Source organism: Lissotriton helveticus, chromosome 12 (assembly GCF_964261635.1).
Source record: "Lissotriton helveticus chromosome 12, aLisHel1.1, whole genome shotgun sequence".
In the NCBI taxonomy this organism is placed as follows: Eukaryota; Metazoa; Chordata; class Amphibia; order Caudata; family Salamandridae; genus Lissotriton; species Lissotriton helveticus.
Genome location: NC_136073.1, coordinates 207,149,991 through 207,222,079, shown reverse-complemented (window position 1 = coordinate 207,222,079; position 72,089 = coordinate 207,149,991). Strand labels below are relative to the sequence as shown.

The following is a 72,089-nucleotide window of genomic DNA, read 5'->3' as shown; positions in this document are numbered from 1 at the left end:
AAGGCACCAAAGCGTTCTGACGTGTTTGACGTTAGGACTAGGAGGTGTGAATTAACTCCTTCAAATATACTGTTGACAGGGCAATTAACCTTCTTTTAACACCTCCCACCAAGCCAAGTCGTCATTCTGAACCTTGCAGGGGTGTGGGGGGCGGAGTGATTTTTGGGGGAGGGAGGTTGAAGGTCTGAAAATAACACTAGGAGACGCAAAGCTCTGCCTTGAAGGCCAGGGGCCCCTCAGAGGATTGGTGTAGGTGGTGAGTGGGGTAAACAAACAGGGGATGTTAATGGGTGTATTCGGCTGGCTGAGTGTTTTCATGGGATTAAAGGTCGATCCTCAAATGTTTCTTCCCTTTTCTGATTTGCCTTTTCTCCATACCCTTGTATCCCTCCCACCCTCCCTTGGTGCTGTGACTGCATCCACTTAATGGAACTCTGCTTTTCTGTTTTTTTCTTTTTCTTTTTTTTTCCCCCTGAGAAAATCTACTATGTGTATATATATGTATATAGAGATAACTCTAATCACTAGTATATGCAGTAGACATTTGTACTCTCTACCATTCCTATGTGACTCTTAGAGTATATCCATTTGTATCCCTTCCTTATGTACATAGAGATAACTCTAATCACTAGTATATGCAGTAGACCTTTGTACTATCTACCATTCCTATGTGACTCTTAGAGTATATCCATTCGTATCTCTTCCTTGAGTGACTTTACTACTTGTACATTTTCAATTTTCCTTTCTGTTTGTATCTCCTCCTTGTGTGACTTTACATCTTGTACATTTGCAATTTTTTCTGTTTGTATCTTTTATGTAAAGCATGTAACTCTAAGTCCTTATGTTTGGCAACTGGTTCTTCTGTAAAGCGCTCTGACACCTTCGGGTAAAGTTCGCGCTATAGAAAATCGCATTAAATAAAAATAAAAAATATTGCTATCAATGCAGTTTTGGTGAGTGATAATATACAGTTGCAGAGTGATGCTGCGTCTCATGTTATTCGCAGCAGGAATCATGGCGAAACACCACAAAACTATCTTCACAAATATAGAGTAAAAGACACAAAGAAACAGTTCTGATTATAAAGAAGCAACAAATAATCACTTTCAAGGACACCTAACTCCAAACCCGAAACCAGAGAATCCCTGGAAAATGCTTTTTTGCCATAGTGCATGTATTAAGACGAGTCACTTGTCATTAGATAAAAATGCTAGTAATATAAATATTATTCCAACACGCTCTGATTTCAATAGGACATAAGCATGTTCACTCATGTTGTGTGCAACACTGTAATCGGTCCTGAAAACACTCACCCCCGGGCCACATTATTAAATGTGTGCCTCTTTTTCGTGTGGCCCTAACAGGGCACAAGTCCTAAAAAAGTGGGGGGCGCTGACGTCACGACAGGAAGTGATGTCACGAAAGGTGGCTTGCACCATCAGACTCATTGCCTCCCCTCGCTCACCCCTTAGATGCGATTGCACCAGAGAAGCCAGCGCGTGAGCACCGTTCTGAATGAGCTCCGATCTCGCCCCAGAGAGGCCAAAGAGTGAATGTGTGGCTCCATTTGCTCCAGTTATCAAGCTCCCGGTAAAATAAGTGGGGGGACACCGTCCACCCACATGGTACCCCGACTCGAGCCCTGGGCCCTAAGCGCCTCTCAGTTTTAGCCTGCTAGTTGTACAGATTTGTAACACAGGAGCCATAATGAAAATGCGTCTATAGCTGCTTGAACATGACTGCATACCACCCCCTATAATCAAAGAACTGGCCCCAATCCTTCAACCTATATCTCTCCTAAAATGTCAAAGCGCATAAAAGGCCTATCCTATAATTGTCCTGATGTCTATAGAGGTCTAGCTTGCAGGCAGACCCGAAATATGAAAGCACTTTGGAGCAGAAAAATGGGCTAGTCCTGGGTTGGCATGCCTGGCATGTACATAGGGTGACCAACTGGCAAATTCAGGACATTAAGTGTATAAATTCAGGACAAGGGCTCAAAATTCAGGTCAGAAATTCAGGACAGAAGGTCAAAATTCAGGACAAAACTTTGAAACAAAAGGTAAGTTTTACAGAAACATCAGAGGAACTGGCGCGATTGTATAAAAGTAACTAAATAGACAACCACTTAAGTACAAGTCAAAATAATTTTATATTAGGTTGAGACAGTCGTGCACTTCACAGGTTTTTGTATGCGCGCAGCTTTGAGCAACTTTGCATGTCTTTTTGTGGTATTTCATATGATAATAATCTATTCATATGGTTACTGCACTGGGTTGTCCAGTCTGATATTATTTTTACAACTCATGGTCCTGTGCAGGCATGTTTGGTGAGAGAAGTGGACAGGAAGATCTGCTCGGATAGACTTTGTTACTAGCATCTCATATCTGAGGGCCACTGTGAGATGTAAAGCAGCACACATAGGTGAACTAAAGGGAGGATTGCTGTGATGAACCAACTATAGGGAACGCATTATGGGTGTTTCAGCAAGTGGAACTTAAAATATGGACTCTAACTTTGCTTATGGCAGCTTCACAGAGAGTTGCACTAATTGACAGAAATCACAAAGGTGCTTTTCCCTGCAGCTTTCTTAAAGAAGGCACTGTCGTTTCACTATTACATAGTTTATTTTTGACGCTTTGCCTATTGCTACAAACACAATATACATCTAATGGCGCTGTGAGGCTCTCCTTTAAACCTTACACCTAAATCAAAACATGCAAACATTTACAATTACTAGTGTAACATTCAAGTAGCAGTTGGGTGTCACTCAAAATGTCATATGCATGATGTATAGATCCCACACATAAGCACACAGCAAATACAGAATGGTAATTCATAGGCAAGAGAGTATTCAGAAAATATATATACCTCCACCTTTGAACTAAAGCTCTGATGGCACCTAGAAAGCAAAGTAACTAATCACAACCCTCCCCAGAAGAGTTATCTTGTCCAAGGATCTAGCCATTCATCCTTCCATCAAACCCCTGATATCCACCATTTCAAATTTACATTCTGTCATCTAATAATTCTTTCATCCATCATTCAGTCTTTCACCATTCATTCTGTCCTTCCATCTGTGTGCCCATCCATATCCAAACCTTTTCAACCATTTGCAAACCTATCCATCATTGATCCTTCCATCCATCCTTTCACTCATCCATCCCTCCATCCACCCTTTCACTCATCCATCCATCATCCATACATCCTTCCACCCAATCCATCCTTTCACCCATCCATCCTTTCACTCTTCCATCCAACTATTTACCCTTTAGCCAAGCCATTGTTTCACTTATCCATCCATTCACTCATCCACACATCCATTCACTCATCCATCCAACCATTTACCCTTCCAGCCATCCTTTCACTTACTCATCCATCCACCAAGTCACTCATCCGTCCAACCATTCAACATTTCACTCATCCATCCATCCTTTCTTCCAGCTTTCCACCCTCCCTTTCACTCATGTATGCATCCTTTCACTCATCCATCTTCAAAATCTTCTTTCCACTCAACCAGGCACCCATTTGCCCATCCATTCTGCCAATCATTCATCCATGCTTTCACTCATCCATCCATCCATCCTCCCTTTCTTTGTCCATCCCCCTTTTACTTAGCCACCCATCATTCCATCCACCTTCACCCATCCACCCAATCATCCATTTACTCATCCACTCATGAATCCATCCACGGACCCTATCAGTCATCCATCCTTTCACTCATCCATCCATCCTTTCTCTCATCGACCCACCCTTTCACTCATCTATCCATTCTTTTGTCCGTCTACCCTCCCGTTCACTTACTCTTCCATCCACTCTTCCACCCATCCATCCATTCACCCATCCATCTAACCATTTACCCTTTCACACATCCAGCCATCCTATCACTTACTCATCCATCCACCCAGTCACTCATCCTTCCACCCATTCAACCTTTTACTCATCCATCCATCTATCCTTTCTTCCAGCTCTCCACCTTCCCTTTCACTTATGTATGCATTCTTTCACTCATCCATCTTTACATTCTTCTTTCCACTCATACATGCACCAATTCGCTCATCCATTTTGCCAATCATTCATTCATGCTTTCACTCACTCATCCATCCTCCCTTTCTCTCTCCATTCCCATTTCACTTAGCCACCCATCCTTCTATTCACCCTTCACCCATACACCCACTCATCCATTTACTCATCCACTCATGAATCCATCCATTGACTCAATCACTCATCCATCCTTTCATTCATCCATCCATCCCTTCTCTCATCCATCCACCCTTTCACGCATCTATCCATCCATTTATTCACCCTTCCACTTATCAATTCATCAATCTATCCATCATTTCTCTCTTCTATCCACCATTCACTCACCCATCACCCACCCTTTTACTCATCCATCCAGCCTTTTATTGATCCATCCACCATTTTACCCATCCATCTACCCTTCCACCCATACATCTAACTATTTCTCCTCATGCATCCTTCCACTCATGCATCCATCCATCCTTTCTCTCATTATCCATCCAATCACCCTTTCACTCATCCATTCATACTTTCCATAATCCATCTAGCCATTTACCCATTCCTTCACTTATTCATGAACCCACCTTTCACATTAATTATGAGCTGAGCCTTTGTCTCCTGAGTTGCAGACAGAAGAGGCCCATAAAGAACGTCACCCTCGCTGTAGTTCCTAAAGCAAGGGTTGGAGGAGGTGTCACTATGCCCCTGCACATAGGCTATCTGAAAACTTGGAAGTCATGACCCATGCATGCTGCACAGTGCCAGGAGGTGAGGTGACTGTGACATGGTGTTATTTCCAGGGCTTTAAGTGGGGATGAAAAAACTGGGGGTCTCTCCAAGGGCGTGTCTGATGTAATTAAGGGCTTGTCTTAAAACACCTAGCTAAAAATATGTGATGAGCATAATGTGCCACCCGACTGGTATTTTGCTGTTTCTATCATTGAATCCAGTAACATTAGTCCTACAACAAGCCATAACTATTGGCTTTGTCAATGGATGTTAGTTGCATAAAATACATGAAAAGGCAGCAACTATGGCTTCATTGTATATAATATTAAAAATGCTCCAGCTCTGAAATGATGAGACTGTGTAAGAACTATTACCTCTTCTTTTTAACTTCCTTCCCCAGCTTCTTTTCATGAACTTGCACATAGCAGCATGGGCGTTTTTGTACATTTGTTTTGTACATTTCTTCCATCTAACCCTAACAGAACGCCCTGCCCTAGAACGCTGGAGGAGGAGGCCACATGCTGTAACAGCTCCTACTGGCCTACTATCATTCTGTATGTGACAATCAACTAGCATACAGAATGACAATGGGCGGGGTGGGGCTGCTCCTGTGCCCAGAGGATGAGTGTGTGACTGCCCCATCATGGAGCTGAGGCATCTTGCAGGGGAACAGCTCTGCTCTCTGCAAGGCCCACAATTACAGACAAAAGGCGTCCATAAAATGGATCCTCATGGACAATGGACGTGAGGTCCAAATTATGGACAGTCTGTGAACTTTAAGGCTGGTTGGTCACCCTACATGTACATCATTAGAATGGGGAAGTCTAGTAGTTCTGTCCTTATTGCTTTCAATACCTGGGCGCATTCTGGGAAGTGCCTGGACCTGTCATTGCTAATAAAGATTCATTGAGCTGTGGTTTTATGTATTGTATTGTATTGTAATTGCATTTATGTAGCTCTACTACCCCTGACAAGGTGTTGAAGCACTTTTTCAGTGAGTAGCACGCAACTCCAGAACCCATAAAGGATTAGTGGTGAATTAGTATAGTGAATTATGAAAGTAATATGAGTGGTGGATATGTTAGTCAGTTATTTGAATTGAGAAGGATAGTGGAGGGATACAAGAGGGAAAAGATTTGCATTTACATAGCGCTTGCTACCCCTGACGAGGCGTTGGGGCGCTTTTTCGGCAAGTAGCACACTACTCTGGAACCCATAGAGGATTAGTGGTGAATTAGTATAGTGGAATATGAAATTAATTTCAGTGGTGGAAATGTTAGTCTGTTATTTGGATTGAAAAGGATAGTGGAGGGATGGATAAGAGAAGTGTTCAGAGTTTTTTTTTGGGAGCGTATAGCAGTAGGAGTTGGTCTGGAACGAGTTAAAGGGAGGTTGTGGGACAAGAGTCAGAGGTAAGGGTTTAGCACGTCTTGTTTGGGAGATCAGAATAGTACAGAGGTATGAGATCATGCAAGGAGGAGCAGAGTGGGGAAAATACTAGAAAGGGTTATTTTGAGGATCATAGTAGTGGTATTGGGTTTGGGATGAATGAGAGAGTGGAGGTACAGGATATATTGATAGAGGTATACATATGTGCTACTCCACCTAGAAAATAGCTAGAAAATCTTTCAAGGACTCAATTTAATTTAGAAAAAAATCCAACTTCATGGTAAAGTCGAAAAAGTGTACATTTTTCTTGCCTAAAGTGTCTAAGGTTTTTCAGTGCCTTCCAACTGTCACTTGTCAGCTGATGGCCCCTGTGATGATATGTGAACTGCTTCCAGGAGCATACAATACACTGACCAGAATGGGCAGGGTTGACCTCTCTGAACCTGATATGATATGTGTGGGCGGCTAGAAGGATCCTTTTTGTCATTAAAGTGTCAAGACCTGCTTAAATGGCACATACTGCTTGACAGCTCTGCTGGGATTTTTTTATGGCACTTGGGGCAGACCTCATAGAGGCTCTCCTACCACATGCAAATGTTAGCTGACACGTGGGTAGCGTTATTCTTTTGTGCTGCCAGCCAGTCCGGCCCTGTAACAGTGGGACTCTCTTTGACTATACATTGTCACAGACTGTTTGACAGGTCTGCTGGGTTTACATATAACATTTGGGGACCACATCAAAAAAAGAAAGCAGAATTGCAAAATACTTTGTGTGTATTCACTGTCTAGTTGCTGAAAGCTCAGCTTTTATTTTACTAGATTTCTCTCTCTGAGTTTGTTGTAGGTACAAGGAGTGCCTGAAACTGGAGTTCAGTAGAAGTTGTGGGTGGACACCAGGATTACCATGGTAAACTCCCCACATACACCCTCAGCCCTCAGAGTCCAAGTCTAGTAGACTGAAGGCTTTGGCCATCTTGAAAATGCCCAAAGTGGGCAGGGTTATCCCTGGTAAAGTTTAACCCCCCCATGGTGTCATTCCCATGCACTAATGCCAGGCATAAACGCTGGTACCTCCAGGCAGCCAGTGAAGAACACTCCTGTACCTGAGGAAGATCAGAAAATGACTGAACCTTCTGTCTGCAACCTGAGACCCTATTCCTAAAGGTCATTCAAGAATTATTAAGTGGGGTCAATGGTTTAGGCACCAATCTAACATGGAGCCTTAGAAATGGACTCCTGCTGTAGCTGGTGCTCCAAGCAAATATCCTGACTTTAAGGACTGTTCGGCCTCCCCCATAATGTCCAACTAAGCTGGAAGACCCCACAGCTGACAGAATGGTGTGGGTTTGGAACCATGCATCAGCACAGAGGCAGAGTTCAAGTGCCCTTAGCAGGCCTTCCTCTCTGGTTGCTGAGGAATGGAGTGGTGTGCAAGGGCTGAAAGGGTGCGAGTCAGGCCAAGACTTCTGCGGAGCCTGAAGAAGGGGACCAAAATTAATTACAGGCCGGGGCAGAGGGTACCCCTCCCTTCTCAGCTTTAAAATACTGGCCAGACCCCCGAGGGTAGACATCAGGGTCAGAAAGGCTGACAAACTTTCTGACTGAGAGTATGAAACACAGATATTTCAAGGTACTGGGACTCAAATGAGGGAGTACTATGGTCTCAAAACTGGACAGGGTTACCAGCGGCCGTATGACCTTGTGGGTAGAGGTTAGCATGACGCATGATACTTGCCCCCACTGCCACCGCTTCTTGATCTGAAACAAAAGCCCCAGTGGTATCTGGGAGACAGGGCCAGTTAAACAAAAAACTTAGAGTGTGGAGACCTCCCCCTATACCATGGCGGTGTTGCATCACAGGACCCGCTGGGCAAGGAGGCATTCATAAACAGCCTGTCTGTGTGCCTGGAAACAGTGGGTGCAGGGGTGCAGGTAACACTAGAAGGGTGGAAGAGAAAATATAGGGGTCAAGTCAAACCCGGTAAGTGCAGTGCGGACACTCTTGTCTCCTCACCAGACCCGCATTTGAAGATGATGTGATGTAAAGGTTTCCACAACCACCGGAGGCCGGCTGGAAAATTGTGTCTTTCGGAGTCACCCAGGCAGTGCAATGGAATCCCAGACCATAGAAGCGGCAGTCAGGGGTGAGTGGGAACCCTCACGGACTTCATGAAGGCAATGAGGGACTCAAAATCCACCCTCGAGGGCAAAATAGACACAGTGACCTTGAAAGTTACCCTGATTCGGGCTGACCTTAAAAAAGTCTCCACCAGAGTGTTTGGAAATGAACAGATACTGAAGGAACACTGAGATTCTTTGAAAACTCTACAAAAAGAAGTCCAACACCTCAGCATGACTACCCAAAGATTACACACCAGGGGTGAAGATGCATAGGGCACAAGCCGCTTCCAGAAAATCTGACTTGTGTATGGATTTGCCAGAGCACAGCGCAGGAAGAGACCAGAATCATCCATAGGACTGTGTCAAGAGCACCCAAAGAGGTCCCGGAAGTAGACCAAGACCCTTTATTGCTAAAATCATGAACTACAACAACCAATATGCAATCCTCAGGGACGGCCCAAAAGAGTGGACCTCTGCAATATGAGAACCAAAGAGTAATGATGTTCCCAGACAACAATGAAAAGGTGCAGGCATAGTGGTGCTGATTTGACAAAGCCAAGATGGAGCTAAGAAGCCCTGACATGCAGCATATGAAGCTCTTCCCCCTGAAACTGCGGGTTGTTATAGAGGGACAAATTTGGTTCTTCAAAATGCCAGATGACGCTCGGGAATGGCTGAAGGGATGGAGAATAGCGGAAGGCAGAAAACTCAGACTGGAGTGACATTCAGACTGGCATGCAGGCCGATATTTACATTGAGAGGATCAAATTTGGGGGCACCTGGGGCCGATGAGTAGCCAGAGTTATTTCAGACATCAATGGATTCAAGTTGAATGGCCTGTACTGGATCTCCTGTTAATTACTTGATTAGACAGGTTAGGGAGGGCATGACTGAGGGCAGAATGTACATTAAGGACTGTTGGATGCTCTGCAAATACCAGGAAATATATTTGTAGTAAAGTCCCTAGCACATCACAGAGGAAGCGGATACATTACCATGGACAACTGATACGCTGACTCGGTAGCCAGGTAAATGTGGGTCTGAAGAGGAGCGTTCTTTTGCAATGTTGATGAAAGTTACTGACACTTGGGATGAGTTGAAATGGATGAAGGAAAATGTGGCAGAAGCAGAACAGAATGGTTGGTTAAACGCAGGATGCGAGAAAAATGCAAATGATATCTCGATGTCAGCACATGGGAAACCAGTCTTACTAAATGGCTTGTTGTTTCCAATGACAGAATACTACCATGGATACACACATTTAGGAAGAGTTGTTACAATACCAGATTCAGAATGTTGACAGAAGCAATTTGCCATCAGTGTGTAACTTTCCAACAGCTAAATGTGGAGAAATAAACATCTAACTCACCTAGGGAGATCTGGTGGCCCATTCAACAGAATGCAGATGGATTTTATCAAGGTGTCTGTGCATAATGGGCTGAGATATATCCTGGTGATTGTGTGCATCTTCTCAAGATGGGTGGAAGCCTACCCAACTAGAAGGTGCAATTGTCTTATTGTACCTCAGCTGTTATTACATGAATTGATCCCCAGGTTCAGCATGCCAACTTCTCTTAAGTCAGATAGAGGAACACGCTTCAACAATAAAGTGATGAAGATGATCTGCACAGCCTTACAGAGTGAACAGAGATTACATTGCAGCTGCAGCATAGAAGAATCTGGTATTGTTGAGCAAATGAATGGTACTATTAAGTGTAGAGAGGCCAAGATGGCGGACGGCTAGGACGTGCTTCTAGGTCGCTCGGAGCCGCCGCCTAATTCATCATTTATTTGAGTCCGCCGGCACCCTGCCCGTGCTTCCCGGAGGTTTGTACAGGCTCCGGACGGCGGAATGTAGAAGCGGGACCCGCCGGGGGCGTTTCTGGGCCCCATGAACACACCAGCCTGGGAGGCCGAGAGTAGCGGCAATGACGGGGTGCGGCTGCGGCCTGCTGCTTGCGGCACGGCGTGCGATAGAAAGGAAAGCATATCCAGGGAGGGTGAGCACCCCTCAGAGTGGGCCACGGAGGGTGGGGCAATCAAGGGCCCCCCCCTTACAGTGCTACCTCCCAGACTGGAAGAGGGAGTGAGGTGTGAGGAGCAGCTGCCGGGAGTCACCGAGTGCACCCGGGACCTGGTGGAGAGCAGAGTTGCAGGGCTCCGGAAGGAGCAGATGACTCGTGGAGTAATCCGGACTGCAGGAGGGCCCCTTCCAGTGGCCGGTAGCACACAGCTTGTCGGCCGAGCCGGGAGGAGCACATCAGCAGCCAGACGGCTCTTACTGAGCAGGCCGGGCGCCCAGGATGGAGGACAGCCCCCTTCAAATAGCCTTTCGAACACTTGTTTCACAATGATTTGCCCGGATAAACCTTAGGGTAAGGCATTTATGTTGGTACTGCCACATTTTAATACCCTGTGGTGCTCTTATCATAATGAAGCCTGATTCCAAGATGGCGGCTTGAATACAATGTGAAGACCAGCGTTCCTCAATACAACGAAGTTGCGAAGGAGTGATTGTGCTTTTGTGCATCCGTTGTTGATGCAGAGTGAGTGACTCACGAAAAGCGCCTCTTGGGGGGTCTGACTCCGGCTGCCTGATGAATCATTTTATATATGGTGCCAGAGATGGCAGACTCGAGAAGACGAGACAGTGTTCCTGCCCCTGGCCATCCCGAGTACAGCAGTTCTGATGAGGGTGTACTTATACTGTGACAGTGCTTGAGTTATATGTGGAAAACACTAAGTTTGAGCAATTTTGTATTCAAGTTACAACTCCAGGGCGAATGTTGATGTTATTGTAGGCTGATTCTATGATGGTGCCAAAGGCTCAGCTCTGAGAATTGTCGAGGGTTCATCAAGGCACAATCCAGACGTAAGGGAGCCTCATCGGCTTGTGAGGCCCGGCCGCTGCGTGTAAAAAGAAGCCTTGGCCGCAGCGGGGATACCGGACATGTTTTCAGGACCCCAGAAACACTTGTAACTGAGAGGTGAGCGGTCCCCCGCCTCGTCTTAGTTGTGCGGTGCATTCAGGACGGCAACAGGGACAACAGAGGGTGGCTGTCTACACCTGAACCTCCCCCGGTCCCTGACCCCTCGGAGAAACAGTGTGGGGGTGAAGGGGGTCAGGCGAGAATACACTCAAGGAAGAGGATGCCTGACTCATGGCGGCGGTGCAAGCCCCAATCATCAGGAGGCAGCGGATGAGAGATCTCAGAATACCCGGGTGCCTGACCTCGTCATGGCCACCACACAAACGGACTAAACAACTAGGGCCCAGATGTAGGTAAAATAGATTTACCGATTTTTAATTACCGAATTTTACCGATTTGGTAATTAAAAATCGGTAAATCTAAGGGGGTGGATATGTAGGTATTCCAGATGTGCTGGAATACCGATTCTGAAGAATTCGGTACCGAATCGGTAATGCCCATTCATTCCTATGGGCTTTGAAGCCCATAGGAATGAATGGGCATTACCGATTCGGTATTTACCGAATCGGTAAATACCGATTTGCACAAGGGTGCAGGGGGTGTCACTTTGACACCCTCTGGCACCCCCAAAACAGGCTCGGGTGCCATGTGGCAGGCATACATGCCCTAAGGGCAGGTCTGCCTGTCACATGGCATAGGTGTGCATGCACACCGGAATCGGTATTTTACCATCAAATTGGATTTGATGGTAAAATACCGATTCTGTAAGGCCTCTGGGACTCTGAAGAGACCCACCTACATCTCGGTGCCTCAGAATCGGTAAACTTACAGATTTTTTATTTTACCGAATCGGTAAAATTACTGATTCGGTAATTTTACCGATTCGTTAAAATAATGCCCCCTACATACCTGTCACCCATATACCGGTCGGTAACGGCCGAAAATACCCATTTTCGGCCGTTACGGAACGCCCTACATCTGGCCATAGGCTCTTACCTACTATTCCTCACTCTCGAAGCCCTTACAACACCCAATGCCTTCTCGCTCCACCGGTCTGCAGCAAATAGAGAAGCCCCTCCAACCAATCGGACTCCATGGACTGGCTCATCGAGCTTACACCATCAGGGCTAGGGGTGCTCCCCCACCCTGCTCTCCCACTATGACATAAACTATGTGATCTTCCTCCGACCGTTGAGACCTAGCCAGCTGACCGAAGCCCGGTGGAGCTACCTGTTAGCTAAAGAGGAGATGGGTTGTGGACTTCCCCCTCGGCCGTCACTTACTCAGCCAGACTTTGGGCAGACGTCTTTTCTCCCCCCTACCCCTTTACCCTTCCCCTTCCCCTTCTACGCTCCAATTATCTCGCCTTCCTATGCTCTTTAAATGTATTTCAGCCGAAACCTTGCTATTTGCCAATGCCCAGTGGAGCTACCAGATAGCTAAAGAGGAGATGGGCCATGGGCTTTCCCCTAGGCCGTCACTTACCCATCCGGACTATGGGCAGACTTTCCTTCGTCTCGCCGTCGTATCTCCCTCCTACCCCTTCACCCTACCCCATTACCTTTCTACGCCCCATTTATCTCATTTTCTATACTCTTTAAATGTTTTACTAGGAACTGATGTAACCTGTCACCGGATGTGATTTTGCAACTTTGTGGAACCTCATGTAAAGCGCTCTGATATCTTTGGGTCTAGCCAGCGCTATATAAAACTCATTAAATAGAAATACAAAAAGCTCTGTACATAAAGCTCTCTGAAATGGTCAGGCGCTTTACCTGATAGGAAGACAGGGTTATCCCCAATGAAATACTAACAATATTATGTTAGATCAATGCAAGGGACTGGCTGACATGGTTTGTTCTGTCTCTCATCAGATCTTAGCTTCCACACAAGGCCTGCACCAAGAACAGTGCCACTACCTTTATCCTGGTGATTGGGTCATGATCAAGAAGCACGTTTAAAAGACGTGCCTTGAAACCAGATGGAAAGGCCCCTTTTAGGGGATTCTCACTACACATACAGCTATTAAGGGTGCTGGAGTCCCGAGTTGGGTTCATACCTTGCACACCAAAAGAGGGAGCAATCCAGAAGAGGTGCCTTTGGTCTATGATCTTGAGTGTAAAGCTTTTGTGGTTTTACCGCCAATTGAGAGGCCACCCAGGCCAATAGCACCAATGTCCGTACATCCACTGGAAGAAAGAAGGGGTGAAGATTAGTTAACGGAATGTCAAGTGCAAGTACCTGAAATAACACAGAGTAGCATTGAGATCTGAAACCGAGGCGAAGCAGAGATCAAGACACCCAGAGAAAGTGTAGCTGATGTGGTAAATGTAGTGCTTATAAATGTAGTGCATATATAGCGCACGTATAATCCCCGAAGGGGTCTCATGGCGCTGTACACATACCGCTGTGGAACCCTTCCTGGCCTTTCCCAGTGAAGTGCCCACTCCTGGGCACCCCCAAGGTGAAGCAAGCATCTTAGCGCTGTTGGGGCCGTTGTGGAGATTAAGCAAGCTATTGCCCAGAGTTGCAGAGTGAGACCCATGATTAGAATAGGCACCAAGGCGAGATTTATATGGTCCGAGGAAATTAAGCCCAAGACCCGCCGAGGCGGGAATTGAACCCTGGTCCCAGGCCAGACATCTGCATCAGGGTCTGCCGCTCTAACCATTGAGCCACACTTCTCTACTGTGGTACTAAAACAAGAAAATCCAGATTAAGGAATCAGTCCTGAAATGAGGAGAATAAGCTGACAAGCAGAATGGCCACAAAGCTATAGAAACAAAAATTGAAGGAGAAGTCCTTCAGTTGCGCGAATTCCAGAAATAATACCACAGTCTATAGATGAAGGTGGCCTAGATCCTAATCCACGAAACCTAAGAAGATCAAAAATAGCACGAGTACATTGTCACAGGTATTCAGCACCTGAATGTTCATACTTTGTGAACATTTCTTTTGAATGCCACATTGGAAGATTTGTGCAACGTGAATCCTGAACTATTTGAACCTCCCTGAAAAAGAGAAAGCGATATTGATGGAAAAGACTTGGAAAAAAGAGCAATTCAAACTAAATGGAATTGAAGAAAGAAATTAAACTATGCTAATTATATGTTTGTTATTTTAGTGCTTTGTTTTACTAAGATCCAACTAGGCCCACATTGAAAGTTACAGAAGAATACGGACAACATTTTAGAAGAACACTTGTCTGGTTAGAAGTTTGACTGTTGAGGGGAAAAAAGAATAACCGCCCTAAAGAAGCTACTTATTGAAACTTACTACAAGCTGTTGAACTGAGTCTTTTGAACTAACTCAGGGAAATGTGTTGCATTAGAAATAAGTGTAAATATATCATGCGTGCTAGTTTCGTAATAACAGGAAGAATGATCACTATAGTACTATAGGATTTTGCCTACCACCAGGGTCAGAGCCTACAGCAAAGAATATGACTAATTCACCTATTTGCAATACTAGGGAGGACCCCTATAGTAACTCCTTTGTCAGCTATAAGAAACAAATATTATTCCACTAATGTTTATTCTAGGTTAGTACAAGAATACACTTACGCTTTTGATGCAAAGAATTGTTATGTATGTACAAACTTACCTACATCAGTGTCAGAAGAATGTACCTATTATCATATGCCTCTTTCAGAAGCTATTTCTTGCAGCATTCTTTTGTCATTAGTTTAGAGGAGATGATATTCCAATCATGATCTAATACTTTCCAGTGTACTACTACTAATAGAGAACATTTATACTCACAAGCTAAGGAGATGGACACAACTTGATATTCTGACTTTCCCCATAGATATTGTGAAAGCTGACAAAAGCAATTTAACCTGTTTAATGCGACCAATAGAGAAGGCTTATATAACAGCTTTAGAAGCGAGATACACTAACATGGCACAAACTATTGACAAAAAGGGCGACATTTTCGAGAAGGCTTGGAAGAAGGAAGAAAATGAGTTTAAAAAGAAGATGGTTTACCCTAAACTGAGACTTGACAGCCAAAACAAAGGGAAAATGTGCATGTACAGAAGATGAACACACAAAAGCACTAGACATGTAAGCATTAGTAGCTGTGAACACACCTTTGAGTTAGCAGAGGGATCTTGGCAAACATGGAGATGAGGATGCTATTCCAGGGGTTTATCACATTTGTGGACAGACTGCTTACTGCTTACTGCCAGCTGACGGAGAGGGAACCTGTTATTTAGGCACACTACTAACAAATGTAGCATATGAAGAGCTTAGGGGCTGATTACAAGTCTGGCGCTGCTGCCCCTGCTTTGCACCCACACAGCACTGTACAACTTATATCTGGCAGGCTTTTCTTTTGCCGTTCCCATGGCGGTACCCTGAAAACAGGCACTGCAAAGGAAATGCAAAAGAAGTTCCAAAATGGCATGGACTGTGAAGCCCATGTCATGCTGGAACTTGGGGTGCATGCAAACAGGGTTGCACATGTTGTGCCCCCTGAATGCATCGCCATGGCAGTGGAGGCCCTGTAGGGCCCCCTTTGTTTCCCTACCACCAGCATTTTCATGGCAGGCTCGCCACCATGGAAAGGCTGGCAGTGTGGAAACTCAAAATATACTTGGCTGACCGTGGCAGTCCTGCCTTGCATATTGGATACCACTGTCTGCTGCACCATTACCAGGGATTGGCTGCTCCCTGGCACATCGATGGCAGTCCAAATGTCTGCCTCAGAATAGGGCAGCTGCAGGACTGCCACAGCTGTGCCACCGTGAGTCTGACGGTCAAAGACTGTTAGACTCATAATTGGCCCCTTAGATACATTAACATTGATACCCACACACAGACAGAAACGCATTATAAAAACAGGAAGAGGTCTAGTAGGAGATATTTCTGGAACTGTCATTCTACCTGTAGGCGTTATCTTAAATGGTGAAAAGATTGAAAAGTTATCAACAGTTGTCAACAAAATGTCAACTAGCACATCTGAATCTTTGCTTTTAATTATGATTTTTTTTAAGACCAACTTACCTTAGACATCTTACAGAAAAGGGCGCAGTCTGCCGGATGCTTAAATTAACATATTGCTGTACATACATACCTGACAAGAGTAGGGAAGTAGAAGGCGGAGGGGGTTGGCCTAACGGCTAAGGCGCTCGACCTCGGACCTGGGGATCTGGGTTTGAGTCTCAGTAACGACGCCAAAACCCCGTGTGATTCTGGGCAAATCACTTAATCTCCCCGTGCCTAAAATGAAAGTGTGTCCTCATGTAACGTAACTGGTGCTATGTAAAGTGCTCTGATAACTGATTCGGTTCGGTTCTAGTTCGCGCTATATAAAACTCTGCAAAAAAAAAAAAGGCTTTGCAGAGAACATTTCAGGTCTAGAACCTAAATTACGTGAATTGGAAACATCAAGTTTGTTTGAAAACTTTGGAAAAGAAATTGCCACAATTGTAAATTGGTTTTCAGCAGCAGAAAAGGGTATTTTCAAAGCTATTCTTTTTTTTTTTTTCAAATCATTTTTATTGAATTATAAGAAACACAAATACAAAGGAAATATACATAATACAGAATATAATAATAAAGGAAGATAAGGAAGAATAATAAAGAAAAGAATAATAAACTAAAGAAAATAACAGTAGATCCAAATCAATCAGTACATACATGTTAAGGTGCTCAAGTGCCTACCAAGTGCAGCCAGTCCACACATAGATCACAGAGTGTGGAAACAACAGTGAACATATATATACACCACGAGGAACCACATAAGTAAACAGTGTGTTGTCATACACAAGCTTAGCCAATATTGAAAGCCTACTTAACAATATGAATAGAGATACATACAGATGTTACCACGGCAGGCGGCATTCACGGAGGATCAAATGAGAATGACGAGGCGTCCAGAGATTTCCAGAGTTTCCGGTGAGTCTTACGCCATGGAGAAGTGTGGAGTGCGGGATTGTCCGCTCCTCTGAGAAAGGATAGCCAGTCCTGCCACACTCTAAAGGATACATCTTTGGTGTTTTTCCATTTGCATAGTACAACTTTACAGGCTAAAGTGAGCATAAGGTCCATCAAGTATTGGTCGTTTATATTGTCTAGTGTCGGGTCAAGGACGCCTAATATAATATATGACAATTCCCTGGGAGAATTGATGTTGAAAATGTGACCTATACATTTGAAAACTTTATCCCAGTATCGTTGTAAAGTAGGGCAGGTAAAGAGCATATGGGAGAGATTTCCGGCTGCAGAGTTACAGTTACAGCATGTTGGGTTTTCACTTGGGTGGAGTTATAAAAGTTTTTCCGGAGTCCAGTACGACCTATTTAGTAACATATATTTAGTCTGTGATAGTATTGGGGAAATTTTATTCGCGAAAGATGCGCTGTATATTTTGTCCCAGTCATTTGGGATGTTAGATGAGTTGGGTTAAGATTCCCACTTGACCTTGCATTTTTTATGGATCTTACGGGGGTTGGGTAATAGGATATTATATATTCTAGAGACGGTGTGTCCTGATTTCAATATTAGTGATTTCTGAGATACTAATGTCGGTTCGTAGGGTTTAATAGAACGAGCTGAGAGGAGAGATTTCAATTTTAGGAAGTCATAAAAATCCATTGAGGTTAAATTGTGCCCATCCTGAAGGGTAAAGAAAGGTAACGGGAGGGCCCCTGTAAAACGGTCTTTTACTAGGTTTATTCCTTTTTGAGATCAGTGATCCCAGTGAAGCATTCCACCATCAATCCTCAAAGAGGGGTTTCGCCATAGAGAGGCCACGTTAGACCTATTAACTTTTAGTTTATATAGCTGATCTAACCTAAGGAGGGCTCTTCTAGTATTAAGGAGGATGCATTGTGAGTGAGGTAGGTGGGAAAGGTCCATGGTGAGGAGGGCAGAGAAAGGCATATTATCGATGAGCGACTTTTCTATGTCAAGCCGAACTGGTGTATAGTCCGGATGTACGGTCAACCAGTTAGCTCCTTGCTTGCAGAGAAACGCTGTTTGATAGTTCCTAAAGTTTGGGAGACCCAGACCGCCTTTTTCCTTAAATAATTGGAGCTTATGCATTGATATTCTGGGCTTCTTACCTTGCCTGAGGAACGTGTTGAAGAGCTTATAGGTTCTGGTCAGGAAATCATTAGAGAAAGTCATTGGCAACATGCTAGCTAGGTAATTAATCAAAGGAGTCACCATCATTTTCAATTTCTCGGCCCTACCCCACCATGAAAGATATTTAGGGGACCACCCCTCCAGTAATATGGATATTTTCTTATAAAGTGAGGTTTCATTAGTGTGAAGGGTAGTGATCAGGTCTTTGCCGAAGTCTAGGCCCAGATATTTGAAACATTTAGGTTGCCATGAGAGACCGGAGTTTCCCATAACCTCTTTGCCACCTTGATTGTTTAGAAGTTTTACTTCACTCTTATCTTTATTTAGCTTGTATCCGGACACTCTAGAGAAGCTTTCTATTGAGGACATGAGAGCAGGAATAGCCTTTTCAGCATTTTCAGAGACCACTAAAACGTCGTCAGTGTATGCGGTAATTCTGACCGTGTAATCGTTAAAGTAGAGCCCTGTGATCTGGTCATTGTTCCTAATGTGAAATTAGGAGAGTTTGATGGCAAGTAAAAATAGTGAGGGAGAAAGTGGGCAGCCCTGTCTTGTTCCTTGTTCCAATTTGAAGGAGGGTGAGATCGAGCCTCCTGCATGTACTCTAGCTGAGGGACTGAAATAGAGAGACATTACCATACGCGTACATTTTCTCCCAGATATAATTTATTCAGTGTTGCTTCTAGGTACGTCCAGTCAACTTTGTCGAATGCCTTTTCGGCATCCAGCGTGATAGCCATTGTAGGTGAGCTGGTGAATTTAGTCTTCTCCAATACGTGTGCCAAGATCCTAGTATTATCACTGGATAACCTATTCTTTAAGAAACCAACTTGAGAGGGCTGAATAAGTTTAGACAAGAATTTTTGGAGACGGTTGGCTAGAATCATTCCGTAAAGCTTACAGTCTAAGTTGATGAGGGATATTGGTCTGTAATATTTGGGGAGTGTTGGATCCTTCCCTTCCTTTGGTAGCACTGCTATGATGGCTTCAGCAAGTGATCCAGTAACTCTGCCTGCATTACTGAATTCGTGGAAAAGGTGTAAGAGTGGAGGAACTAGAAGCGATGGAAAACATTTATAAAATTTGGCACTAAACCCATCGGGACCCGGGGCCTTCCCACATTTGAGAGATTTAATCGATTTCTCAATTTCTGAGGCGGTAATTAGGCTATTAAGTTCTAACTGTTCTGATTCTGTAAGCGCTGGGAGTTCACATTCATTTAGATAATAATGAACTTTAGTGCTGTCTAGGGTCCAGATGTAGGAAGGCTATTACCGGTCGGTAACGGCCGAAATCGGCCGTTACTACCGGTAATAGCCTTTTCAGATGTAGGTGGTATATTTACCGATTCGGTAACTATCAAATCGGTATTTACCGATTCGGTATTTACCGAATCGGTAAATGAGATGTAGGAAGCACTTTAAAGAGTGCTTTTTTGCTTTAAGGATTTGTTATTTACCACCATTAGTTGGTGGTAAATAAGGAATTCCTCTATAAATGCAAATCTGTGCATTTACACCTGTGCCATGTGACAGACATACATGCCCTTAGGGCATGTATGTATGCCACATGTACACACCAGCACTATTCAGGGGTGCAACAGGGTGTCAAAGTGACACCCTGCCACCCTTGACTCTTTCCCTATTTTACCGAATCTGTATTTACCGATTCGGTAATTGACATTCATTCCTATGAGCCTCCAGGCCGATAGGAATGAATGGCACTTACCGAATCGGTAAATACCGATTCGGTAAATACCGAATCTTAACAATTCAGTAATTTTTACTGACTTTTTATCTACATTGCATTTACCGATTCGAAAATACCGAATCGGTAAAATTCGGTATTTTCGAATCTGTAAATTACAATTACCTACATCCAGCCCTAGGTCTTTGTTTTAGTATGTAAAGTACTGTAGAAATCTTGGAAAATTTCAGCAATTTTGTCTGGGTCAGGGTGAGTTGAGCCTTTATGGTCTGTTATGTTATTAATCAGGTTCTTCTCTACTTTAAACTTTGAGTACGCAGCTAAACATTTACCCGCCTTATTCGATTCACAGAGCCTAGATTTCCTTGGTCTGTTAATCCAGCTCTGTCACTGAGTATCTTGTTATATTCATATTTCCTATTCACTAATTTATTCAAGATTGTCACATCTCTAGATGCTATGTGTTTGCTCTCTAGAATAGAAATCTCTCTCTGTAAGTCGTCAAGGGTCTTGTTGTGATCCCTATTCATGGCTAATCTGATTTTAATAATATCACCCCTAATAGTGCCCTTCAGAGCCTCCCATCGAGTGAGATCTGACGTGTCATCTCTTTTGTTGTTCAGAAGGTAATTCTGTATTGCGTTTTCAATCGTTTTCCTGTCATGCTCTTTCCCTAAGACTTTGTCGTCATTGCTGTACATACATACCTGACAAGAGTAGGGAAATAGAAGGCTTTGCAGAGAACATTTCAGGTTTAGAACCTGAATTACGTGAATTGGAAACATCAAGTTTGTTTGAAAACTTTAGAAAAGAAATTGCCACAATTTGTAAATTGGTTTTCAGCAGCAGGAAAGGGTATTTTCAAAGCTATTCTAATGCCCTATAGCAATAGTGGGGCTTTTTCTAATATTGCTTGATTCACTATACTGGGACTATTGATACATTTTTGCAAGAGAAAGCAAAGGTTGGAAAACAAATGGTATGAGAAGGATTTGGGTTTACGGGGTATTATTAATGATGATTACATGAACTCATTGAAATTTAGAAGTTTGAAATTAAAAAGACAAGACTCAACTGATGATGAAAGTGCCCTCTGAAACAGACTCACATGAGAAACATAGATATGTGATGAGTAATAAAAACATTAGATGGGGGATTGCGGAAGTTGAACATTTTAACATAAATGTAACTTCTAATTATATAGCGATGTGCCTTAACAGGCACATAGAAAATGACAATAAACAATAAGGACTAGGAAATGTACATTTATTAAACATGCAAAAAGTGAAAAATTGTGTTTATTTTTGTAGAAAGCGCCCATTTCTTTCATTCCTTCACTGCTAGGCCTCAATAGTTTCTTGATACGTTTCCTATCCCTTTGAGAAAATAAATGCCTTTATGTAAAATGATGATTTAATGTTCTAACTGTACTGTAGAACTTGACAACGTTGTGAAATGTGCTGTTCGCTGCAAAATGCTTTTCTTTCCTTCCTCACACCAAAAGACACATTATCCTGGATTGTTTCCTCTACCATATGCTTATATAAACAAGTATAATAATGAAAGAAGTGCTTGTTGTGAGTTTAAATTCTGTGATCTAACCAGGACATGCTAGTTATTAATGTTTCATTTCATAGAGCTAACCATTGCTACACAATGGGACACTGAACAGCTAACAGAGAAGGCTTGCAAATGTTCTCATGAGAACATTCCTAGATGTATCTTTTTGTAATACGCTGTAGCCATATTCAAGTAAACTACATGTCAACATGGAAATTTACTGTCGTAATCAAAGGAGAAGGCAACGGACCATCGGATATCCTTCCTTATTGGCTGTGGATGACATAACCACCTGTTTTTGCAACATGCTTTGTGCTTTCTATACAGTACGTTTTTCTAGCCAGAAAGTTAAGTCATTTTATGCACCCCTGCCATGTGCCATAGCACTTTATTGCGCTAACATGGATTACCATAAACTACTGCTAATGGTGATTTCTTTGTTTTCCTTACCGTTTGTGAGGAGACTTTCAATCATATGCCTATCATTTCTGTTGTGATTAATTCCTTTACCTGTTTTAACCGTTGCTACTGCAGCTGTTAGTTAACTATACTGAGTTTGCACAACTACTTTTTATGGGGAGTGTGACCTTTTTCATTGCTATTGGCTTTTTGCTCTAAAAGTTTACTTGCTCTTTTCCAAAAGGAATTCCTTATGGGTTGTAGTTAGGATGGGTTAGTTCCTTTAGATTAGGATAGGTACTAATTCTTTATGGAACGTGCTGTTATTTTGTATGCTTTCTCTAACCAAATGTTCTTGAAATTTCAGTAAGATATGAATTTATTTGACTAATCTGAGTATAAAGAGAAAAATACAGACTAATCTAATAAATAGAAAATAAACTTTTCAAATTTCACCAAACCTCTCATTATTGACCGAACAGCTAACATTAAAGACAATGTTTATTTTAGAGATGTGTTTGGATTGTGCTCCATTGTAACATGATGGCAAAGATTCATCAACTTGAAGAGGCATGAAAATTGGAAGTTCGCTTAGTGAGTTTGAAGTGGAGCTTCTTATGAAATTTTTATGAGATTTCTGCACTCACACATTCATAAAGTAGAAAGGCAGCCATGTTTCCTTTGATTAATGGATACTGTCACTTTCAATAACTACATGTTTATGCTAAAATTATAATGTTAGTGAGGCTGCAGCAGTTACAATTACAAGCATTAGATGTCACTGTCAACATCTAGATGCCCTGTAGTGGCTATAGTTCTACTGCCTTTAAGCATATTTGAGAAAGCGAAATCATTAGTGTCATCTATGATGTTGTGGGATGGCTTGTGCGGTGTCCTGAGAAGTACATTTAAGCCTCCAGTTTACATAACTAATGATACTGTTGAAATTTCAAATTAAGTTTTTTAAAAAAAATTATATTATTTTCTATAATTAGTCACTAATCATAATAGACAAGCATAAGGTCCTTTACCACAAGATTTTTCTGTCACATTTTTGGCTTTGGCAACTGCTCTGAATTTGCCTTCATTGGCACTTGCCACTCTTTTGGACCCCATAGACTCCACCACATCAGAATCCTGGGAGATGCCCTCAAATGGATCACCTCATACCTCACCGGAAAAACCCAGAGACTCCATCTTCCAACGCTCACCTTGGAACCCAAGAAGATCATCTGAGGTTTCCCCAAGGACTGACCCTCAGCTCTACCCTGTTCAACACGTGCATGACCCCCCTGCCCGACACCGTCAGATCACACAGACTCATCATCATCTCCTATGCCGACACCCAGATCATCCTTTCGCTGTCTCTTCACCACCAGAGCCAAGTTCCACGGAAGTATGATAAATATTGCTAACTCAATGAATGAGAACTGTCTCAAACTCAACACAGACAAGATGGAAGTCCTCCTCATTGGGAACAACATCTCACCATTGAACGATGAATGGTGGCCTGTGGAACTCTGCCCATCCCCTGCTCCTACAGACCACACCCACAACCTTGGCATCTTCCTGTACTGCAAGCTATCTATGAAGAAACAGGTAAAACACAGTCACATCTGCCTGCTTCCACACCCTCCTCATGCTTCGCAAGATCTTCAGGTGGCCCCCAGTCAACACCAGAAGGACCGTCATGCATGCACTTGTATTCAGCAAGCTGGACTATGGGAACACACTCTATGTAAGAATCACAATACAAAACTCAGTAGCATGTCTCATCTTTGACCTCCTCCGTTGGACCCACATCAGACTGCACGGTAAGAAGCTACACTGGCTCCTGATCCAGAAGAGATGTCAGTTCAAGATGATGACCCATGCATACAAAGCCCTGCACAACGAAGGACCAAAATACTTCAACAAATGCATGACTTTCCACCAACCGGTCAAACACCTACGATCCGTCTCCCTATTCCTCGCAGACACCCGCTGGATCAGTCGAAGCAACAGAGGAGGATGTTGCTTCTCACGCCTGGACACCAAAAACTTAGAATGACCATCATCTGCGGCTCAGGACCACCCTTTCGTTCTGGGAATTTAGGAAAGGACTCAAAACCTTGCTGTTCAAATGAACACTCACCTTGAACCAGTCAGCTACTCCAGTGCCTTGAGACACTTGCAGGTGATTTACTGTTCTCTATAAATCTCTGATTGATTGACCCACAGGACCTGCCAGCCAAGGGAGCCATGAGATCTGAGCATTGGCCATAGTATTTACTCATAATGTATGCTGTCTCAAGTCAACCAATATAGGTTTATTACTTGATTTCCTCTATTCTCGGACCACCATAAGTGTATTTTTTAACTCTGGGTGTGAAAGCATTTATAAAAAGGTCATATTGTTTTATGACTCGCAGAAACCTGCTTTACTAATTCGGATGAAAATCACAAATTTCTTCATGAACTGTATCATACATTTTATAGTTTCCACTGAGTAGGGCACTTTCTGCCACTCATCTGCGTGCACTGGTCCCCTTTGAGATGGGAGTTACTCACCTTGTCCCCGCATGTTCACAACTCTTTTTTGGAAAAAGGATTGTTGGTTAACAAGCTACACATTGTCAATAGCTAAAGAATTGGAGAAGGCAGTTTATTCATTAGCATAACAATAGCCTTGCAGGGGGAGGAGCCACGTGCGAGACCAAGATGGCCACGTGAGCGCTCGGCTCCCAAGACCCCCGCCGTCTCCTGCACTATCCTGCTCAAAATCCTGTGTCTTGAGCCGATCACCGTACGTCGGAAGTACAGCGGTGTGCGACGCAGTGTTTCACGGCTGGCTCCGGTGTTGGGACCCCGAGAACTGCCGCCTTCAAGTTTTGAGGCCCATCGCTCCTCAAACCGGGGGTTAAAGTGGTCCCGGACCCCGGCTGTGGCTTAACAACAATGGGTCCGGAAACTGGAAGTTACTGGTCCAGCCCCGCAAGCGGTCCTGACTTTGCCCGACCCGGCGGGCAAAGGGAGGAGAGACTCGAACAGTAAAGCTGGAGGCCGAGGAACTATGAGTACCGTTGGAGGGACTAGAATGCCAGGCCATATCTTCAACTGTATCTTGCTGTTCAGGGTAGTCTTAATTATGGCTGTGAACTAAACTAGGGCTCGCAATGTTTCTTTGGAGATGTGGGGAGGGGCGGGGCAACGGTTACCTCCTCGTTACTACCTTTAGTTAAATATTCAGAGGGAATATTGGGCGACAGACACACTGCGAGTTGGGGATGGACATTTGCCTTATGCAGGGGTGCAGGGAGGGGGTGGAATGTGGGATGGGTGAAGTGGTTGGGTTTTGAGATCCTGTTGTATGTTGTACTGTTTGCATTGTTTGGGTTTTCTTTGAATCCTTTTTTTCTTTATGCATCAGGTGGTATTGTTGCCGATATGGGTTAAATGTCATATGTTAGCCAGGGTTCGGGGATAAAGGTGCTGAGCTGGAATGTAAATGGCCTGGGGGATAGGATCAAGAGGGGAATGGTAAATCAGCTTGTGAGAAGGCACTCACCAGATGTGGTACTATTGCAAGAGACACATCTCATAGGCAACCGCTGCATGGCCCTTCATAAAGGGGGGTATAAATTGGTGGTGCATGCTGGGTTTACCACGGGGTCCGGGGGTGTCGGTATTTTGATGAAAAACTTCTTTCCCTTGGTAATCCAGGCCACGTGGTCCGACCAGAGGGGCCGTTATATCGGTGTCTCGGGACAGTGGGGGGAGGACGGTGATTTTCTTGTCAATATATGTACGGCCTGGCCTCCAATCTGACACTTTCCGGGACCTGGGTGCTGTTTTTCTCACCTTGTCCCTGGGCCTTTTGGTATTAGGGGTGACTTTAATGCAGTGCTAGACTGGGATATGGACAGACATCCAGCGCGGATACTTAGACCATCGCAGAGTTGGCTCCCAGACTTCCTCGAAACAGTGGGGCTTGTTGACAGCTGGCGGGTATGTAATCTGACACAGACACACTTCACACACGTGTCTGCCGCACACCACAGTAAGTTCAGATTAGATTACGTATTGGTGCCGGCGGTCATGGCAGCTACAGTTAAGGAGGCATGTTACCTTGGAAGGGGTATTTCTGATCATTCTCTGGTGTGGTTGTGTGTGGAGCTTGGGCATCCTGCGGTTGGCAGAGTAGCCCCCAATAGTGCGTGGCACCTTAGAGATCCCGCCACCAAAAAAGAGGTAGTCATGAAGTCGTAACGCTACTTCCAGGAAAATGTGGGTACTGTTGACTCAGCGCAGTCTTTGTGGGAAGCATATAAGACAGTGATACGGGGGGAAGTCCTAACTCTGGTGGTGGGGAAGAAAAGGAAGCATCAGGCAGAGGTAGTCAGGGCGGAGGCAGATGTGATAAGGTTGTAGGAAAAGGTGGCAAGATCTGCCACTCCGAAGGAACTGCACCTTTTAAAGTTATGACAGGATGAATATAAAGGCCGAGCCAGAGATAGGGCGATTGTCCAGAACAATGTCATCCAAAGTCGAATTTATGAACAAGGTGACATGGCAGGTAAATTGATTGTGTGGCTTGAACATGAGGTATGGGCATCGAGGCTGGTTCCTGAGTTGCAGGGAATAGATTCAGGTATGGTTACGGACCCGCAGGCAGTGTCGGATGAGTTCTCTGACTATTACAGAGGGGTATATACCACGGTTGGGGGATATACAGAGGCAGAGAACAGTGATATGATTAAGGATATTTGCATGTCTTAGCTGTCTGAAGATGACAGGGGATATTTAGACTCCCCCTTTACAGATGATGAAGTGGCACAGGCGATTAGAGGGGTTAAATCAGGGAAGGTGACTGGCCCCAATGGTATACCAATAGAATTGTACAAATTGTATGCTCATAAGCTCGCCCCATATATCCGTGCCATGTTCATAGAAAGTAGGGAGATAGGTCAACTCCCGTATGGTCAACGGGTGGCAAATATTGTGGTTATCCATAAGGCAGGCAAGCCTAAGACACTTTGTTCCTCATATAGACCCATTTCACTGCTCCAGGCCGAGCCCAAAATCTTTGCGAAGCTCCTCGCTATCAGATTGGTCAAGGTAATCACAAATTTGATACACCCCGATCAGTCTGGCTTCATGCTGCACCACAATACGGCACTCAACCTGCGGAGGCTACATGGGATCCTGGGTGGTTCCCTGAAAATACACAAACCGGAGGTATTGGTGTCCTTGGATGCCACTATGGCGTTCGATAGGGTCGGGTGGTCCTATTTATTCGCAGTATTGGCAAAGTTGGGTTTTGGACCAGAGTTCATTGGTTGGGTACGTTTACTGTACGCCATGGGTACTCTCAAACTTTCTCTCAGGGGCCGAATTTACCGTATGGTTTGTGGCCGAGGGCCGCACCGGTGGGGGCGGGGTCAAGAGGGAGGGGGGCGGGGCTAGGGCAAAATAAAACTGACCATGAGGTTGAACATAGGCCCCTGCAGTGGATGCCTACGTCCACTGAGCCAACAGACCCGGCATACGCACATCTCTCCCTCTCTCTCTCTCTCTCTCACTCTCTCACTCCCTCACTCCCTCTCTCTCTCTCTCTCTCTCTAGCTCTCCCTCCCTCCCTCTATCTCTCCCTCCCTCTCTCTGTCTCCCTCTCTATATCTCTCTCCCTCTCTCTCTCCCTCCCTCTCTCTCTGTCTCCCTCTGTCTCACTCACTCTGTCTCCCTCCCTTTCTCTCTGTCTCCCTCCCTCTCTCTCTCTGTCTCCCTCTCTCTCTCTCTGTCCCCTTCCCTCTCCCTCCCTCTGTCTCCTTCCCTCTCCCTCCCTCTGTCTCCCTCCTTCTGTCTCCCTCCTTCTGTCTCCCTCCTTCTGTCTCCCTCGCTCTGTCTCCCTTGCTCTGTCTCCATTGCTCTGTCTCCCTCGCTCTGTCTCCCTCGCTCTGTCTCCCTCGCTCTGTCACCCTCTGTCTCCCTCTCTCTGTCTCCCTCTGTCTCTCCCTGACTCCCTCTGTCTCCCTCTGACTCCCTCTGTCTCCCTTTGTCTGTCACCCTCTGTCTCCCTCTCTCTGTCGCCCTCTCTCTGTCGCCCTCTGTCTCCGTTCCTCTGTCTCCCTCTCTCTCTTTGTCTCCCTCTCTCTCTGTCTCCCTCTGTCGCCCTCTCTCTCTCTGTATCCCTCTCTCTCTCTGTCTCCCTCCCTCTCTGTCTCCCTCCCTCTCTGTCTCCCTCCCTCTCTGTCTCCCTCTCGCTGTCTCCCTCTGTCTTTACCTGACTCCCTCTGTCTCCCTCTGTCTCCCTCTGACTCCCTCTGACTACCTCTGTCTCTCTCCCTCTGTCTCCCTCCCTCTGTCTCCCTCTCTCTGTCTCCTTCTATCTCTCTCTGTCTCCCTCCCTCTGTCTCCCTCCCTCTGTCTCTCTCCCTCTGTCTGTCTCTGTCTCCCTCCCTCTGTCTCCCTCCCTCTGTCTGTCACTCTGTCTCCCTCCCTCTGTCTGTCACTCTGTCTCCCTCTCTGTCTCCCTCTCTGTCTCCCTCCCTCTGTCTCCCTCCCTCTGTCTCCCTCCCTCTGTCTCCATCCCTCTATCTCTCTCTCTCTCTGTCTCTATCACTGTCTCTGCCTCTACCTGTCTCTATCTGTCTCTGCCTCTATCTGTCTCTGCCTCTATCTGTCTCTGCCTCTATCTGTCACTGTCTATCCCTGTTTTTGCCTCTATCTAGCTCTGTCTGCCCCTGCCTCTATCTGTCTCTGCCTCTACCTGCCTCTGTCTCTATATGTCTTTATCTGTCTCAATCTCTATCTGTCTCACCTCACCCAGCTCTCACTCCCTGCTGCCTTCTGTCATCTCACCCGGCTCTTATTCCCTGCTGCCCTCCCATCTCACCCGGCTCTCACTCCCTGCTGCCCTCCCACCTCACCTGTCTCTCACTCCCTGCTGCCCTCCCACCTCACCCGGCTCTCACTCCCTGCTGTCCTTCCCCTTCACCAGGGCTCTCACTCCCTGCTGCCCTCCCCCCTCACTGGGCTCTCACTCCCTGCTGCCCTCTGTCACCACACCCGGCTCTCACTCCCTGCTGCCCTCCCACCTCACCCAGCTTTCACTCCCTGCTGCCCTCTCACCTCACCTGGCTCTCACTCCCTGCTGCCCTCCCACCTCACCCGGCTCTCACTCCCTGCTGCCCTCCCACCTCACCCAGCTTTCACTCCCTGCTGACCTCTCACCTCACCTGGCTCTCACTCCCTGCTGCCCTCCCACCTCACCCGGCTCTCACTCCCTGCTGCCCTCCCACCTCACCTGGCTCAAACTCCCTGCTGCCCTCCCACCTCACCCAGCTGTCACTCCCTGCTTCCCTCTGTTACCTCACCCAGCTTTCACTCCCTGCTGCCCTCCCACCTCACCCGGCTGTCACTCCCTGCTACCCTCTCACCTCATCCGGCTGTCACTCCCTTCTACCATCCCACCTCACCTGGCTCTCACTCCCTGCTGCCCTCTGTTACCTCACCTGGGTTTCACCCACTGCTCTCCTCCCACCTCACTTGGCTGTCGCTCCCTTCTACCCTCTCACCTCACCTGGCTCTCACTCCCTGCTGCCCTCCGACCTCACCCGGCTCTCACTCCCTGCTGCCCTCTATTACCTCACCCAGCTCTCACTCCCTGCTGCCCTCCCACCTCACCCGGCTCTCACTCCCTGCTGCCCTCCCACCTCACCCGGCTCTCACTCCCTGCTGCCCTCCCACCTCACCTGGCTCAAACTCCCTGCTGCACTCCCACCTCATCCAGCTGTCACTCCCTGCTGCCCTCTGTTACCTCACCCAGCTTTCACTCCCTGCTGCCCTCCCACCTCACCCGGCTGTCACTCCCTGCTACCCTCTCACCTCATCCGGCTGTCACTCCCTTCTACCATCCCACCTCACCTGGCTCTCACTCCCTGCTGCCCTCTGTTACCTCACCTGGGTTTCACTCACTGCTCTCCTCCCACCTCACCCGGCTGTCGCTCCCTTCTACCATCCCACCTCACTGGCTCTCACTTCCTGCTGCCCTCTGTTACCTCACCCAGCTCTCACTCCCTGCTGGCCTGTCCACCTCACCCGGCTGTCACTCCCTTGTACCATCCCACCTCACCTGGCTCTCACTCCCTGCTGCCCTCTGTTACCTCACCTGGGTTTCACTCACTGCTGCCCTCCCACCTCACCCGGCTGTCACTCCCTTCTACTCTCCCACCTCACCCGGCTCTCAGTCCCTTCTGTCTTCTGTCACCTCTACCCCACCCTCCCCCGCCCCCTCGTGTGTGTGTCAGCCTGGGCTGCACACACATAGCAGCTCCCCAGTAGTTAACAGGTCTTTAAAAGACCATTTGCATGTTAATGAGGCATTGTTCACCTCTTAGCGCCTCTGCAGCTCCACTCTGAGTGTGACTGGAACCACTGGCCCCCACAGAGCAGTCTCTCCGAGTCCGAGCTGCTGCAACCGGCGGGTTTGCTGAAACTTTAAAAATAAATAATAAAAGAACACCAGTAAGATGTCTGGAAGCTCCGCGGGCCGCCAAAGAAGGCTTGCCGGGCCGCTGACGGCCCGCGGGCCGTACTTTGAGTACCCGTGCTATACGCTAATCCCCTGGCCAGGGTAGTTGTGAATAACTGCAAGTCGGCTGACTTTTCTTTGGAGAGGGGCACGAGACAGGGGTGCCCTCTGTCCCCGCTTCTCTTCGCTCTAGCACTAGAACCTTTGGCGGCATGGATCAGATGGGACCGGTCAATACGAGGCTTGCGGTGGACACCGGAGTGGGAGGATAAAATTTCACTATATGCTCATGATATCCTGCTTTATCTTACCAACCCTAGGGCGTCTTTGATCAATTTTCTGGATATACTAGCCATATTTGGTAGGTGTTCCTGATTCGCCATAAATTGGTCGAAATCTGTGCTCTTCGTCCTCTTGGAGGATCCACCGGTAATTCCGCAGGCATGCCCCATTCAGATTGAGCCGCTTGGGTTTAAATACCTAGGTATATACGTAACACTTGACCCGAAGCTGCGCTATGCTAACAACCTGGGTCCTCCTTTGAACCGGTTTAAAAAGGACGTGGAGCACTGGAAGGCTCTTCCGCTATCCTTGCTGGGTAGGGCGGTGCTGTTTAAGATGCTGGCGCTTCCCCGATTTTTGTATGTACTCCAGAATGCAATGGACCCGGTACCATTATCCTGTTTCAAGGAAATAGAAGCCCTTCAGAGGAAGCTTCTCTGGGACGGAAGACCCCGAATAGCATTTTCCAAGCTCACTCTCCCATGGTATAGTGGTGGGATTGGACTGCCAGATCTACGAAAGTACTATTGGGCTTCACAGCTTGCAGCAGTGAACCATGTTGTGTACGTGCCACCAGGGGACCCAGGTTATGCCATGGATCGGGGGCATGGGCCAGGGGGAGATATCACCAGGGCGCTCTATGCCAGGCCGAAGCGGTTCTCGCTGTTGGGCCCAACGGCACACGCAGTCCATGCGTGGCATGCTGTCAATAGATATCTTGCCTGGGAAGGGAAATTAACCTTAGCCACCCCCCTGTGGGACTCGGAGAGACTTGGGAGCTTGTGGAAGTCCAAGGGATTTGACAAGTGGGATCTCATCGGGATCACTCAGATCATGGATGTGTGGGGAGGGGAAAAATACACACATTTGACTCTCTCAAACAGCAATATAGCCTACATGACAGTGAGTATTATCGATACCTCCAGGTTAGACATGCCCTCCTCACTCACATACCTAGGGACACCACCCTTCCGGAGGCCTCTCCTCTTGAGGATCGAGTGTTAGATGGGCACCTCCCTGAGAAAACTATCTCTTTAATGTGCAAAAGCTTATTAATAATATGGGGGACCCGCTGGGACTTATTAGAACGCAGTGGAGGGCAGATGGAATAGAGCTAGATGACGAAGACTGGACAGAGGCGGTTTCCTCCCCGAGGGTAGTGGCGATCCAGATGAGACTGAGACTGGTGCAACTAAAGATCTTGCACAGGTCGTATATTACTGGGCCTCGATTGGTACGTATGGGGCAAACAGAGATTGGAGAGTGCCGAAGGGGGTGTGAAGAGCTTGGTACCTTTATGCATATTCTTTGGCACTGCGTGGAAATACAGGAACACTGGACCAGGGTTCATGACGAGATAAGAGAGGCTTTGGGGGAGGAGCTACGACCAGAGGCCCGGAGGTGCATACTGAATGTGTGGGAACCCACGGACCTAAATGTGTATCGTAAGCAATGGGTGACGCTGGCGTGTATGGTAGCGAAACGAAATATTGCTCAGCTGTGGGGGGCCAGCAAACCACCCCGGGTTTCCAAATGGGCGGAAGATTTGGATTTGTGCATGTTCAGGGAAAAGTCTGTATATGTAGCCAGGAGTTGTCCAGAGAAATGGGGAAAGGTCCCGCAGCGAGATTTGTACGCCCCCAGCGCGACGAGTAGAAGCAGAGGCGCCGGAATCCCCATGATCCTATGAATCATAAATTGTTTTAGTGATTCTGTAAGAGCAATATTTTAACTTGTCTAATGAGGAAACTGTTAACACACCTGATGTGTTTTGCTTTTCTGTTATTTTGTTTAAAAAACAATAGCCCCGCAGCCCCCGTGCTTTAGGGGGACCCTCCAGCACTATGTACGGACAGTGTGCCCCTGTCCTTACAGCACGGCTCCAGAGTGTGGGGTCCCACTCCATGTATTTTTCAGGGGCCCCCCATCAAGCTTTCTTACGCCACTGAGTTTATTATACACTCCCTCTAAAACTATGAGCGCTGCTACTCTGTTTCTGTGGGATTGGAAATCGAAACACAAATGTGGGGTCCATAGTCCCTATAAATGTTGTCTCTTAAACAATCTATTCAAACTTTCTAAAGAGCAGGCGTGGGTGTGTGTAAAGTGTCCTGAGATGGTGTACAGATTTGTCAAGAAGTGTCAAAGTTTTATTTCAATCAATCATTTTTTTCCACTTTTTCCTTAACCATAAAAGCAACGTTTTGATAAGTTCTGCATTGCAAATGTCAATTGTAAGAATGCTTTAGTCATGCGAATCAAGACCTATATTTTTCAAGTTATTGTTATAGACACAACTTAAATGTCCCCACGGTTGTGCTTGCAACTTAACACGTGGAACTACATTGAACTAATTATATCACCAGTGACATCCTTGGTGATATCACACATTATGTTGTTAATGCTATCATTTTGAAAATCTCTGATATCACATTAAAGGACATCATTTACTTGCAAAGATTACTTAAAGTGTAAAGGTTTTGATGCGCCTCCCCAGCTGATTTGAATATTTCCTTCAGGGCACCATGGAAACCTGCACTAAGACGGGGTAAATTACATACTCATTACTTGTTTGTAAAGGGTGTTCTTTGCAGGGATAACAAATGAGTAAAAAATTGGCAAGACTTCCCTCTCTGACTGAATAAGTGGCTAGATTATCCAGCACATTTTAAGAAAGCAACACTTCATTTGAAAATATTTATTTTTGCTGAGGGTGACGTAAATAATGATCTAGTTTGTATTGGAATTACTTGGTCTGGTTCTCTGATTTGTCTTTAGGGAATGTTTTTGGTGAGACATGGCTGGATGTTTTGCGTTCATGGTTAGGTTGGTTTGATAATGCTGAGATCATTGCACCTAACTTTGTGGAAGAACCCCATTGATTTTGTTTAGTGCTGTAGTTGTGTAAGGGGATGGCATGGAAGATAGAATTATGCTCTGAACAAGGCTCAGTGCTCAGGAACATTTCTACGCAAAACCATCACCTAGATATTGTCAGCTTTCGGGTGTTGAGCCTTGCTTTTTTTGTAATGTATAAATGACTATTTAATGAGGATGATGACCAGCACAGAGGTTTCTAAAAACTCTTGGCTTTAGTGTGTGTACGGGCCAAATCTTCATTTCTAAAAATCTACCTGTCTTAGTGGGCAGAATCATTTCATTTTGAGCACAAATGGCATTGTATGCATCTTGAATTGACCTCATGGGTTATGGTTGACTCAGTTGACACAAAACTCATTTTTGGCCATTCTGATCTTTTATTGTAGCAAACATGTAACTTTAACTTGTGTAATGCATGCACCCCACCACCCCAACCCTTTCATTAAAAAAAAAGTGCAAACAAACAAATCAACAATCAACCTTAGTTACTCAATTCAGTCAGTCAGTCATACATCTTTATTCGGTTCAAGAGAACCATAAAAGTAGACAAAATAAACATTACAAAACCTATAAATCACCGATCACAGTGTAAAAGCATAGTATACAATTGAAAACGTTTTACAGCATATCATTATAATAACATGCCATCTAATTAAGACAAAACCTGAGAAAACTAAAACCTCTAAATAGTACATGAAAGGACAGTTAAAGGGTTAGCCAAGTTACACAGGATGTCAGTCCGGCTGATTGTCTGACAAATTATCAGTAGGTTTTACTTAAAACATGCCACAAGAGCAAAACGTATTAAAGTAAGCTACACACATAAAATCTATAAAAAGGGGATCAGTTATGAAAAATTCATGATAAGGTTAAAAAAGTCAATAATTAAAGTGCAATACAATGATCATAGAGTTAGAAATGCTGAAATTATGTTAGGCCATTCTATTTCTGAGAATTCCTCATTTTCAAAGCCCCACAGATAAAACTAGTAATAGCAAAACAACAATGTCTTGATTCTAATCGTAAGAGACGGGGTAGCCCTAAAAGGCAGCAGAAAAGGTTGTAAAAAGGACCTTCTGTGTTGGGTACAACACCTGCAAAAAACATACAAAATAAGCAAGAGATTGTTTTGCAATGCCATCACAGGGATAAAGGGGTAAACTGTGAAACCATGAACCCTGTTGTGGGTACACTTTCTTTGGCGGAGGAGGTCTCATTACTACCCTTAGATGTAACGGGTATCCTCAGAGGAAATTGTATACCAATCAAAGGATTCTCAGTGAATATTACACTAATCCCATTATTGCACTAAGCTTTCTGTAGTACCATTGGGCCCTTTTCGTTCTTTCCCCTGCTCCTTGTCATCAGCCGACTGCTGCACCATGGATGGCCATTTCCAGACAGTGACAGTATCCAAGGGATTCATCTATGGGCGGCATACTAAAACATATTATTGCATCGGACCATTTGGAGGCATCTTGGGGCACAGCACCCCACCTCACACGCACCCTTACCCCTAGCTGCCTATATATTAAATGATTCAATGAGCTCTGATGGATGTTACTTCAACCATGTTTCTACTTTATCACTGTCTATGTGGGGCTTTTTGCTTGCCTGTGGCGACTTTCCAAGCATGGAGTCAAACCTTGTCATGTTATGAGCGGTCTCCTTGCCCATATTCCCTTTCTTTCAGGGTCTGTTTCGATGTGGCTCAAAAGGTAGTGCTCAGCTGACACCCCTCTCATGTACCGTATGAGGCATCTTTAGTGCTTGCATGATTTGCCTCTTAAACAGCAAATGATGGCGCTACTGCAGGATTGGATATTTAAAATACGAAACATTGGTCAGAGTCTCCTCAAAGGAATTAAATTATCACAAATATAGATCACATGCATCAGTGTCTCTTAGGATCTGCTACACAATCTGCATTACTTGTTTGTTTCTCCCTTTTGTCGTCCAATGGGAGCCAAATTGCCATCTCATGAGGCTAGCTTTTGCTCTGATGGGCAGTGACGAGCACAGATAAGTGGGAAGCAACCTTCGGAATATATGTCGGTTGCCCAGCTGGCATTCTTTTTTTCCTTAGGTTTTTTTAGGTCTTCTATCGTAGATAAGGCCTTATTCATTGCAAATTTGGCTATTGGTTTTATCGAGAGGCCAGAATTAACGATTTCTCTAATTTCAGAACCTGGATGGCCTTCTTTAGGCATGCACCCAATTCAGAATTCAGCTCCTGGATTTTCTTCCATAGTAGCTGATTTATAGTGTTGGGTGTGGCTGTTTGTATTTTTTGAGTTTAAGAATGGATTTTATTTACAATAGAACAATACAATGTAATACATACAAGATAAAATCCATATATACAGATTATTAAATCATTAGATGTAGAATACAGGTAATAGGAAAAAGGAAAATGACAATCATATGTATTTGATTCATATCTTACCACTGTATAATAATAATTAAATAGCAGAGAGTAATGAAAAATAGAAAGTTAATTGCTAAGTACAATAAAGTCAATACAAAAAGTAATTCATGGTGGTTTAGGCACTTCTACCATACGGGGAGTATGAAAACCTGTTTTGCTCATTGTTAGCGAGGGACACTGAAGTAACAAATGCTCTGACTAGTCTGTGAGTGTAACAGAAATCATACCACCAGGCTTGGAAGCTGTTTGTAATTGTAAGCAGTACACTACCCATTTCGCGTGCAGGACCAGGTTTTGCTTCAGGATGTTGAATTCCAGCCTAGTTTAGGATTGGCTGGAGCACTCTGGTAAGGCAAGGCAAACAGTTTTCTGCATTGCATGCTTTGTAGATTATCTAATTGCTCGAAAGAGTGATATTTGAACACTATATCACCATAAGACAAGGTAAGCAACATTTTAGTAGCAGCCACGATCAACAGAGATTGCAGGTTTGGGCCATCCAGGTTCCTTTTTAACTGCCTCTTTGCCCATTGTTTATGTATGGTGGTGGTCTTTACTACCTCCTCTTGAGCCCTTTTGTCACCTCTTTCATCCAGATGCGCTCGGATTCGAAAGATCTTTCTCTCTCTAGTTTCGCACCTTCCACAAACCATGTGCCTTTCTTGATTCTGATTGAATTGGTGGTGCAATATTGGACCAGGGCATTGAGAGTGTTTGGCAAACCTACTTGGGTGTGGGCCAAAATGACCATATCATCGGCATATTGCACTATTAAAGGTTTCTGGTCAGCTAGACGTGGGGGCATGCTTTGACATTGGTCAAGTTACCTTCCAGATCTGACATGAAAAGATTAAATAATTAAGGAGCAAGGATGCATCTTTGATTGTGGCCTTTATCTGTATATATTTTTTTTTTTAGGTTGACCAGTTTGTCAGTTTGATTTTTCCCAGGTCTCACTACATAGGGACTCCACGGCTTTGAGGAAGCAAGGTGCGATTCCACAGCCATTAATTTTAGCCCACAACCATGCTCTTGGTTCATTGTGGAAGGCACTGGCCGGGCCAGGTCAAGTTTCCCATCAAACACATCATAGTTAGCAGGTTGGTCTATATATGCCAGGTTTTTGGGAACCCCAATTGAAATCAAGTAATTAGTTGTTTAACATTTGTCCATGCTTCGAGGTTTTTATTAAGGAGTTGGGTGTATCCTTTCCCCTCTACATCCAAAAGTGCTATCATTCTGTAGTTACTTGGCGACAATCCTTCTTGTATATTGGGACCAAGATGAACCCCCACCAGCTGCCGGGGGCTGAGCTAGTATAAAACATTTGGCATTATGTCAAGATGGGGACCCACAGGGAGGCGTCTGATTTAAGGAGGGTGACAGGCACACCCTTTGGACTAGGAGCGTCTGACCCTCTTAGTCTGCTTAACATTTGTTTGAAGTTTTTCACAATGGGCCATTGGCAGCTGCCATCTGAGAACATGTTTTATGAGCCCTTTGAACTCTCTTATCCAGTGTCCCCACCTCAGTATCTCCAGCTTTGCAGGATACCCTTCTTAAATCTGCCTTCAATATGGCTGGTTTTGGCAAGCTCATCAACCCCTGAATCACTTGGTTATCTAGCCTTGCCTGTTCACTCTCATCTTTTGCAGGTATCCTACTTGTTGTCAACAGGGGGGTTGGCATTTAAAAATTATTGTTGCAACTATCTCACCCCCATGATATTACAATTTCTTTTTTCTTTTCCCCAGGTGAGATTGTTAACAATACCCTAAAATTTGCTCGAGTCCCTTAGTTTCCTGGCTGTGTGAAGTCTTGTTCAATTAAGTGTGTCTGTTTTTAGGTCTCACCTTTACCATTCCGAAGGAATGGGAAATGGCGAGAATTCAAGTGCTCGAACTGATTGTCAAACCACCGCATTTTTTCGTGGCGTTTTCTTCGAGTGCACGTGGCCACAGGCACGCGCTTTTGGCCCATACACTTTCATGGCCATCTGTTCCTCAATGTCCCTCCCACCCTTCGTTTGATCTTGCCGCGAGTTCAGGCTAATGGCCCTCCCCCTCCCCCAGCACAGAGCGCGCATCGCGGCCGCACAGCACAACAAAGGGCTTCTCCCAGCGTGTGCTGTGCGGCTTCTCCTCCCCTAATTATGTGGCCGGCCGTACTTGTGTTTCCCGGCCGCTTCCCGGCCGCTCTTGTATTTAATTAGCAGCAGCAGCATTTCTCCTGCGCCAGGCCACATCAAAGGCTCTGTGCCACTTTCACTCACACACGCAACGCCACTCACACACGCAACGCCACTCACACATGCAACGCCACTCACACACGCAACGCCACTCACACACGCAACGCCACTCACACACGCAACGCCACTCACACACGCAACGCCACTCACACACGCAACGCCACTCACACATGCAACGCCACTCACACACGCAAAGCCACTCACACACGCAACGCCACTCACACACGCAACGCCACTCACACACGCAACGCCACTCACCCACGCAACGCCACTCACACACGCAACGCCGCTCACACACGCAACCCACTCACACACGCAACACCACTCACACACGCAACGCCACTCACACACGCAACGCCACTCACACACGCAACGCCACTCACACACGCAACGCCACTCACACACGCAACGCCAGGCTACACATCATAAATAACAATCATTTGCAATGCTATAGGTCTCCCATTTACTTAAATTGAACATAATGGCATTGTAAATGACAATAACTTTCAAAAATTTTTACTTTTACAATAAATTGAAAAGGCATTGTCATTTACTATGCCAACAGCTTAAAGTTGCCTAAATGCAAGACTTATTGCATTGCAAATAGCCAATAGGGCTCGCTTTTGAGACCATCTAAGTGTTTATGCATGCGACATTTTATGTTGTTGCAACAAGGAAATTATGCTGCATAACTACTTATAAGGGCCCAAAAGCGAGACCTATTGGCAATGCCAATGCTTGGTTAACAGTGCTGTTCTTATTAAATTCCTGCATGTTTGTCTAGGGAGTTTGATCTTTTGGTTCAAGTTTCAAGGATAATACTGCATGATCACTTGATAATTGTGGCCTTAGGTTTAAAGTTGTGGATGAGGTGAAAATCATCCTTGGAACACCATATATAGTGTAAGGTGACTAATCTCTAAGGAGAGATGTGAGTGTATGCAGCTGGAATTTCACCCTTCATTCTGCCATTCAGACACGAGAGTCCTAGTGCTTCACTCTTGGCAGCAAACAGGGACCCAAAGGGGTCTTTTTTCATGGTCTAATTGGTCTGTTTTGGGGACTTTTAAATAGGCATTTCCTCTTGCTTTCCAACTGTCAGCGGTCTTTGGCCCAGTTATTTAGAGTAAAAGCCACCCCTGATAAGATACATCATGCCATTTTGCTCCGTTTTCACAGCCTGCAGATTCTCCATAAGGGATGTTGCTATTTGCTGCTTCCTAGTCAGTGTGGAATATTGTTTCCAATTATGATTGAAGTGGGCAGTTTCCTGTTAAGAGGTTTTATTGAAGTAATTTTGATAATAATAGCATCTCCATTGCTAGCCCAGATTTTACTGGAGTTCATGGCCCAGTTTTTTTTTATATGGAAAAATATCCCACTGCTTGGGTGGCCCACACGTGTTGAGGGTCACGCCGGGGCATAGTATTTGATATTGTAATCGTGTAATCATGTAAGGGTTCTTCCTTTAGCCTCCTGGTCTCTTGGAAGCATATAACTTTGTGTGCACTTAGCTCTTCCAGATCTGTACCAGATCTCTTCCATATCTCTTCTTTTGTTTTCTTCTCTCGAGATCCCTCTTACATTCCAGACACATATTTTAAATTCTTTACTCAGGGGACGTGTGTTTAGTGATCTGGCCGGTCAATCCACATTTGGGTTCTCCTGGTGGTTGTTACTTTGAGATATGTTTACTTCTCTCCCCCGACTTGAATAGGGTTCCACTGAAAGGCCCATATATCTGCTCCATATTTGGCCTGTTAACTTTAATCAGCATCCCCTGAACAGGAACAGAGCTATGATTGCCGGTGGCTGCCCTTCGTCCTAAGTCCTTTCTTTATATAGGTCATTGGAAGACTGACGCCAAGGGGAAAGATAATCACTGAGGCAGATTCCTGGGCTCAATAGGCAGAACCCAATTGTCTATATATTTAACCATAAACCTAATCTTAGTGGCATTGCTTGAAGTTTAGTATGAGCCCCCCTGCTCCCTCCCTATATGCTAAGTGATGGACATGCCCCCCTTTGAATCAGTTAGAGAGTGCCTCCTCCTCACAAGCAACCTAAACTACTTGCTTCTTCATGCTATACGATATCTGCTGGATCTAGAGAATCCTGAAAACTTCCACCTCCGTCCCTCTTTCCTCTTAGATGGTATGCTTGATCATTTGTAGTCTTGGGCATCACTATGCTCCATGGGCATCTTTGCTGCCTTCAAGCCATAACAAATCAAGTACAATATTGTCCAGAAGAAGTGTGCTGTTCCTGGAGGAACCAGAGGGATGCTATTGGATAAAATGAAGAATACGCCTCTCAGGCCCTTGCTCAGAAAATGTTGGCTACAGCTCTCAATTCAATATTAGTGAGGTGACTTATGTACCTAATAGAACAGCAAATGTGTTGGTTTCATTATTTTCCACCTTACATCTACTGTATACTACTGAACGTACCTAATTCTGCATGATCTCCCTTTCAGACAGATCCACTGAAGACAACATTTTTATTTTAAAGAAGGCCACTGACTACTTTTATGCTGCTCTCTTTTTCTGACATGTTTGGTCCTTTATTGCACTCAATAATCAGCTGATCGATCTTCATGTATTACAATATCACATCCCTACTAAAAAACTACAACATTAAGACTAAAGATCACAATAAGAAAATTCAGAGTAGCTGGGTTATGAGAAACCAGGAAAATTCTGAAAAATATTCTAAAAACAACTGATCCACCTTTATCATCCAAAATGTGGGGTAATTCCCTGCATTAAACCAAGCCAGGTCTCTTGGATATTGTTGATAATATCTTTGGGGAACTAATCAAAATTCTCTGCCACTCATGGTCATCAAGGACTTGTCAGTCTTTGAAGACCACCACTCTTAACTGATTTTCATCTTTAATTTTCAAGCTCTATGCCACAGTCTAATTATGAATGTTCCCATTAGCTTCTATAACCATTGACTACAGGATTTCCAATTGGATTTTCTGGAGTGTTCTGGAAGATCCTCAATGGGATGTTATTTTATGGTGCTACATAAGAGATTATCATTTTAGTCTCTTGTGCTGAATGGAATCACTAATATCTTTGATGGAATCGTTTGCTGGTCATTTGCTCAGAATCAGATAAATAGGCTCCAACAGTGGACATTGACGTTCACTGACACACACTCTGTCCTAGAGTTTTTTTTACTTTGTTTTCTAAAAAATAAAAATAAATTGACCATTTCCAACTCATGGCAATATATTCTAGATTCTAGACATTATTATTTGTGGATTACTTTCCACAGAAATTATTAGAACTAGCGTTATATTGCATGAGCTCCTTACACACAATCTTTGTAATAATAGGAGTCTTTTTAAGAGCCCATTATATCTGGAATCGTATTTGCACTAACATTTTTGCTAGAAGGGACCTTTATTGGGCCTTACAAGTTTATTCTCAAAAGACTATGCCTCAGTCTTGATGATGGCTTGTGCTGGGTTTCACTGGGATTGAATAACCTAATGTACATAACAACAAGCTTTCTAGGATCAACTCCAGACCTCTTCCATAGTAAAACTATTTATTGTTTGTCATGGGCCCTTCGACTCATCTTACCACTTATTATTAAACATTGAGGCTCATACTGTTTTCTGAGAATACGTTCCAGCATGATTTACCCTGTGTTTGTGATTTCTGTATTGAGCTCTGCACCTCTCATGCTACACAGCACTTCATGCAATTTTGCATATTTCATTGGCCAAATATATTGATTCAGCCCAATATTTTATCTGTATTTCCAATACCTACTTATTTACATTTGTATGAATGTCATATTGTTAACAAATTTCACATGAATTTAAATATGATACTTTTTGAAAACTAAAAGATATTTCTATGAAAGAGGATCCTTTGTTCCTTGGAGCATTCCTCTTAGAACCAGGTTCTTCTCTAAATCGAGCCACCAAGTTATGATTCGAAGCTACATGACCGATAATATTAAAAAAATTATGTTCACCCTGAACAAGTACATTCCCATGACAGAACCAAGTAATTCAAAAGTATTTATAATCATTTATCATGGTTAGGAACAAACATCCACTTGAGACCCTTCTTTCAGATCTATACTGTGAACAATCAACTATTGACAGAATCTCAGATAAACACTACTCTGTATTGATGGTTATTAAAAAAAACTCTGAAAAAGAGGGGTCAAAAATTCTGGGGAGACTTGTTGAGCAATCATGATCATAACTCGGGGGCTCACTGGAATCCCTATTGACTGAAGATTGAGTACTCAAAATTATACGAAGTATTCATTAGCTCCAAGTACATTCATGCAAGATGCAGCTGAGTGCGTGGATACATTCACCTTAGAGAGTTGTAACCAGTATACTTATCAATCACTTCCCATCCGCTTCCTATGTTGTTGGATATAAGATATTTTGTTATAAGGGGTTGTACGTTGAATGTTTCAAGGCACTAGGAAAGAGAATGAAAAACGTCTAAATATGTTTTTTAAAGATTAAACAGGTGGGTCTTAAGACAGGTAGAAGATGTGTCTCTAATATCAAGTGGATATGCAGAAGGAGCAAGAAAAAAAAAGTCTGTTTACATGTTTTTTGATTTACCTCATGTCACTTCTTACACTTTCTGGCCTGTCGTTGTGAACTGTAATATCTAATTGACTAGAAGATCTTTCTCTAACACAAATGTGCCTCTCGAATGAGGGCTACTGTTAGGTCCATAACTAAGTTATGATCCTTTCACTCACACCTACTGATGGCATCGACTCAGGTTTGGCTTCATCCAAGCTATCACTGCTCATGGTATCACCAAAGGTGAATGCATATTTTTGGTGTTGAAACCCTAGCAGTGTTTGTAATCTCCAAGGAACATACCATACCTTGCTTCCTATGCCGAACCCAGGCCAATACTGTCTGAAGATGTCCAAAACCTTAAAAAATCCTAAGGTGGCAGAAGCTCACTCTATTTAAGATGGCAACTGTTGTAAGATACTTTGGGGCGCATTCATCATTGGAAATTGCGGTCGCAAAGGGGCAGATTTGCAGAATCTGGCCCTTTGTTACCGTAATTTTTGCATTTGGGATGTATCATTCCAAATGCAAAAATCACTATTTAAGTAATCACTAAATTTGCAATTACTTAAATTTATTTAAACAGTTTTATATAGCGCTGGCTAGATCCAAGGGTATCAGAGCACTTTACAGAGGATGTGAGTGAACTCACTATGCAGTATTACATTCGTACAAAAATGGAAAAGCAAAATATATGAGCAAAAAGTACAGAACAATAAATACAAAGACAAGGAAGTAAGGCGTAACATTTAGTCCATCAGCAGGCATTGGATATCAGAACCAGTGTGGTTTGTCAGGGGGAGTGGGGCGAGGTATGGGGATAGGGTGGAACCAAGTGGGAGACGGGGAGGAGGTGGCAAGGAGGAGCATGCAGTGAATATATGAGGGCTCGAAGAAGGAGGATGGAGGTATGTGTGAAGAAGAGAGGAGGGGGTAGAGGTCAGGCCTAATGCAATGAGAAACATTACATCATAATGGGCAGGATGTGGGAAAACTGTAAGGTGACAGCATTAAGGACCCCAGAATTTGAGGAGAAGGTGTTGCTTGAGATCTCTTTCGAAGCTGAAGTATGAAGGGTTGCAACGTAGATCTTTGGGGAGAGAGTTCAGATAGTAGGCACATTTCCGGAGAAAGAGCGTGATTGAGTAGATTTCTTATTGACTAAAGGAGGAAGCAGTAAAAGAGCATTGGTGCTCCTCATTTCTCAAGAACAGACCGCTTTCTGAAGTCTTTGTCAGAGATACAGTGGGGTTTGAAGATGTAATGCTTTGTGTGTAATGCAGGCTGTCTTGTAAATGGATCTGCTATCGATAGGAAGCCATTTGAGATCTTTGAGGATGGGGAGATGTGATCGGACCTCTTGCAATCGGAAATAAATCGGGCCGCGAGGTTGAGGACAGACTTGATAGGTGCAAGGTGTACGTTGGGTGTTCCGGAGAGCAAGGCATTACCATAGTCTAATCTGGCACGAACTAATGATTGGACAACAGATTTAAAGTCATCCACAGGAATGAAGGGTTTGGTTTTCTTGAGGTGATGTAGGGAAAAGAGGGCGCCTTTAGCTGCATTCTTTATGTGGGGAGAAAGGCTGATGTTTTGGTCAATGCTTATTCTGAGAGATTCAACTGCGCTTGAGGAGGCCAAGGAGCAGTTGAGAGCTTTGAGGTCAGAGAGCCAGTGTAGAATGGGGAGCCGGTTGTTTTTGGGGGCGAAGAGAATGACTTCAGTTTTTTTAGGGTTGAGTTTCAGGTGATTGTGATGGAACCATTGTTGAATCTTAGTCAGGGTATCATTTAGGGGCAGAATGTCTGAATGGGATTTGATTTTATATTAAAGTTGGGTATCATCCGCATAGAGATGGTAGTTGATACCTGCTTTCTTTAGTATGAGGGTGAGGGGCTCCATGAAGAGGTTAAATAGCGCAGGAGAGAGAATAGACCCCTGAGTAACACCCAGGGAGACAGGCATAGGTTTAGAGAGGCAATTGCTGATTTTAATTTGCTGGGTTCGGTGCTGAAAGAAGGAGGAGAAGCATTCGAGAACAGGACCTTGAAGCTAAACTGATCTTTGAGGGTGTTGAGTAAAGAAGAGTGTCTGACAGTGTCGAAAGCATCAGAGAGGTCAAGAAGGATGAGAAGGGAAGCCTCCCCCTTGTCGAGGGAGTGACGGATATCGTCAACAATGTTGAGCATCGCAGTTTCTGTACTACAGCCCTTTCAGAAGCCAGACTGTAATGTGTCAAAAAGGTTGAATGAGTCGATATGTTTGTCCAGATGTCGTAGGATGCAGTTGTAACGTCATACATCCATTTTTCGAGGGCCTTGGTAAGAAGAGCAGGTTGGAAATCGGGCGCAAATTGTTAAGGTCGTTAGGGTCAGCAGCAGCATTTTTGAGGATAGGAGGATGGCCAAGTTGCGATTGCATTTAGGGAATCTCAGATTGCGATTCCCTAAATGCAATGCAACAAAAAAATTGCTATTTCGCATTTAAGAAACACAAATTATCATCAACTTAAAGTTTATGGTCATTTGCGAGAACTTTGAAAAATGCACAACAGTGCATTTTTCAAAGTTCTATGTTGCACACATACATGCCCTTGGGCATGTGTTTGTGCAACATGTTTTTAAATTGTAATTTCAGGGGTGCATCAGGGTGTCAATTAGGCACCCCGGCACCCTTGAAATTGCATGCGCAATTTGCGAGCACCTATCTGGTACTCGCAAATTGCGCATGCAAATCCCATTGATTCCTATGGGTCTCTAGGCTCATAGGAATGAATGAGAAGCAAGTCCTTATTTGCGATTCACAATTTGCGAGTCGCAAATAAGGAATGTGTAGGAATCGCATTTTTTTTTGCGATTCATACATGCATAAGGAATTGCAATTCCTAAATTGCGATTTCTTAATAATCGCAATTTAGGAATCGCAATTCCTAACTTTGATGCATGTGGCCCTTTGTTTTGACCTTCAATGGCTCTTAGCATGAAAACATGCTGACCACTTGCTCTCACTCTGACATGTATGTATTGCTTTGGCTCACTATTCACCATTCTGGTGTTCTTCTCAATGCTATCACTTGGTTCTTGCATTCCTCACAAAGTCAGTCTCTACCTGTCTGCACACTCACATAAACTCCCAATGTATTTATTTGAGTAATTATACAAGAGAGAATTTTTTAATACCTTTCTTATGTGTCCCTCGCCTAATCACGTAATCTTCAAGTTGCATTTCCCACATTACTTTAAAAACTAGAGCACAGAGTGTCAAATATCTTTTACTTTATAATTTTGTATTTGTGTGGTAATATGGTCAGCAGGTGGGGGTCCGTGGTGGTGTGGGATCATTACAGACAGCCATGTGCTCAAGCACAAGCTGCTTACCAATTCTCAAACATAAAATCAGAGTTTGCATATTCTAAAGCGATTGTCCAATTGCAAAAGTTTAGACATTGTATAATTTAAAGGGACCAGTATTCTTTTTCTGTAACAACTCTCCCTGTAGGCTGTTCATTGACCATACATAGTCTGCAGGTGTATCTGTTGATCCACCACTTTACCCTGGGTCTAATATTTTGTTCTTATGGTATTACACACCAGATAGCTGCTAGTCATTCAGCATTGATCAGTTATCACAAGAAAGGCTACAAAGACAATCAGTAGGTTATGGGACAATTGTATTTGTGTGGTAATATGGTCAGCAGGTGGGGGTCCGTGGTGGTGTGGGATCATTACAGACAGCCGTGTGCTCAAGCACAAGCTGCTTACCAATTCTCAAACATAAAATCAGAGTTTGCATATTCTAAAGCGATTGTCCAATTGCAAAAGTTTAGACATTGTATAATTTAAAGGGACCAGTATTCTTTTTCTGTAACAACTCTCCCTGTAGGCTGTTCATTGATCATACATAGTCTGCAGGTGTATCTGTTGATCCACCACTTTACCCTGGGTCTAATATTTTGTTCTTATGGTATTACACACCAGATAGCTGCTAGTCATTCAGCATTGATCAGTTATCACAAGAAAGGCTACAAAGACAATCAGTAGGTTATGGGACATTTATTGACAGTTTTATCTGAGAACATTTTCTATTCCAGAATTGTTTAGTTGGAAGCAATGATCTGGTCAGCCCAGCCACGGAGCTCGGTCACACGGGCATACACTGCTGGGATACTGGTGGAGCAGGTGCTGCTGCCCCAGGAGACGATACCAACGAGGTTGTAGGCACCACTTCTCTTGCAGACAAGTGGGCCACCGGAGTCACCCTGCAAGCAGAAGACAAAGGAATACTTAAAGAAGCATTTTCATTTTAACATAATTTATTGTCATTGTCGTTGCCCATTCTGGTGATATTTCCCAGCCAGACTCCTTTGCTAATCCAGTGCTGCAGGCTAATGTATTGACAGATTTCGATCCCAGCCCACTTGTTGCAACAGATCCCATGCAGCACAATGGGATGCAGCTTTCTGTAGAACATTCCAGTTCTAGTATTTCTGCATTGACAAAGGGATGAGGGTGCTAAAAAAATGTGCTTTTGATAGGGTTTCTGAGCCCATGACCAGGTGTGACTGTTTAATCTGAGTGCCATCATCAAGCACTCTTTTCCATGTTGAAGAGAAACACACACTGCTGCTTCAAAGAGCTACAAAACTGCTTATTGATGAGAAGTACTGTGCCAATAACATGTGAAGAGTATGTACTAATAGAGTTTGTACTACATGAGTCGGCACACCTGCCCATAAGATTATTTTAGTGAACTGTGCTACCTCACACTATAAAGTTATTGAGAAACAGTATTATAGTGTTATATCAATCCAATACTTTTCCCCACGAATGATGGAAAAAGTCATCATATTTCAACTACAGAAGTTAAATATTTCTGTTATTGCCAGTTTATCAAATTGATTATATCAACTTAGTATAATTCCTACCCTTCCCTATTTGAAGAATCATTTTACAACTGTATATTGCATTATCAACCCTTCACTTGTGTAACAGTCAAGTCCCCGACATGCTTTCTGAAACACCAGACTTAGTTCAACCTCCAATCCTTTGTGGTCCATCTTCAATTTCTGAACTTTATTACATGACTACAGGGCTTGCCATTTCTAGAGAATATCCAAGTTAAATAACTTTAGTTTTTTCATCTATACTAGTGTGCAATGCTTTCTAAAACATAGCTTTACTAGAAAAAATCTAAGATGAACATTTGCACCATATACATTTACAATATCACCCAACTCCCCTTACCAGTTATCTAGACACTATTGCCACTAGTCCTCACTGTATCACCTGTGAATCACTCTCAAAGTTGTGAGATCAAGATACGTACCATGCAGGATGTGGCACCGGCTCCGCCAGCGCAGATCATGAGGTCAGAGATGTTGCTGCCCCAGTGTTTCTTACAATCAGCATTGGTCAACAGAGGCAGAGCAGTCTGCTGCAGTTTGTTGGGGGTGTTGAGTGCTAATTGAAATAAAGCAGAACCAGCATATGAATATATTTCAAATAAAGGTGGTTATTAAATATAAAATACTCTGTGGGGTTGTATCATTGTGTTTGACTATGTTTTACATTTCTTCAGTGTCTAAGCCAATATTTGTGTTGATATTCAAAATTGGAAGGCAATCCTCCTGTTCTTTCCATACTGAAAAAGGTGGCAAATTCGTCCTCATTGAGAAACTTTTAACTCTCCTGTCAAGCCTTCTTCAAGCCTGTCATTAACAATCTCTAAGCTTTAAGATATTTTTCTCTGTTCTTCCATAAGACTTCATGAGACTACCTGCGTTCCTCAAGTAGACTAATTCTGGACCGACTGAAGTACCTATTGGGGATAAAAGGTACATGTTCCTATGTGTGTGAGGAAGGCAATAATTTTGCCTATAGCCTCAACTTCAGATCACACCTCAATAAATGTGTCACATTGGTGCAAGGTCACATTGCAATAGCTCACTGAAATCATACATGATTATTCAAAATGTATGTGACTTTTCCTACATATCCTACATGGATAAATAGGAAACTTAGTTACTGGTTAAAGTGCAACATTTCAGTATTCAGTTGAAAAAAGGAGTCCCGTAAAAGTGAACAGTGGATGGACACAAGGAAAGAGGTAATGCGCCAAGGGAGGGACAATCACCAGATACACAAACCAAGCCACCATATGAGAAGCAAGCAAATGCTAGTGAGAGTAAAGTCAAAGAAAGTTAAGCAATGGCCAGGCTTTCAGCCCCTGTAAGATCTTGGTAAGTTGACAACATGTTTTTTTCAACTAGGCAGCTGCACTGTATGGTAGCACGACCTAAAAAGGAAGACTGATGATTCTTGCTGTAGCTTTCTCATATACTATTTCAAAGGAAGAGGTTTGTAATGAAATGTTAAAGATATGTCATGGTCTATGTGTGTAAGAAATCGTATCCATACCTATGTGCCACTCTATTCTCCTTTTGATTACTGGAAAAGCTGGACTGGCTTTAAATATGCAAATATGAATCAAATGTTCTGTATATTGGTGTGAGATACTGATGAGAAACAGAGTCATTGAATGCATAGCCTCTATCAAAGTATGTACATTTGGGTACCATGGCAAACTACATCATTTTCAGGAACATGGGAAAATTACCAACTTGTTCCTGGAATTTTTCCTCTTAAGACAAACATTCCCTGCCTTTAAATAGCTTTTTCTCTAACATTTAAGACATTTTCGGCAATTCCTTCATAGAGTTCTTGTAAAAATTGTTTATCACATGGACTAACTACTGATAGCTGAGCGATACTGGCTCACCTGCATCAGATGGTTAAAGAAGGACTGGTCTTGTGCCCTAAGAAGTTCTTTAGGACATTATACTATGCAGGACTTCTGAGCACGTCGGTATCCATCATTATGTCAAATTTTTTAAATGAAGAAAAGCAGTCTGATGAAATTAGGCTGACCAAACTTGATTTTGAAAAATTATGAAAGTGACAAAAAACTTTTTCCATTCAAATAAAAAGTTTTTGTGGACAAGTAAATGTTCATTTTTTAAAAAGAGTCATGTGTCTTTTATGCCTAACATGACCTAGTAGGAAGAACGGGAAAAAGATGAGTGGAAAAAAGTGGAGAACGAACCTGAGGTAAAAGTGGAATAGTGGTAGAAATTGAGGATGGGTAGGGTTAGTGGGCATGGGGGTAGAGGAAAGTGGAGCAGTGAAAGCTTCTATTATAGCATTCAGGCAATAGAAAAGATCATGGTGGAGGGGGAAATAATCTTTACATCGCAGTCATTAAACCGCATTGTTACAACGCAATGCCATTACTACGCAAGTCATTACATCGACTTGCAGTAGATGGTGCTCTAACATAAGGAATAGTATAATTTACTATTCCAACACCTTCCCTGCTGTTGCATAGGCTGGAGTTGGAATAGTAAATTATACATTCCTAATGTTACAGCGCCATCTAACGCAAGTCGATGTAATGACTTGCGTTGAAATGGCATCCGATTGTAACAAAGCGGTCGCTGTAACAACCGCATTGTTACCTACCGCGTAGTAAAAGCACACGTTGTAACGTGCTATATTCTGATGGAGGTAACGGGGGAATTAAGGGGCGGGCAAGGGGAAATCCAGCCATTAATTGAAAGAAATTGCAATGAGGTCAGGGCAATAATAGGGAGGAAGATCTCTACAAATTTCAAAAACGAAAACCAATCAGAAGAAATGTATTTTTCACTAAGAAGGGATTTTGCCAGGTTGGTTTCATCAAAAACTGACTAAAGCCATTCTTGAATTAAAATTTGACAAAAACGGTATGATAAAAAAAAGTTGGCAGATATACTTTCCTCATGTTGGTTTCCTGCTCATAACGCACAAAACAAACCACACATAGGGATAATTTCACCAATATCACAGCAATATCAGAATCAATACCACACACCCTTGACAGATCAAAAATACAACACACTAGAGGCCGGATGTACTAAACTCTGGTACTGGTCACAATCTGCAACCAGTATTGTTGTGGCCATTTTGGAATTTGGTGAACCGACCTATGTACTAATAGGTCAGTTACACAGATTCAGAATTTTAGTTGAGCGCAATCCAACCAAACCCATAAATACTTATGAAGTACATCACAAATTGTGATTTACTAAGATTTTATGCCATCATAGTGATGATGGTCTGCTGGGGTCAGCAGACCACCATGTCTATAACTGCATTTAAATAAAGTATTATTTTTTAAATTGCAAACAGATTTCCTGCATTTAATTAAAGAAGGTGCCCTAAATACACCCCTTTCAAATAGAAATTTGCAAACATGTTCTAAATGAATTTAACGATTCAGTAACCTATTACTGAATCACTAAATGTGTTTAGTAACTGTCAATAGCCATTTAGTGGTTTCAAATCCTGTGATTCAGCGAATTGCATGGCTTGGAACCTCAAAATGGCTTTGAAAATCTGGCCTTAATTGATGACATATAAAAATTGACTGGAAGACTGTCACAGAATTTATATCAACAGGTATTTGGCAATAGTGAAATGACATAAAGTGAACAATACCCTTAAAATAATCATAAAATATTAAATATCTTTAAAATCTTAACAATCACATACAAAGCAGTTAGAAAACAAGGAAGAGAATACATGTCACAACTGAACCCCCATTCCACATTTAAATGACACCCTACTCTTCATTTACTATTTGACAGCCTGCTGCCAAGAAGGAAGAGACTTATAAAAGTACTTATTGTATTTTCCTTGGCTGCTCACTGAAGATAGTACAGGCAGTTCTTGGCAGGCTTTTAAACACAGAGTTCTGGTCCTCTGAGCAGGACATAGTTCTGTACTACTTCACTTGCTTAACTGCCCCCACGCATTAACTGTTGCTGGGCAGATTTAGATCTGCAAATGAGACTCAAGAGCAATGTAATAAGATAGATCATACACATATAAGTATTAACCAAGTGGTAAAACACAAAACACACACACACACACACACACACATATATACATTCCTGATTTCTTACTACCTGATGTGGGGTGGATAGGATGTAGGAGAACAATGAGTGGAATTCTTGAACAGAAGAATTGATGGCAATCAGATATATGAATGCAATAAATAGGTGTTATTATGAACATTCATGTGGTAGCAATGAAGTTCATAAACTAGATTATAAAGGTAACGTGTAAGCAGAATTCTAGATTGTGCATTATGGACTAAGTTATGGTGGAATCAAAAAGCAGATTTCTTGGTGAACATGCTGGGCTTTCATTTATTATTGACTGTTCAACAGGCAATTGTTTTCTTCCTTGAAACTGAAAGGATAGGAAGTAGAGGATGGGGCAACCGTTTCCAGTTTATACTGTTAGCAGAGAGGCACCATTGTGTAAAGCTGCTTAGTGTTGTCTGACAATGTTGTGTTTTCTCTTTTGAGATTCTATAATCCGAGGTTTACAGCTTAATGTTTCTTCCACACTCATTATGTCTTTGACCTTTGTTTGAAATTAACTGAACTCTTGTAATACCATATAATGACTCAATTGTGTTGCATCAAAATTGTGGTGTAAGAGATGAACATATCTATTAAGTGGAAATTGTATAACCAAAAACCTATTTTGAAGTCATTAGGTAAACATGCAGACACATCTAAAATTAAAACACAATTTGAGGTTACATCTTGGAGCTTTCTAAAGCTTGCCCTTAAGGCGTTGAAAAGGGTGTTACTTAGGTTCCAGATCTGAAGGAAATCATGGGCATGCCTACTTATGGGAAACGTATGATTTCTTCTAAAAGCTATTGCGTCTGATAGACTTGTAAAGGCAAGGGAAGCATCTTAAATTTAACTAATGTATCATTTTTTTTAAATATTGATCTCGACAGACATTTTATTTCCAAGGGAAATTTGCTCTAATCTACAACATTGTAAATAAAACAAAAGACTCTTACCATTGTATCGGGTCTTGCCCCATCCGCTAGTGACACAAGTCTCCCCACCAGCATAGTTTTCCCCAGAATTTGCCAGGCAGACAGGCTGAATAGTTGCAGAGAAGGAAACAGGTGTGGCAAGCTTGATCAGAGCGATATCATTGTTGATGGTGGAGGGGTTCCATTGTGGATGAGTGAAGACCTGAATAGAAAATAGCATGATCATCCAAAAGAAAGCAAATGAGAGGATGCTATGATCATCTCAGAATTAAAGCATTTCTAGTGCATTAAAAAAAACAAATTGTGTTGCTCTTTCGCCCAAATGATGCATATTTGTGTAACTAAATAAGAGACATGAGGCCATAATTAAATCCGATATGCAGGTTGCAACTGCATACAACTTAACATATCTAAGCTCTGCATATCTGCAACTGGGTTAAATTCGTATGGGATTAAACATAGCAGGATTGAGTAAAGAATTAAAAAGGAGACTTTTCAAGTGCATATTTTATCTTGTTCCTGTGCAGTCCACGCCGGAATCATGAAATGTAGTCTCAGCGTCCAAGACACATTACTTAGACAGTAACAGAGAATGATTGAGGCAATATTAAATTCAAGAAATTGATGTTATTGAGTGAATATGTTTTAAATGGCTATTAGATCTGACATCGTCACACTGACAGGTGTGAACAGGTTAACTCCCATCTCTGAGCTCAGGTCCATCTACCCATCAAAAGCAAAACAATATTTGAAATTTCTGTGGCCATGAGCATGCTTCTCACCTGTCCAACAGCAATGGACTTGATGGCTTCTGCATTTGAGCCCCTGTCGTGTTCTCCAAGGACCACCTTGTGATACTTTCTATTAAGAAAGCAAGAAAGAATTGATGTGAAACACCCACCCTTGGACAGTGCAGTGTCATAAACGTTTATTGTACAGAAAACACCCTACTTCAGCTTGAACAGACCGAGGGCAAAGAAACATTGAAGAAGAAAGTAAGAGTGCATGAGTGAGATGGAAAAAGATTTAGAGACACACTGAGAAATGAGCCTTGAGAAAGCAACAACATCAGGAAAATATCAGTGGATAAATATTAGATAGAGGAGAATCAGGAAACAAAGAGGCAGACATTGACTGCAGAAGGATATGTGCATTGTGGTGGAGCACCTTTTGGGAAACATTTGCTGATTGTCAGCCTCAGGTATTGCCTGGTGGTGGCACAGAATGTTGTGGATTGCGTGACCAGATGATGAAAAGCAAAAACTGGGATCATACAATAACTTCATTGACAGCACTTACCAACATAGAAAACACAGATAATGAGACACTAACCGTAATTAAATGCCATTTGTACACAGTGCATCTGTGTTAATAAAACTGCCTGATGATAATGGAACATGTGCTGAATTTACTGAAATATATGAAAGTAGGTGCTGCCCAAAAAGTGTGGGAGAAAATCTAGCATGGATGGGGTAACCTCTGGAATATAGCCACGGAGGCTATGTAGACAGGACAATGTATTTGCACCTGAGAACAAGCCACGGAGGTGGGAGCCCTATGCTGGAAATGGGTGGATCTGGGAGGAGGAGAAGCCGCTGAATGAGCAAATATACCTATTGATGCAACATTTGATCTCTGAGACAGTTGTTGTATTTTCTTCAATAAGAAGATGCTTAAAAAAATGAACTGAAATATGCGGGACATGGTGAAAACCCAAAAAATGTCAAGACAAGTCTTCCTATTTATGGAAGAAATCAAGGTGGTGGGAAACACTTGTGAATGGGGCAGGATAAATGTCAGAAAGAGGTATTGCAGATCAGTCAAGTATTCCTTTTGTGCTTTGTGAGTCAGTGTAAAACAAGTATAGTTTTGTAGAAGTCTCTAAAAGTACAACAAATTTCTATGGAACAAGAGTCAACTTGTCAAAGTATGAAACATCCAGCGTTCTGGCTCTGTTCTAAGATGACAAATTAAGTTGATGAAGGCAATTGGTACTCACGATACAGAGCAGTGGGCAGCAGTAACGACCCACTGTTCGCTGATGAGGGAACCTCCACAGAAGTGAAATCCATTGGATTGCTAAAACAGAAAAGCAGAACACTTTTTATCAGCCCAGCAAGTCAACTAACTGACATCATAAGACAGCCACCATGGCTCAAAAAGCCCACTAAAGTACCATTTTAGACAGTCATTCAGATATTGGTGAAACACTGGTAGGACTCTTCAATTTTCCTTGGACAGGGAGCTCTCTGTTGCTATGCATGATCTCCTGCCTTAGTCAATTAAATACTTGCAGCATCTAACCCTACCAAGACAATCAACATAGTCTGAAGGCATCATATCACCACTTACAGTGACAGCTGCATGCAACAGAAGTGGTGATTGCCACAGATCTTTACTAGTAGTCATCAGCAAACAGAGATGTCAGAAGTAATCACTAGGATACATTCTACACTTTAAAAAGCCTCAACATAAATGGAAAATAAAGCGTTTATTTAAGCAGGGATCAATAAGATTATGGCACAAAAGCCACCAAACATCCTTGACATGCTAAGAGTAATGAGACAATGACAATGTTCTGTCCATTTCACCTGTAGCAATTGACCACTTACCTGGAGTGACACCTGCCAAGGCCAGGATCCTGGCTTCGCCTCTTCACCATTCACAATTCTAGCAAAGCCACTGATGACAGGATCAATGACAGGGACACCGCAACCTAGAAAAGAAGTGGATGGAACATTTACCGGAGGAAACAAACAGAAAAAAACAGAAAGTAAGAGTATGCAAAGCATGTATTTTTGTATATCAGAATTGGATCCTCCTTCTTGGTAAGGAAAGGCCTATTGCCAGTATCATTAAAGCTGTGGTGTATCCAAGGTTGGTCCACAAGGGACAGAGCCATGACAGATTTTTAAGAAGAGCCAAAGTACATAAATGTAGATATAATTTGCCATAAACATAACGGTATTTATTACCATGTTTATTAAGCATGTTTATGGCTGGATATACCGCCATTAATGCTTGTAAGGAATCTATAAAAGTATTCCTGACAGGTTAAATTATTTTATTAATGTGCAGAGAAATAGGCACAGTTGTAAATTCCACACGAGGGGTCGAAAAGTGGAGTTTAAGCTGTGGTTAGTCTTTTAGGTTTGGAGACGGGTTTATGGACATTATAAAACTCTGATCTGATCCTTTCTCACCCTAGAAATGTTTGGAAGATTACTCCAGCAAACCCCTTTCTAGGATGGGAAGAGAAACGGATTACCACTTTTTTTTTGGGGGGTGTAGGTTAGGGGTTTCTTCTCAGAGAAAAAAAAGATTCTTGTAGAGAAGAAAATAAATGCGTGCATCGCTTCACCCTAGGTTCTCCATTGCACCTGCAGAATATGTCCTCTTTTTCTGCTAGGATATCACATAAGTAGTCGACTTTTTGAGTGATAAAGGACAGAGCACCCTTTCAAAAAAAAAAACGTAATACATCTAGATGTGCTGGATCAGATTTACAACTTTTTGGATTTCACAACTTTATACTGGAATAGGAGCCCTTTGTTGATATCCCATGACATTCTCAGTAATAGGCCTGGAAAACAGCCTGTGGATCGGATTTCTAGATTTGTCTGTGAGTGTTTGTGAATAGAGACAAAACATAAGTAGGTTAAGGCAGAGATGTAATATCTGCCTGTACATTTATGTTTCTTCCATGAGTTAGGCTAATTAATTCTAGGTAGAAATAATTTAGGTAGATAGCAGTTATCAGCCGGGCCCGTGCAGGTAAGAGTGGTCGGGCCGGATTGGGGAGGGGGGGGGGGGGATTCGACAGCCAACCATGAGGGAACATTAAATGAATAATTATTTTCCCTCAACGTCGTCCGTCTAAATCCCACTGCCCCATCGCTCTTACCTGCACGGGCCGCGACTGATGGTTAATCTAAAATCGTGGCATGTCTGCTGATCCTCATTAAAGTTAAAAATGTAATTCTTTTGCTCCCTGATAAAATCCAAGCCTGAAATGATGTCAATGGCTGTTGTCTTGAGTTCTGGTTTTATAGTCATTTAATACAGTTATTAGTTAGCAGTTTTTTATGTTTGAATTTATGTTGGATTTTTTTTTTAACGATCAGTGTATTTGTCTTAGATATAAAGTGAGTAAATTCAAGCTTTTCAACCTCTCAGCTAAATGTGGTGGCCATATGATTGCAATGTAAATATTAAATTGAAAAAATAGCTATCACATTTACTTTTAATAGAACGCTATAGGTACTTCCTAGCAATCATGTGTGAAAAGGTTTATTTTAGGTTTTAATGTACATCACCGGGAGACATCATTCACTTTTTGCACAAAGAAGTGGTACTTTTGTTTTTTTTTATTACTGTAACTGAAGGCAGAGTTTAAATGCACAAAGATGGTTTAAAAAATAAAAAAGCTAAAGAGTGGAAAGAAAATAGGCATTGCCAAAGTAAAGTATTGGCCAAGCAGTCCTAACACTGAAGGACACTTTTTAGGTGAGTGTTCACATACAGAAACATGTCACTCACAGTGCAAGAGGGGCAATAACAGTGATAGGCGGCCTCATTCACCCATGCTTTATGCCATTATGAGAGGAGGCAAAATGTGAAACACAGCTTAACAGACCAATGGATGAAGAGGGTTGAACCAGTGTATGTATACATGAGTGTATATTTTTATAATATTTTTATTACAAAAGGCAAGCAAGACAACTAACTATATCTCTAGACAAGTCTTGAAGCAGGAGATTGCTTATAGTCCTTTGCAGAGCACCCATGCCTTTTATGGACATTGGTATCTATTGTATCCCTTTTCCCTCAATATGGAATATAGGTGTCTATGACAGTTGTGTGCTTAACATTGAACAGTGTTATCTATGACAGACCTATGCTCTTAATATGAAACATTGATATCTATGCTTTTATTATTGGACATTGGTATCTATGAGAACTCTGTTCCCTCAATATGGAACATTGGTATCTATGAATCACTGTGCCCTTAATATGGGGATCATACCATTACAATGAACTACTGATATGCCATTCACACAATCCCAGTTTATTTGGTAGGTTCAGTGAACATCACTAGTCCTGTGTTGCAAACTGATGTAGGAACAATAAGTTTGTTCTTCAGAAGCTTTTAGTTTTAGGTCTTCCTTCCTTAATGCATTCCCTATTTGATAAAGTCTGCTCTTCTGGCTAGGCACTGATGCAAAGTAATAAACTTACCAAGTGCGGTGCTGAGGAGAGCGAGGGAGGACAGAAGCCACAGGAAAGCCATGGTTCTAAGTCAGGAGGATTCTTGGTGAGAATAAGACCCAGGCTCTGCCTCTTTTATACAAGCAGAGGTAGAATGAGTCCTTGGAATACAATCCTCTGATTGGGCACAGGACACCCCATGCCATCATGCCATGGAAAAGCAAACAAAACATGAGTAAATATAGTTTTGAATGTAGCAGGTGTTGACCTGTGTCCATTGCTCCAAGTTCTTCATCTGTTTGTTTGCTCAGTTTAGGCTGTAAAGGCGTGCGTGATCTGAAAGGCCAGACCCGTTTTATCTCACAGGCTGGGAACATGCACCTGCTGTTCTGCTAATTTCTAGGCAAAGGAGAAACTATTGCTGTCTTGGCAGAAAGCTTCAATGAACATAAAAGGAGAGCGACTGTTTAGGGACAAAAAAATCCTTTTTAGCGAGTTATTAAAATACATTATTATTTATTTTGCTTGTTTTGTTTAAGTGCTCCCATCAGACAGCCAAATGTAAATATATGTCACAAATGTAGCATCACTCAAAAGTGAATATTTGTCACTAATGTAGAATCAGCAACACAGAACAAATAATATGAAATCCATTTTAAAATGCAAATTGTACATGATGTAGTTAACAAAATAAAAAAAAGTTCAATACTTTGTAGCCTGTGAAGCAGCTGAGTACTACATGGTTCTGTGCGGAGGAATTGGATCATAGATTACTGCATATGTAGACTAATATAATGTTGAACATGGAAATAGTTTATGCTGCTCATTATGAAGATCTCTATGGGAGGCAGCTGGCTTTCCGTGGGACAGCACTCTTAATGGGAGCCACTACTTACTCAGCATTGATACCATTACCTGCCAGATGCTATGCAGACACCCTTTATGGGCATCCTATATGCTGCAGCAGGTTTCATCCTGGGCCTGAGAAAATATTATCACATTACCCTCAGTCGGTTGGAACTTCATTGGCTCCCTTTGCTAGTCCTGCACCATCTTCAAAACCAGCTGTATAATTGACAAAGCTATGACTACCAGCAACCCCACGTATACAGCAGCCAAACGCACCACCTGCGGTGAATTTCTGCACAGCCATCAGACTAGATCTTGAACAGCATCATTGTACCCATCACTATACATGCTGCTCCAGCTCTTTGTACCCATTGACTTTATGCTTGTTTTGACTATGTACAGTGCTCCAGTGCTTTTTGGCGAGGTTAACCCTATATAAATAACATATAAATACACACATACATATATCATGTCATATCTCTTGTGGAAACACACAGATCCTGCGGCCATGAGATCCACTATCCAGAAGACACAAGAAAGTCTACTTTGCCTTAATATGCACATGTGTGTTCATTTACATGTGGCATGTTGTAGCACACTGTCAATTTGGAAGAGTTTCTGCAACAGTCTCATGGAGTAAAAGTAGAATGCTAGATGCATAAGAGTGTGAGAAAAGGATTTTAGTATTTGAGAGAGTTGATTAGAAGAACCATTTAACAAAAGGGGGGTGGACTTGAAGCTAGCTGAGCCAAGTTAATAAACTATTCCACCCAAGAGACAGCAGAGCTCAGTGCAAATGATGTTTGTTACAACTGCGCACAGACAACTGCATGGTATTTCTTGGGTAGATACAACATCTATGAGTTTTCCTAGCCTCCTCTTTCTTCTACCCTGAAACAGACCCACTAGCACAACCCTGTCCCATTGGAGTTGTCCGCTATCACATGCCTCTGAGATAGGTCAGACTTAGGGCTGCCTTGAAAGAAGAATAGCATTTACCTCAAAGTTCCCTGTTGTGTTGTTGTGTCATATCATGGTTTACCCAGAAGCAAAACTCTGGACAGCTACCTACTTGCAAATGCTCTATCTTTACCCACGATAAAGACTGCTCCAGTTGGCACGGAGAAGGAGGAGGATTACTGGTAGGTTGTATGTTGGAATATTGACTACAAAAACATTATACTACCAAAATATCGAGGCCCAAAATAGCGAAAAGGCAAGTGAAAATAGGTAAGTATAGATTTACTAATTCCACACCTAAAAACCTTGAGCATAATATACATATATATATATTACCCACTGGCGGTCACCAGTATGTAGCTATATTTAGGATGTAGTTTCCATAGGAAGAGCGTTTTTTCATTTGTCAATAACTTTGGCATCGTTTGACGAATTCTCACAAAATTTTCTAAATTATTGGTGAGTCAATTCAGCTGCTGTGCCGAATATTTCAGGGTGATCCGTCAAGCGTGGCCAAGAAAAAGGGGGTGTCCCAAAACACTTTTTTCTCCATGTTAATTTCCTTAGGAAACTTTAGACACGGCGACAGCCCGAACTGCTGAACGGAATTACACCACATTTGGCAGAAAGGTAGCTCTTGGTCCAGAAGGTGCAATTTTTGTTAAATGGTGTAAATCGTTCAGAAGTTGCTGTGAAATTTAAAGATTTCTCAGATATAGAACTGAGGCCGCGGCGGATCCATGACCCCTCCAGATCTCGTTACCGAGATCTGATTGGCTGCCAACACTTCAAACCAGGAAGTTTTGGCAGCCATCTTGTGACTCGGTTGACCTAAGTCACAATAATTTTTTCTTTTTTTAAAGAAAAGAGGGCAGGATAGAAACAACCTGACCCCCTAGGACTCATGGGGGTAGGGGGGTCCCACAGAGACCCCCCCCCGGGCCAAAAAAAACATTCTTTGAAAAAAATGTCAGTGAGAGTTGCATTCAATTCGCGACTCCTGACAAAAATGTTTAAAAAACATAAAGTGTGGATCTCGCACTTCATTTTGGCCCCCTGGTGAGCCTGGTCCGAGGGACATTGTTAAATTATAGGCGGGGCACATAGGGCCGCCCTCTCCGGGGCAGTCATATAACTATATGTGGGGGAGCCTTGTGGCTCCCCACTGTCCTGGGGACCACCACCTTCCCAGGGCACAAATATTATAATAAAATAATGTGGCTTCCCCCACATCCCCTGGGACTGCCACCTCCCCAGGACACAAAATGATACCAATGAAGGGTGTCCGTTGCAGACCCTCAGGCCTTGGGCCCCCCCCCGAGCCATAGATATTCCTGATGACCTCAACCCCCCAGGGCCGGCTCAAGCAATGTGCCAGTGTGCCCACCTCTGGATCACTGCAGTTCTTTGGCATGGTGGGAGCACTGCTCCTGCCATGCCATAGCAAACGGTGAGCTCCACTTTGAGCAAGTGAGAGCATTTTGCTCTCGCTTGTTCAAAATGGAGCACACTTTGCTTTTACACTCAGGGAGCTGCATGTCAGCTGTTCCTTGCGTGTAAAAGCAATGCCAGCTCCCGCAGGAGGCGGGAGCCAGCAGTGACCACGCAGGTCTTAAGGCCCCTCTGCGGTCTCCAACGAAGTGGCCCAGCCCCTGGAGATGGGGTCCCCAGGGATGAGAATGGCCCAGGAGGGGGGCTGATGGCCCCACTCCTTTTGAAGAAAAAAAAAGGCTGGCCATGGGGGATTGAGTCACTAGGGCCAAAATCGGCCAGGGAATGGGAGCAACGTGGCCCGCTACTTTTAATTAAAAAAAAAAAAATTAAAGACCAGGCCCCGGGGCATAGGTCCCCTGGTCCCAAAACAGCCCAAAGTAGGGGGCCAGGTGGCCCACCCTTCCTAAAAAATATAGGGGGAGAAAAAGTGGAAACTTGCTGAAGGCCCAGCCGCCTTTCTCCACCACTCTGGAAATGCACCTTCTGGCACGCTGTTGTTTGGGGGATGAAGTCGTCTTCGCTGGTGAGGGTCCTAAGGGGCCAGCAAGGCCACCTGTTACCTCCAGTATGCCCCACACAGTGGAATTGCTGAGTGGTGGTCTGAGTCCATGCCTCCTTTCCCCATCACTCTGCAAACGCACCTATTGGTGCACTGCTGGTGGGGGATGAGGTACCTTTGCCTTCAGAGGGCCTGAGGAATAAAGTGGACTTCTTCCCCCACTTGCAATATTGTCAGATAAATATTTAAGATAGCAATTTCAAACTCACCACAGGCCAAACTGGCCTATTGCATGTGGTCACTCTACTCAAAGAAGGGTAAACCTGACAAGAGAACTAAGTATGTATCAATTTTCCAGCCTTGCGCAAGGTCCACTGCCCCGGAACAAAGATACACTGATAATTTATGAAGCATTGAAGTAGGCTGAGGAGAATTATTTTTCCCAGCCACACTCCTAACAAGCCTTAGTTCCGCATTACACCTGATCAATGAAAAAGACCTTTACAATAAATATCATATGCCCCTGCACATCCCCCCACAGGTATACAAACTATGGGGCATATTACCAAGGGCCATTATCGCGGCCTTAGTGGGACTTTTTCCCGCTACGGCGGCGATAATTTTATCGCCCTATTACCAAGCTGTCGCTAACACCAGTTAGCGACAGCTAGTAGGAGATAGCGATCATCTTGGGGCCCACTTTGCATGTCAGCGATATTTATCGCTAATGACATGCAAGTGGGCATGCCAAGATGTCAGCGACTGGAAACAGTCGCTAATATCGCTGTCTCCAATTATCAACAAAGCCTTACTTTTGGAAATATTTGGCTAAGCACGAATATCTCCAAAAGCTAACGCCTGCTCAGAGCAGTTCTTAGCCATGTTATCCAATGGAAGGTGGATAACATGGCTAAGAGCATTGTCACGCGAATGCATGAATATCGCTGATTTTTCAGCGATATTCATGCATTTCGCAGGATTTTTACCGCTTTTGAGATAAACCTTGATAATATCAAGGTATCTCAGCGGTAAAAATCGTCGGAGCGCGGAGATATAATTCTAGCCGCTAACCATGCATAGCGATAATTATCGCTATTGCTTGGTAATATGCCCCTATGTGTTTGTGCAAGGTAGGCAGTCACAATGCAAGAGACAAAAAGTTCTGACTACGGCTTCATGTACTAAAATGGAAACTGAAAGCTACATGTAACAGAAAATAAACACAAGTCCTACTCAGAACCATGCTTTTTCTGTGATATTGAATTGTTTTCCACTTCACTGTTAGAGGTGGGTACCTACCTAAGAGACGATTCTGGTTTCAAGATTGACAAATATAGATGATACACTGTGAACAAGAGATCCTCTTTAAATTAATAGATGGAGACATACCTTTAGAAGTGTATCAATAATGCAAACTGAACTGTCTTGAGTACCGCTTTAGCCAAAATAAATTACCCTGCATCAGAGTGGCTCCATATGACGGCGTGTGGGAATCAGAAGCCAGAGAAAATGAATGAAACGAGTTGGCCCAAGTCTGCCTAATTAGGAAAAGGCAATCCACTTTTGATTAGGAGTCTCTGTGCAGAGCCTAAATGTAACCTGCACATTCAGGTAAGATATCTGTGGTACTTGTCTTTCCTGTTTGTAAGTTCATTAAACCATCTTCTATTAGATAGGACTGGGGTACAAAAAGAAACCAAACAAATTGTTCTGGGCATTAAGACTACTGCAAATATTCTTCAGTGCACCGTGAATGAGAAGAGAAGACAACATGCTCCCAACATAGCCAATGGAAATTGGCTGTGTCTCTCTTGGGCAATCATCTAAAAATTGATGCAGACAATACAAAAGTGGATACAAACACAAAACAACACAAGGTTCAGAACTAAATGAACACATGATAAAAGGAGAGCTATATTTCAGTCAGGTCCTTTGATTTTAAGACTACTTAATATTCTCAAACCTAATTGTTGCTGTTGACAAAATTACATGACATTATAGTATCTCCCTTGAAATATCCGTTGTATCCATCAGTCCATTCTGCATGTTGAGACAGAAACAAATTGAGGCACCAGTAATTCTCTGAATTCTGACAATGTTTGTCCAAAAGCCTCAGAATCTTTCTGTGTTCCAGCTTAACAACATTTGGTGTATAACATCTTTAAGATTTTAAAGGTAGTGTCTGGTCTGTTTATTTAGCCGATTTCTATAATACAGATAAGACACAAGGGTGACAGAACCCTTTACATAAATTAGGGAAGTAAACAAAATGCAGGTGCAGGAAGAACTACAACAAAAAGTTGCAACCATGGAGTTCGGTCGTGCCAGCATCAAGAGCAAAACATCTTGGAGGGTAACAGGAACAATTTTGAATGGAGGGTAAGTCAACCTAAAAGCAATTACGTGACAACAAAAGTATGTTTATAGAAGTGTTTGAGTGTCCAATGGCCTGAGCATGAGTGCTCCAGAGGGATCGTTGACATTGTTTGCCGCTAATTCGATCCAACAGAATAAAATTGCACGTATTCTGACTTTGTGGAGAATAGCATGTGGCCTTCAGTGTTTTCCATATCAAACTCTTCATGTCAGGCCTTATTCACTGTTAAATTCTGACCTTCTGGAATTTAACAACTGGTGCAAATCTTAGCGCAGGCGGTAATTACAGGATGTGACTAAACACCTCACCTCTTATAATTGTTATCGAGCAGAGATCAAATGTTATGAGCCTGTAGTAAACAAGCCGTCAGTTTCTAATTTCAAGGAATCAGTATTGGCCAATAAAGAAAGCTGTAAAATCAGTTCACCATTTTTTTATTCCAGGTAAATAAATAAATAAGATTAATTCCTTATGTTAGTCATTAGGAGCATACATTTCGTGTGCCTCCATGTCATAATGTCATGTCATAATGGTGGCCTCCATGTGGTGCCAGTTCAGCCAAGCACAGTAGATTCTCTAGGCCCATACATATAAAAGGAAAAGTTAAATGAAAGATATCTCTGTGCGCAGTGCTATGGCAGAAATAAAACTAGTACTCCGTGAAAGTCACCCTTATAACATTAAGTAATTTGGCATCTATTCTACATAGGAAGCCATCTATTCTTAGTGGCGGGGTATTTTTAAAATCTTACCTCTCAGGAAAGGCCTGCAAATCAATGTCAACTTACTGTGCAAATGTGGGATCAAGTGATTTAAGAAAGGACTCTGAAAGCGACGTCACAACTTCTGTTGGAATGTGTGACGTGTTTAGCTCGGGAAAGCTAATTAATTAAGGCTATGTCTCGTTTTTATGTCAAATATGATGGGTGTAATATAGAAAAAGTCCCTAGCACTAGAGCTAATTAGAATCCCCCTTTAAAACTACCGCGTGCTTCGTTTTCCTTTAAAATAGGCTGCATTCATTACTAGAAAGGCCTTAAAACTGCCTTCACGATTTCTGTTTAAAATGTGTGAAGTGAGTAACGTGGTGGTAGAAAGTGTTTTGCTCCTCAAGAAGTGGTAAACAAGGCGACACAAGTCACGTCCTATAAGGTTTTGTGGAATCTGGGGCGCGTTGTTGCAAACAATAGTCTCTCTTCACTGTTGATAAACGCTCCTTAGCTCGGGCCACTGTCTGTCAGCATGACTGAAAAGAATCTCTTCCTCCAGATCTCGCTCCAAGGCCTCCCAGGTGCAATCGTGGTGATAGACTTCTTAACATATAATGCAGAAACGTCTTCCATGTTTGCTTGGAGCTGATAGGTGAATTACACCCACCCTATACCCCCTCTCAAGATTTTCAGGCGTGTAAGTGTGAGTGTTGGGCTTTACCAAGATAATGGGAAGATGACAGGCGGGAATTATGTTGTAAATAAGGCTTATCGGCGCTTCTAATGCGTTGCTGGGACTCCGTTTATTTAACCTGAGTATGTGACTAATTGTAGCAAGTGCTGCGGGCTGGGCTGTCTTCTGCGGATGAAGCAGTGGCTTTGAATAAATAGGAACTGACGAGCTAAAGACAGGCCCAGCTTGGAAACAGGTTTAGTATTCAGGACGTTGCTTCCATGATATTTGCCGCGGGCTGACCTTTGAAGTTTTTCGATGATATGTTTTTATGAGAAACCCTAGCTGCTGAAGAAAGTTCAGGTGGAAGAAAAATAGTACACAAAAATTGTAACTGCATTCGCTCTCGTCCACGTGAGAATTGTGCCTTGCCACATTTTTGTAATTTTGTTTGTAAAATACACAATGAGATTTAATCACCAGATACTAGTTTGGGTTCACTCAGAGCACCCAATAAGGAGAGAAGCTCACAGCATGCGTAAAAGGGTGCAGTAGTATATAGTTTGCACCCACAGCAATCTTTACTGCACGAGGCCCCACACTGCCCAGACTGAGACCCCCAGTCTGGACCACCTCCCATTTCCACTCAGCCGAATCAATGACAAGATACAGCTACTCAGCCATGGGTAAAAAAGTAATGTTTTATATCAACATAACACAAACATGACAATCATAAAAAAAACAGCACACGTAAACAGTTACAGCAGTTATCAAAGATGAACACTTTACAGTACATGGTAAACAATCTACATATAACACATTTATGACATATGCAATGAAAATGGTCATGTTTGAAGCATCCATGTATATACAAAAAAGCCATTCTATAAAATGTCATCACAAATTGGACTTAAATCTCTTCTTTTTGTTTACCTGCACACAGGTAAAATCAGCTGTATACCTGAAGGGCGATCCCAACTCTTTGCGGCCTTTGACTACCTGCCATGGTAACACCCCACCCCCGAACATCAAGCTGCAAAAAAGGGACCATAGAACATGAGAGCAAAAGCTATAGGCCCTTGCACTTCGCTGGTTAACTGTGTGGCTATACCCCAAGATAGTGTGAATACATCTTGCAGAATAAGGACTGCTGTTTATCTACTCATCGGACGAATTTGGTGAAAAAAACCCATTGTACCTTAAAGGAGTCCATGTTGCTTGTTGCCAATCCATCACAAATGATGATTCCTGCCTCCTAATCCTCCTTGACCTTTCATCCGCATTCGACACGATTAATCACAACAACCTCCTATCCATTTTGAAGAACAGAATGGGTTTCTCGGGTCGGGTGTTACAATGGTTCTCATCCTTCCTCCACCAGAGATCACAAAGAATCAAGGCAAACCACTCCCTCTCCCAGCCCTCTCCAGTAATCATGGGTGTCCTTCAAGGGTCCGCCCTGTCTCCTATCCTCTTTAACCTTTTCTTGGAACCACTAGCTAATTCTCTAAACTCCACAAACACTCTCTTCCATATGTACGCAGACGACATACAACTTTATTTAAAAATCTAATCCCCGCAAAATATCGTCTCACTCAACACTACCCTAAATTCTATGCAGAATTGGTGAACGGAGAACCATCTACTGCTCAACACCTCCAAAACAGAATTTTTTTCCACCCCCCCACCCCCCGAACCACATACACATGCTCGCCCTTTGGCTGAAGCACCTCACTGCCTTCAACTGCACCCCTCTCATCATAGACTCAGCCACATCTCTTGGAATCACCCTGGACAAGCACCTGAATGTGAAAAATTATATCAGCAATGTGTGTAAGGGAGCTAACCACTTGATGAGGACACTTAGAAATATCAAGCCATTCCTTCCTCAAAAGGATTTCAAACAGGTGGTACAAGCATTGGCCCTGCCAAAGATGGACTACGGCAGCGCTATACTCTCTGGCCTTCCCAAATACACCCTGGCTCCACTAAGGGCATCACTGAATGCTGGTGCCAGACTGGTCACAGGTACCAAATGAAATGAGCACATATCCAAAGTCCTTAGATCTCTCAAATGGTTGCCCTACAAAGCTCGAATTCAGTTAACGATTGCCGTTCTGGTGCACAAAACCCTGCATTTCAAACCCCCCATGTACCTAGCGCAAACGCTTGAACTATCCTGTGGTGGGAGAGCCTCAAGAAGCGCTATTACTCTCCTCCTGAAACCCCACATCCGTAGGAAAAAGAGACCTTGTCTCTGAGCCATCTCCGGTGCTGCCACAAGGATATGGACCTCTCTTCCACCGGATGTACACAGAATCTCATCAAAGTCTGCTTTCAAACTGGAAGCCAGAAGATTCCTAATGAACACATTTTTATCTTAACTGGTTTGGGATCATTTGTTCAAAATCATTGATCCTACAACCATGGTACCTTCAGGTACCATCATATGATGTTGCTCCTCTGTACCATATTCGGTGCCCCCCTTCGTAGCCTGCTAGCTTCCTCTTTATTGTATTACTCTCCTGGATTAATTTGCCTGGGAATCATGCGATTATTCCTGTTTTGTACTCCTACTTGATGTGGAAATTGGATCTATGCTCTTCTTTATCTCATTATGTGCCCCACTTCGTAGCCTGCGTTATATCTGTTTATTGTACTACTCTCCTTGATTCATCTGTCTGGGAATTATGCTATTTTTCTTGTGGTGTATTCTTACTTGATGTCGATATTGCATTTATATCCTGCCTTCCATCCTTTGTAAAGCTCTCTGATATCCTACGGGATCTTGTTCGCACTATATAAAACTTTAGAAATAAACAGGGGTGACCAGGGTATGAGGTCCTTCACCCTCCCTACCAAAGAACAACGATTGAGTGAATGTCCACATGCCTTCAATGAAAAGATCGGTTCCCATATAAGATAGATGTACCCTGTTGCCAGTACTTAATTTAAGCCAGTGGTTGCTGGTGCTCAGCACCGACACTTAATTGTCAACAGTGACACTTATGATAGTCTGCTATATGGTGTCGCTGTCTGCCTAATTTAGAAAAGAGCAGAACAACAAATGTTTATTAATTTAATATACATGAAAAATGAATAATACAGGCTGTCTAAGCCATTCTTATATTTTATGGGGTGTAGAATAGTCTGAATTAACACTCAGGAGTGTGATGGTTAGTATTTATGTTGGTAATGTCATTGGAGCCTCTGGCAGGGACAATGGGATGTGAAAGCTGCATTGACCTCCTGATTAGAACCCTGAAGCTTATTCTTTTTACAAATTAAGCACTGCCTGTCATGATGAAACATTTACTCTCTCTTGATCAGCTTGTGCAGTGAAACGAGGCATAGAAAGCTAAACCTATACTCCATGGCCCCTCTTCATGCCTCGGGCCAGTGAGCAGCAGAGGATCGCAGCTCCACAGGCCACCCAGGCACTAATGAAGCGCACACCTATGGGTATGTGCTCCATTCATTAGATAAGAGGGATTATGGCTTCTTCTGTAACACCAAGTGCACTGGGGCTGGAAAAGGAGCACCATTCTCATTTTCATGCGGGTGGCTCGTATGGTCATGAGGAAAGTTCCTCTGTCTACACACATATTCCCATTTTGGAAGGATCTATTGGAGCAAACAGTCCCAGAGAATGATCAAGCTGATGAAGCGGAAATTTCATTTTAATTGTAGGGGTGTATCATAACCGTACGTGGAGCACACCCGCATACAATCATTTGCTGTATTAACATGAAGTGTTAGAATTGTGAAATGTATTAACATGAAAAGTGATGTTTTTTAGGCCCTTGAAAGGTAACATGGGGAATCAACGTAGAAAATGAATGTAATTAGCAGAAATTATTAACATGGAGAATTCGTGTTGTGCAACTGATCACCAGTTATGTATCAAATGTGCTTATTAAACATGTAATTAAACATGTAATTTCATACATAGGTATTTGCATTCGTTGAAAGTGCCTTAATGTTATGTGAATTTGTAAAGCTTTTATGATACTTTTTTTATGTTAGCTGAATTTAGTAGGCCTGAAATGCAAGTCACTGAATACTCTCACTTCAGAATTAACAGTTTGAATTTCATGTGTGCTGTAGAATTTGTTCTTTCTCACGTTTTGTGTTGCAGGTGAAAGAAGCGCTCCTAGTAGAAATAATAATGTCTTTGTTTTACAAGTTAGGCCAGGAGAGAAGTTACAATCCTGTGGTTTGAGCCAATAAAGGAAAGTCATTATGCTTCAAACAGGAGAAGGCCTGGAAATCAAATACAAATTGTGTCAAGGAAGATGCACCGTTGTCCTGTGGAAAGTTTCCTTCAGAACAGTGGTCAGGGTGGAGGTCGTGATCCGAAGTGCACCATGGCATTGCCACCTCAGAATAATTGTATGTTAGAATTAGGGATAGTGTGCCACTTCTTCTTTGCCTTCAGAGAGAGAGAATCCTAGAACTAGCTCAGTCTTTGGTACTTGACCCTTTGATCGTGGAAAACCTTCTTAGGGAGACTCCATGTACTGACACCTTTTATCCTTCCTCATGAGAATGTTTTTTTAGGGATGTCACCTTAGTGTTAGAGATAAATGTAATGCTTTTTACTCACCAACCCTCGATGCAGGGAAATTTGGACGCATGCTTCCTGATTTTCTGTATTTTACTTATTGAACTAATCGTATTAGTTATGCTGCATTGTCTAAACTGGATGCGCAGATTTGGCTTCATGTTGGTTCTTTTGTACTTCTATACTCTTGTGTTGAGGTGTCTTTATGTTCAGCTGTTTTTGGCTTTGTAATAAATGAACTAACCATAAGTAGTTGTCTGTGAGTTATTATGAATCAAAGCAAATTGTTAGCTAATTGAATGTTCCCCTAATGACTTTTTTCTCCTTCACACTTTCAGGCTGCAAACAAGAGACATCAAATTGTGACCCTAGAACAGGTCTGGAACTTATGAGCCCGACCCTTTCAGTACCGATAGCTAAATCATTCCATTGAAATGCGTAACAGGAAAAATCCCCAGAAGAGAAATTATGTATGTGTAATGCATTTACTGTGTGTTCAATTAATCTGTTCGAGTTTGCAAAATTCAGCAAAGTGTCTTGAACTATTAGCAAATTGCGGAGGACCCGCCGCTGGCTACATGTTCAAGAGGAATTCCAGCTGACCAAATTATATAGAGTAGCCATGTAGCTTGAAACATTTAATCAAGATTGGGTGATGTTGCAAGGGGACCCCGCCAAAGAAAGTGCACTACAGATTACAATAATGCCCGGATGATGCCAAGAGACTCTTGCTTTTATAAGCATCTCAATAAAAACAGTATTGTGGGTCAATATCTGCAAGGAAAGTGCATGAGAAAAAAAGTACACCAAAGCCCAAAAAGAATAATGTGCATGCACTTGGCCCACTACCAGTGCTTATATAGTAAAAGCATAAGTGCCTGTGTCTAAAGTTCTGCTCAGAAGCTCAAGGCCTATGCTGCCGAATGTTTTGGCTGCCTAGTAACAAGGATTCATAGTCTCGATTATACCCCATGCATCCTTCATTCACCAACACACGCTCCTGCTACTTGCCCTTACTTTTGCAGGTCCTGTTTCATCACTCCTTTCACCCTTTGTCATTGTTTTTCTGTCTGTCGGTCCCTTCTTCTTTCCCACTTGCATGTCTCTTTTTCTTGCTCTGGGTCAAAGTCTGACTTTGAAAAATAAGTGTGCAACCCAAAATGAGTACTGGTGGGCCCCACCTGGACCCACCGGCTGAAATTCAGCATAGAGTATATGATACAAATGGCAGTGGGTAAAAGACAACCTTTTAGCAGATTTCATCTTGATTCTGCGGGCAGACATTTCAGAAGTTGTCACATTGCTTATAGCAATTGCTTTAATTGATCTCATTATGAATCACTGAACATCTGTGGCAGAGAATCAGTTAAAACTGTTTGCCCTTCCAAAACATGCGAGGGATCCTTTAGGGAAGGGGTGCTCAGACTATTTCAGGCTGGGTGCCTAGATGGGGTGTTGCCCTTTTCAATGTAAACGACGAGGGCCATGACATTGCACCTAAACAAACACGTGTAGGAAAGGTGTGTTTCGGTCGAGCCTGGGCAGCACATGCACTGGTCTGCGAGGCATGCTGTATTCAGGTATGGACTTGAAGCTCCCCCCACAGTCCACCCATAATTGTCATTGACTTGTGTCATTGTCCTTTATAAACTGTGGCTTTTCATTGGTCTATAGGTTTAGTAATCCCTCCTTAGGACTGCCTTGTCTCATCTTGTAACCTCCCTGAAGGACTGGCCCTCTCACTTGTGTTGTTACTCAGTAGGCTTTAATTACAGCCTCCGAGGACTATTTCTTGCAATTGTTTTCACTTGCCTGTTGTTACAGGTAAGAGGCACTGTCTCCTAATGCTTTATTATTTGTCATTTTAATAGCATGGCACGCCACAGTGGTGGCCATGCCTTTGCTTTATTTGCAGCGTCGAACGCAGCTACATGTTTTTTCTCTCTTTTTGTTTTGTTTAGAAATGCCCCATGGCACGCT

At 43.2% G+C, this 72,089-nt stretch overlaps 1 protein-coding gene across 1 annotated transcript; it reads right to left on the bottom strand.

Moving 5' to 3' along the window:
- Positions 1 to 46,912: 46,912 nt before the first annotated feature.
- Positions 46,913 to 58,136, bottom strand: LOC144799725 (chymotrypsin B-like). Its single transcript, XM_078671241.1, has 7 exons — positions 58,014 to 58,136; positions 55,388 to 55,491; positions 54,775 to 54,854; positions 53,558 to 53,636; positions 52,797 to 52,977; positions 48,201 to 48,334; positions 46,913 to 47,133 (listed from the first exon to the last, which is right to left on the bottom strand). The coding sequence occupies exons 1-7, from the start codon at positions 58,063 to 58,065 to the stop codon at positions 46,972 to 46,974; spliced, it is 792 nt and encodes a 263-aa protein (XP_078527367.1). The 5' UTR covers positions 58,066 to 58,136; the 3' UTR covers positions 46,913 to 46,971.
- Positions 58,137 to 72,089: the final 13,953 nt, after the last annotated feature.

Bases quoted from the DNA above. Each gene is read 5' to 3' on its own strand.
- LOC144799725 (XM_078671241.1), bottom strand. From the start codon at position 58,065: ATGGCTTTCCTGTGGCTTCTGTCCTCCCTCGCTCTCCTCAGCACCGCA. The intron at 54,855-55,387 runs GTAAGTGGTCAA...TTTCTGTTTTAG, and splicing joins CTTGGCAGGTGTCACTCCAG to CAATCCAATGGATTTCACTT. The intron at 53,637-54,774 runs GTGAGTACCAAT...CTTTCTTAATAG, and splicing joins GCTGCCCACTGCTCTGTATC to AAAGTATCACAAGGTGGTCC.